At 45.0% G+C, this 64374-nt stretch overlaps 1 protein-coding gene across 2 annotated transcripts; it reads right to left on the minus strand.

Annotated features, from left to right (window-relative positions):
- Positions 1–33936: 33936 nt before the first annotated feature.
- On the minus strand, positions 33937–58483 carry Fntb (Farnesyl transferase beta subunit). 2 transcript variants are annotated; one of them, XM_069325849.1, is made up of 10 exons: positions 58288–58483; positions 53381–53521; positions 52909–53147; positions 52180–52350; positions 50136–50265; positions 46278–46410; positions 43548–43659; positions 39988–40102; positions 37781–37920; positions 33937–37192 (listed from the first exon to the last, which is right to left on the minus strand). In XM_069325849.1, exons 1-9 carry the CDS (start codon positions 58378–58380, stop codon positions 37783–37785), a joined length of 1272 nt encoding a protein of 423 aa, XP_069181950.1. In that variant the 5' UTR covers positions 58381–58483; the 3' UTR covers positions 33937–37192; positions 37781–37782. The 2 variants fall into 2 exon arrangements, with proteins under 2 accessions (XP_069181950.1, XP_045621456.1); XM_045765500.2 differs by having other exon boundaries at positions 33937–37920.
- Positions 58484–64374: the final 5891 nt, after the last annotated feature.

Consider the following 64374-nt stretch of genomic DNA (forward strand, 5'->3'; position numbering starts at 1 on the left):
ACCCCATTTGTCCTGATGAGTTTACCTTTTTGGATCTTAAATTGCAGCAGTGTGAGTGAGTGAGTGAGTGAGTGACTCCGTATAATATTCATAGTTGGGGATTGGTAGCCTGTACTTAGGTTTACAGAGTTCCACGTAGACCAAGTACCAACCTTTCCTGGGATGCAACTCACAACAGTTGCCTAACTCCCGGGTGCCTCTTAACTGCTAGGTGAACGGAGGCATTAGGTGCAAGAAAAAGTGCCCACCCGTTTCTGTCCTGCTTGAGGAGTGAGCCAGGGGCCCTATAGTTGTGAGCCGAGGACGCAGGCTATTGTGCTACAGGATCCTTATGCATTTATATATGCATGTGTGTGTATATGTTAATATGTATGTATGATTTGAGTTTGTATATATGTATGATTTGAGTTTGAATGTATGTATGATTTGAGTTTGTATGTATGTATGTATGTGTGCATGATTTGAGTTTGTATGTGTGTATGATTTGAGTTTGTATGTGTGTGTTCATGTTTGTGTATTTGTGTATGATAAATTAACCAACACATTCACAGACAAATACAAAAACCCTCTCGTTTTATTTCAATATTTTTGAAACTTGATTTTTCATTAAAAACAGTACATTTATTCCTAATAATAACTTTATTTTAAAACACTAAAATTTGTTCCACTAAACATCTAAATACTTTCTAGTAAGATACAAATACTCTTCATTTACCATGTAAATATAAGTAATAAAATTAACGCTGCCACCCAGTGCCTGACTCGAATGCTGGAAAGATTTCTTTACGATGAAAGATTTCTTCAGATTCTTGCTGAAGTTTTCTTTAATTTAATCTAAAGAGAGAGAGAGAGACAAAGCATAGACGGACATGAGAACATGTTGAAATATGGTGATAAAATTTTCAGCAGACTTAAAAATCTCTATTTACCTCCTGGTCGAGAATAAAAAGCAAAACCATGCGAATAATGAAATGTTAAAATCTATTTTATGAGTTGTTTCACCCATTGGGACATTATCTCAACACAAATTATTCTTATTCTTAACACACACGAACAAAAAGAATACATTTATAATGCACACAAGTAAATGTGGGTGGTCGTGCTGGCTATGAGGTAAGCTCGGTTCTTGGAACAATAAGGTTGGGTACTGTCTTTCTAAGACGTCTCTGTTATTCTCTGCAGTCTATTGTCTAGTCGCATCGTTGTCTGCTCTGTTGGCGTAGCAGGTGAGCCAGTGAACCACAAGAAACATTCTTTGCCTAGTAATCCTTTGATACATGGAGAGTTTACATTACGGTTGAGAAAAAATATATACATATGAAAAAAAAACAGGACGGCTGTTGTCGCTTCGAATTGAGGTAAGGCGGAGCCAGGCATGGCTGGTGAGCAATTGTCCTGGAAGGCCTGCCCGAGCGGTGTTTTGTGGGCCCTTTGGTAAAGAAAGACTCAAAAGAGTTCTTTATTCGCGAGAATCATTCAGATGAAGAACAATATTCGTTTTGTTTGGGTTTGCTTTTGTGAGTTGACTATCAGCCGCCACATGCTCCGCCGTCCACTGCTGCTAATTTATCCACACGGGGAAAATTGTATTTTTGGTTTCATTTTGTAACTGAATTGGGGGCTCCCGGACTCGATACTAAAGAGCCAATGTCACTGTTTAAGTTACACAAAAGGGAGTTTGCTTACTCTTGCTCGCATTTACAACACAACGCTATTCTGGTTTATGTACACGAATGGAAAAGGAAGGTAAAATATGTTTAATCTTGCCGGACACAGTAATTGTAGAAAGCTGGGAGAAAGCTGAATGAAAGCTGAAAGAAAGCTGAGCAAAAGCTGAACAAAAGCTGGGAGAGAGCAGGGAGGAAGAGCGAGGAAAAGTGGGAAGGAGTTGAGACTTCGATGTCGATATAGGTGGTACCTGAGACAGTCTGCAAGAACATGCTTTGTTTAGACTTCATTTTGTATTACGTAAAAATTAAGTTACGGTATTTCATAATTTGAGATATGGGCCAGCCTGAAATGGGATAAGATATTACCAGAATTGTTCTATCAGCAACCAGCATCTTACCTCCTTTATCAGCACCAGCTCTGCACACCTACAACAATGGTTGTTAGTCGGTAAACTAGTACAGCTACAATCACGGAACAAAAGTATAGGTTTTTATGGTAGATATCTGCCTTATCTAATTAAAGCTAATTATGGAAGATACATTCAAACATTTTGTCCAGTAATCAATGATAATACAAGTTTATGAAGCTATTCTAGTGGAGATTTGAATCTTGTTTTACTGTAGACGGTAACGAGATTCCCAGTCATACTAGAGGTGGAAGCGGAACCTTTCGCTTCCACCGTGTCCGTGGAAGGTGGTTCCGTGTCGCAGGTGTGACACGACACAGTCCCCAGCAGGTGTGTGACACGACACAGTTCCCAGCAGGTGTGTGACACGACACAGTTCCCAGCAGGTGTGTGACACGACACAGTTCCCAGCAGGTGTGTGACACGACACAGTTCCCAGCAGGTGTGTGACACGACAGTCCCCAGATGTGTGACACGACACAGTCCTCAGCAGGTGTATGACACAACACAGTCCCCAGTAGGTGTATGACACAACACAGTCCTCAGCAGGTGTGAGTTCACCCTGGAAACCAGTATTTGTTGACTGAACAGTAAGCATGTCACCTCTCGGACTAAGGGTCGACACACAGACCTAGGGTCGACAGTGGTCTGCTGCACTACTACTAGTAGTACTATCACAGTAAGTAGTACTACTGTTATTGGTGCTATTATAGTCGTTTTGTTTGGACAAAAAGCGTATGTGTGTAAAATTGCCTGAGTATAGTTAAAGGATGAGAGCTATGCTAGTGGTGTCATGTCTTCCTAGTACTCTTTGTCGTATAATGCTTTGAAACTACTAACGGGTTTGGCCTTCACCACCTCACTTAGCTTGTCCCAACCGTCTACCACTCTGTTTGCAAAAAGAAAACTTTACAATATTTTTTCGGCACCTTTGATTCATTAACTTGAATCTTTGATTTCTTGTTCTTGAGGTTGCCAGCTTCGTAAATTCCTCTTTGTCAATTTGGTAGATTCCTGCTATTATTTTGTAAGTGGTCACATCGCCTCTTTTTCTTGTCTTCTACTTTTGGCATATTTAACGCCTCTAGCCTCTCTTCATAATTCTTGTTTTCAGTTCCGGAAATCATTTTGTATCATGCCTTTCCACCTTTTCCAGTTTATTCATGTGCTTCTAGATATATGGGCACCATACAACTGCTGCATATTCCAATTTTGGTCTCGCAAAAGTCACGAACTCTTGTTTAGTATTTTTCACTATTCTTGAAATACAGTATAATGTATGAGGGAAGCCAAACCATGCAACACTACATGTGTGTGAGTCAAAACACCCATTTCACTTATAGTAAAAGGAGTGTAACGTACGATTATGTTACGTTGTTGGGTTGATTAGATACAGTGTTTAGTGAGTTTCATATTTATTTAGTAGTCCTGGATACAGCAGTGTCGTAGACGTTGAGACGAAGCCTGGAGCAGAGCAGAGAGCTGAGTGAGGCCGGAGTCGTGGAGCTCTATGTGGGAGAGCGTGGCGGCTCGATTGAGAATTGTGAGTGTCTGAACTCGGGGAGCGAGAGCGTGGTGGCTCGATGCGGTCGTAGTCTGCTGTCTGCTCTGTGTCGAAGCTGTAGCGTCTTGGGTTGATTAGGACTGTACACGCCGAGTGCTACATTGTTGACTGTGGAAATTGAACTGTCTTCTATTCATCAAATCGTTGCAGCTTCCTCCAACAAGGTGAGAAGAGTATTACCTGTAATTGGGGAAAGGATTGTAGCTTCTGTAATTAGTTATGCTATTAAGATAATGAGATAATGGAGCGAGTATAAGATTAACTCGCTACAGGAGAAATGCTTGGAGTGACAGTAATTACCTAAGTGTAGTTACAGGATGAGAGCTACACTTGTGGTATCTCTGTGCACATGCGGCTCACGCTTGGGTACAAATAATACTGGGAATATGGGACAGGTGTTAATGATAATGACGCCAAGTGAAACCTATGTGGTATGTTAAAGTCTCACACCATTACACACCTCACCCATTATGTGCCTGATTGCCCGTTGATTAATGTATATAGAAACACTGAGATTAGGACTGTTCCTGAACAAATAGTCTGGATGTGTCACAACAGAAAGGTTGATGATATTCTGGAGAGATATAAGAATTTTGCATCAAGATTGTAACTTTGTTGAATTGTCTGAATGTCTCTTGCAAATTGTCTATATACCTAGTTATGTGTGTATGTGTGTGTACGTCTGATACCATACTACTGTACTTGTGTAAATGTACATAAATGTGGCTATGGGGAAATAGCCTCGGCTACCATCAGCTTTTGTCCGGTCGTGATGGTCGAGTGGATAAGGTGCCTTGTACACCAGTTGCATAGTGCTCCTGGCAGTATGGGTTCGAGTCGCTTCTGGGGTGAGAGTTTTCAGTTGCATATATGCCTGGGGACCATTCAGGCTTGTTTGCATATATATACATAATATATATAAGGGGGCGCCGCCCTGCGAGCCCTCGTGCCAAACTGGAGTATTCTGATGAGCGATCCTGTGCTCGGAAGACGTATTGTCCTTATTTCAGCCAAAGTCAGGGTAATTTTCTATTTAAACGCAAAGTTCAGCAAGCTTAGGTATATCTATTCCCATCTACGCAATATTGTCACAGAATGCGGTACCCGCTCGGTACCGGATTCTGGATTCTGGATAATGTAACTATTACCGGATTACTGGATAATCCGGTAATCCGGTAATAGTTACATTAACGAAGATACAGAGGAGTAACTCCACTCCACACGCGTTTGCCTACAGGTGCATCAGGACTGTAGTATTTAATCCATGTTCATCTGCGATCTTAAGAGCGATCCGTCACCATATCACTAAGTAAACCGTGTATAAGGAATCTAGGAAAATGATTCCCATTGTTTGAGTTCAAAGTTCTGAGTGAATTAACATAAAATTGTGGACTGCTGTAGACTCCGTTTTATTTCGTCCACTGTGCTGTCCAACCCGTGTGCTTAACACGTGTTGCCCATATCGTTACACCAGTGTTCCACCAGCAGAGCACACTGCTCGAATCTTACCTTGCTGTGTGCAGAAAAATGCACTCGTGCCTCCACCCACCATCTGTGAGGCAAGCGATTCTCGCCATTGTGGCCCGGTAGCTTCCCACTCCCGCCAGCCTTACAAGTCACGCTGGGAAGCTAACCACCCCCTCACCTAAAATCGCGATTTTCGCCGCTACCGGCCAAAAATCGCGCGATTTTCGCCGCTAGCGGCCAGAAACTATGCGATTTTTGCAGCTAGCGGACAAAAATAGCGCGATTTTCGCCGCTAGCGGCCAAAAACCATGTGATTTTTGCAGCTGGCGGGCAAAAATCGTGCGAATTTCGCCGCTACCTGCCAAAAATCGACCGATTTTTTCGCTAACGGCGAAAAAAGGGGCTATTTTCGCCGGTAGCGGCCAAAAATGGGGCGATTTTCGCCGCTAGCAGCCAAAAATCGTGCAAATTTCGCCGCTAGCAGCCAAAAATCGTGCAAATTTCGCCGCTAGCGGCCAAAAATCGTGCGAATTTCGCCACTAGCGGCCAAAAATCGCGCGATTTTTGCCGCTAGCGGCCAGAAACTATGCGATTTTTGCAGCTGGCGGGCAAAAATAGCGCGATTTTCGCTGCTAGTGGCCAAAAACCATGCGATTTTCGCAGCTGGCGGGCAAAAATCGCGCGAATTTTGCCGCTACCTGCCAAAAATCGACCGATTTTCGCCGCTAACGGCGAAAAAAGGGGCTATTTTCGCCGCTAGCGGCCAAAAATGGGGCGATTTTCGCCGCTAGCGGCCGAAAACCTAGCTATTTTCGCCGCTAGCGGCCAAAAACCATGCGATTTTCGCAGCTGGCGGGCAAAAATAGCGCGATTTTCGCCGCAAGCGGCCAAAAACCATGCGATTTTCGCAGCTGGCGGGCAAAAATCGCGATTTTCGCCGCTACCGGCCAAAAATAGCGCGATTTTCGCCGCTAGCGGCCAAAATCCATGCGATTTTCGCAGCTACCGGGCAAAAATCGCGATTTTCGCCGCTACCGGCCAAAAATCGCGCGATTTTCGCTGCTACCGGCCAGAAACTATGCGATTTTTGCAGCTGGCGGGCAAAAATAGCGCGATTTTCGCCGCTACCGGCCAAAAACCGCGCGATTTTCGCCGCTAGCGGCCAAAAACCATGCGATTTTCGCAGCTGGCGAGCAAAAATCGCAATTTTCGCCGCTACCGGCCAAAAATAGCGCGATTTTCGCCGCTAGCGGCCAGAAACTATGCGATTTTTGCAGCTGGCGGGCAAAAATCGCGATTTTCGCCGCTACCGGCCAAAAACCGCGCGATTTTCGCCGCTAGCGGCCAAAAACCGTGCGATTTTCGCCACTAGCGGCCAAAAACCATGCGATTTTCGCAGCTGGCGGGCAAAAATCGCGATTTTCGCCGCTACCGGCCTAAAATAGCGCGATTTTCGCCGCTAGCGGCCAAAAACCATGCGATTTTCGCAGCTGGCGGGCAAAAATCGCGATTTTTGCCGCTACCGGCCAAAAACCGTGCGATTTTAGCCGCTAGCGGCCAAAAATCGGGCGATTTTTGCGGCTAACGGCCGAAAACCGCGCTATTTTCGACACTAGCGGCCAGAAACCATGCGATTTTTGCAGCTGGCGGGCAAAAATTGCGCGAATTTCGCCGCTACCTGCCAAAAATCGACCGATTTTCGCCGCTAGCGGCCAAATATGGGGCGATTTTCGCCGCTAGCGGCCAAAAATCGTGCAAATTTCGCCGCTAGCGGCGAAAAATCGTGCGAATATAGCCGCTAGCGGCCAAAAATCGCGCGATTTTCGCCGCTAGCGGCCAGAAACTATGCGATTTTTGCAGCTGGCGGGCAAAAATAGCGCGATTTTCGCCGCTACCGGCCAAAAACCGCGCGATTTTCACCGATAGTGTCCAAAATCCATGCGATTTTCGCAGCTGGCGGGCAAAAATCGCGATTTTCGCCGCTACCGGCCAAAAATCGCGCGATTTTCGCCGCTAGCGGCCAGAAACTATGCGATTTTTGCAGCTGGCGGGCAAAAATAGCGTGATTTTCGCCGCTACCGGCCAAAAACCGCGCGATTTTCACCGCTAGCGGCAAAAATCCATGCGATTTTCGCAGCTGGCGGGCAAAAATCGCGATTTTCGCCGCTACCGACCAAAAATCGCGCGATTTTCGCGGCTAGCGGCCAGAAACTATGCGATTTTTTCAGCTGGCGGGCAAAAATAGCGCGATTTTCGCCGCTACCTGCCAAAAATCGACCGATTTTCGCCGCTAACGGCGAAAAAGGGGGCTATTTTCGCCGCTAGCGGCCAAAAATGGGGCGATTTTAGCCGCTAGTAGGCAAAAATCGTGCAAATTTCGCCGCTAGCGGTCAAAAATCGTGCGAATTTCGCCACTAGCGGCCAAAAATCGCGCGATTTTCGCCGCTAGCGGCCAGAAACTATGCGATTTTTGCAGCTGGCGGGAAAAAATAGCCCGATTTTCGCCGCTACCGTCCAAAAACCGCGCGATTTTCGCCGCTAGCGGCCAAAAAACATGCGATTTTCGCAGCTGGCGGGCAAAAAACGCGATTTTCGCCACTACCGGCCAAAAATAGCGCGATTTTCGCCGCTAGCGGCCAAAAACCGTGCGATTTTCGCCGCTAGCGGCCAAAAATCAGGCGATTTTTGCGGCTGGCGGGCAAAAATCGCGAATTTCGCTGCTACCGGCCAAAAATAGCGCGATTTTCGCCGCTAGCGGCCGAAAACCTAGCTATTTTCGCCGCTAGCGGCCAAAAACCATGTGATTTTCGCAGCTGGCGGGCAAAAATAGCGCGATTTTCGCCGCAAGCGGCCAAAAACCATGCGATTTTCGCAGCTGGCGGGCAAAAATCGCGATTTTCGCCGCTACCGGCCAAAAATAGTGCGATTTTCGCCACTAGCGGCCAAAAACCGTGCGATTTTAGCCGCTAGCGTCCAAAAATCGGGCGATTTTTGCGGCTAACGGCTGAAAACCGCGCTATTTTCGACGCTAGCGACCAGAAACTATTGCGATTTTTGCAGCTGGCGGGCAAAAATCGCGGGAATTTCGCCGCTACCTGCCAAAAATCTACCGATTTTCGCCGCTAGCGGCCAAAAAAGGGGCTATTTTCGCCGCTAGCGGCCAAAAATGGGGCGATATTCGCCGCTGGCGGCCAAAAATCGTGCAAATTTCGCCGCTAGCGGCCAAAAATCGTGCGAATTTCGCCGCTAGCGGCCAAAAATCGCGAGATTTTCGCCGTTAGCGGCCAGAAACTATGCGATTTTTGCAGCTGGCAAGCAAAAATAGCGCGATTTTTGCCGCTACCGTCCAAAAACCGCGCGATTTTCGCCGCTAGCGGCCAAAAACCGTGCGATTTTCGCCGCTTGCGGCCAGAAACTATGCGATTTTTGTAGCTGGCGGGAAAAAATAGCGCAATTTTCGCCGCTACGGGCCAAAAACCGCGCGTTTTTCACCGCTAGCGGCCAAAATCCATGCGATTTTCGAAGCTGGCGGGCAAAAAACGCGATTTTCGCCGCTACCGGCCAAAAACCATGCGATTTTCGCAGTTGGCGGGCAAAAATCGCGATTTGCGCCGCTACCGGCCAAAAATAGCGTGATTTCCGCCGCTAGCGGCCAAAAACCGTGCGATTTTAGCCGCTAGTGGCCAAAAATCGGGCAATTTTTGCGGCTAACGGCCGAAAACCGCGCTATTTTCGACGCTAGCGGCAAGAAACCATTGCGATTTTTGCAGCTGGCGGGCAAAAATCGCGCGAATTTCGCCGCTACCTGCCAAAAATCGACCGATTTTCGCCGCTAGCGGCGAAAAAAGGGGCTATTTTCCCCGCTAGCGGCCAAAAATGGGGCGATTTTCCCCGCTAGCGGCTAAAAATCGTGCGAATTTCGCCGCTAGCGGCCAAAAATCGCGCGATTTTCGCCGCTTGCGGCCAGAAACTATGCGATTTTTGCAGCTGGCGGGCAAAAATCGTGCAAATTTCGCCGCTACCGTCCAAAAACCGCGCGATTTTCGCCGCTAGCGGCCAAAAAACATGCGATTTTTGCAGCTGGCGGGCAAAAAACACGATTTTCGCCGCTACCGGCCAAAAATCGCGCGATTTTAGCCGCTACCGGCCAAAAACCGCGCGATTTTCACCGCTAGCGACCAAAATCCATGCGATTTTCGCAGCTGGCGGGCAAAAATCGCGATTTTCGCCGCTACCGGCCAAAAATCGCGCGATTTTCGCCGCTAGCGGCCAGAAACTATGCGATTTTTGCAGCTGGCGGGCAAAAATAGCGTGATTTTCGCCGCTACCGGCCAAAAACCGCGCGATTTTCACCGCTAGCGGCAAAAATCCATGCGATTTTCGCAGCTGGCGGGCAAAAATCGCGATTTTCGCCGCTACCGACCAAAAATCGCGCGATTTTCGCGGCTAGCGGCCAGAAACTATGCGATTTTTTCAGCTGGCGGGCAAAAATAGCGCGATTTTCGCCGCTACCTGCCAAAAATCGACCGATTTTCGCCGCTAACGGCGAAAAAGGGGGCTATTTTCGCCGCTAGCGGCCAAAAATGGGGCGATTTTAGCCGCTAATAGGCAAAAATCGTGCAAATTTCGCCGCTAGCGGTCAAAAATCGTGCGAATTTCGCCACTAGCGGCCAAAAATCGCGCGATTTTCGCCGCTAGCGGCCAGAAACTATGCGATTTTTGCAGCTGGCGGGAAAAAATAGCCCGATTTTCGCCGCTACCGTCCAAAAACCGCGCGATTTTCGCCGCTAGCGGCCAAAAAACATGCGATTTTCGCAGCTGGCGGGCAAAAAACGCGATTTTCGCCACTACCGGCCAAAAATAGCGCGATTTTCGCCGCTAGCGGCCAAAAACCGTGCGATTTTCGCCGCTAGCGGCCAAAAATCAGGCGATTTTTGCGGCTGGCGGGCAAAAATCGCGAATTTCGCTGCTACCGGCCAAAAATAGCGCGATTTTCGCCGCTAGCGGCCGAAAACCTAGCTATTTTCGCCGCTAGCGGCCAAAAACCATGTGATTTTCGCAGCTGGCGGGCAAAAATAGCGCGATTTTCGCCGCAAGCGGCCAAAAACCATGCGATTTTCGCAGCTGGCGGGCAAAAATCGCGATTTTCGCCGCTACCGGCCAAAAATAGTGCGATTTTCGCCACTAGCGGCCAAAAACCGTGCGATTTTAGCCGCTAGCGTCCAAAAATCGGGCGATTTTTGCGGCTAACGGCTGAAAACCGCGCTATTTTCGACGCTAGCGACCAGAAACTATTGCGATTTTTGCAGCTGGCGGGCAAAAATCGCGGGAATTTCGCCGCTACCTGCCAAAAATCTACCGATTTTCGCCGCTAGCGGCCAAAAAAGGGGCTATTTTCGCCGCTAGCGGCCAAAAATGGGGCGATATTCGCCGCTGGCGGCCAAAAATCGTGCAAATTTCGCCGCTAGCGGCCAAAAATCGTGCGAATTTCGCCGCTAGCGGCCAAAAATCGCGAGATTTTCGCCGTTAGCGGCCAGAAACTATGCGATTTTTGCAGCTGGCAAGCAAAAATAGCGCGATTTTTGCCGCTACCGTCCAAAAACCGCGCGATTTTCGCCGCTAGCGGCCAAAAACCGTGCGATTTTCGCCGCTTGCGGCCAGAAACTATGCGATTTTTGCAGCTGGCGGGAAAAAATAGCGCAATTTTCGCCGCTACGGGCCAAAAACCGCGCGTTTTTCACCGCTAGCGGCCAAAATCCATGCGATTTTCGAAGCTGGCGGGCAAAAAACGCGATTTTCGCCGCTACCGGCCAAAAACCATGCGATTTTCGCAGTTGGCGGGCAAAAATCGCGATTTGCGCCGCTACCGGCCAAAAATAGCGTGATTTCCACCGCTAGCGGCCAAAAACCGTGCGATTTTAGCCGCTAGTGGCCAAAAATCGGGCAATTTTTGCGGCTAACGGCCGAAAACCGCGCTATTTTCGACGCTAGCGGCAAGAAACCATTGCGATTTTTGCAGCTGGCGGGCAAAAATCGCGCGAATTTCGCCGCTACCTGCCAAAAATCGACCGATTTTCGCCGCTAGCGGCGAAAAAAGGGGCTATTTTCCCCGCTAGCGGCCAAAAATGGGGCGATTTTCCCCGCTAGCGGCTAAAAATCGTGCGAATTTCGCCGCTAGCGGCCAAAAATCGCGCGATTTTCGCCGCTTGCGGCCAGAAACTATGCAATTTTTGCAGCTGGCGGGCAAAAATCGTGCAAATTTCGCCGCTACCGTCCAAAAACCGCGCGATTTTCGCCGCTAGCGGCCAAAAAACATGCGATTTTTGCAGCTGGCGGGCAAAAAACACGATTTTCGCCGCTACCGGCCAAAAATCGCGCGATTTTAGCCGCTACCGGCCAAAAACCGCGCGATTTTCACCGCTAGCGACCAAAATCCATGCGATTTTCGCAGCTGGCGTGCAAAAATCGCGATTTTCGCCGCTACCGGCCAAAAATCGCGCGATTTTCGCCGCTAGCGGCCAGAAACTATGCGATTTTTGCAGCTGGCGGGCAAAAATAGCGCGATTTTCGCCGCTAGCGGCCAAAAACCATGTGATTTTTGCAGCTGGCGGGCAAAAATCGTGCGAATTTCGCCGCTACCTGCCAAAAATCGACCGATTTTTTCGCTAACGGCGAAAAAAGGGGCTATTTTCGCCGGTAGCGGCCAAAAATGGGGCGATTTTCGCCGCTAGCAGCCAAAAATCGTGCAAATTTCGCCGCTAGCAGCCAAAAATCGTGCAAATTTCGCCGCTAGCGGCCAAAAATCGTGCGAATTTCGCCACTAGCGGCCAAAAATCGCGCGATTTTTGCCGCTAGCGGCCAGAAACTATGCGATTTTTGCAGCTGGCGGGCAAAAATAGCGCGATTTTCGCCGCTAGCGGCCAAAAACCATGCGATTTCGCAGCTGGCGGGCAAAAATCGCGCGAATTTTGCCGCTACCTGCCAAAAATCGACCGATTTTCGCCGCTAACGGCGAAAAAAAGGGGCTATTTTCGCCGCTAGCGGCCAAAAATGGGGCGATTTTCGCCGCTAGCGGCCGAAAACCTAGCTATTTTCGCCGCAAGCGGCCAAAAACCATGAGATTTTCGCAGCTGGCGGGCAAAAATCGCGATTTTCGCCGCTACCGGCCAAAAATAGCGCGATTTTCGCCGCTAGCGGCCAAAATCCATGCGATTTTCGTAGCTACCGGGCAAAAAATCGCGATTTTCGCCGCTACCGGCCAAAAATCGCGCGATTTTCGCCGCTACCGGCCAGAAACTATGCGATATTTGCAGCTGGCGGGCATAAATAGCGCGATTTTCGCCGCTACCGGCCAAAAACCGCGCGATTTTCGCCGCTAGCGGCCAAAAACCATGCGATTTTCGCAGCTGGCGAGCAAAAATCGCGATTTTCGCCGCTAGCGGCCAGAAACTATACGATTTTTGCAGCTGGCGGGCAAAAATAGCGCTATTTTCGCCGCTACCGGCCAAAAACCGCGCGATTTTCGCCGCTAGCGGCCAAAAACCATGCGATTTTCGCAGCTGGCGAGTAAAAATAGCGATTTTCGCCGCTACCGGCCAAAAATAGCGCGATTTTTGCCGCTAGCGGCCAAAAACTGTGCGATTTTCGCCGCTAGCGGCCAAAAACCATGCGATTTTCGCAGCTGGCGGGCAAAAATCGCGATTTTCGCCGCTACCGGCCTAAAATAGCGCGATTTTCGCCGCTAGCGGCCAAAAAAGTGGCTATTTTCGCCGCTAGCGGCCAAAAATGGGGCGATTTTTGCCGCTAGCGGCCAAAAATCGTGCAAATTTCGCCGCTAGCGGCGAAAAATCGTGCGAATATAGCCGCTAGCGGCCAAAAACCGCGCGATTTTCACCGCTAGCGGCCAAAATCCATGCGATTTTCGCAGCTGGCGGGCAAAAGTCGCGATTTTCGCCGCTACCGGCCAAAAATCGCGCGATTTTCGCCGCTAGCGGCCAGAAACTATGCGATTTTTGCAGCTGGCGTGCAAAAATAGCGCGATTTTCGCCGCTACCGGCCAAAAATAGCGCGATTTTTGCCGCTAGCGGCCAAAATCCATGCGATTTTCGTAGCTACCGGGCAAAAATCGCGATTTTCGCCGCTACCGGCCAAAAATCGCGCGATTTTCGCCGCTACCGGCCAGAAACTATGCGATTTTTGCAGCTGGCGGGCATAAATAGCGCGATTTTCGCCGCTACCGGCCAAAAACCGCGCGATTTTCGCCGCTAGCGGCCAAAAACCATGCGATTTTCGCAGCTGGCGAGCAAAAATCGCGATTTTCGCCGCTAGCGGCCAGAAACTATGCGATTTTTGCAGCTGGCGGGCAAAAATAGCGCTATTTTCGCCGCTACCGGCCAAAAACCGCGCGATTTTCGCCGCTAGCGGCCAAAAACCATGCGATTTTCGCAGCTGGCGAGTAAAAATAGCGATTTTCGCCGCTACCGGCCAAAAATAGCGCGATTTTTGCCGCTAGCGGCCAAAAACTGTGCGATTTTCGCCGCTAGCGGCCAAAAACCATGCGATTTTCGCAGCTGGCGGGCAAAAATAGCGCGATTTTCGCCGCTAGCGGCCAAAAACCATGCGATTTTCGCAGCTGGCGGGCAAAAATCGCGATTTTCGCCGCTACCGGCCTAAAATAGCGCGATTTTCGCCGCTAGCGGCCAAAAAAGTGGCTATTTTCGCCGCTAGCGGCCAAAAATGGGGCGATTTTTGCCGCTAGCGGCCAAAAATCGTGCAAATTTCGCCGCTAGCGGCGAAAAATCGTGCGAATATAGCCGCTAGCGGCCAAAAACCGCGCGATTTTCACCGCTAGCGGCCAAAATCCATGCGATTTTCGCAGCTGGCGGGCAAAAGTCGCGATTTTCGCCGCTACCGGCCAAAAATCGCGCGATTTTCGCCGCTAGCGGCCAGAAACTATGCGATTTTTGCAGCTGGCGTGCAAAAATAGCGCGATTTTCGCCGCTACCGGCCAAAAATAGCGCGATTTTCGCCGCTAGCGGCCAAAATCCATGCGATTTTCGTAGCTACCGGGCAAAAATCGCGATTTTCGCCGCTACCGGCCAAAAATCGCGCGATTTTCGCCGCTACCGGCCAGAAACTATGCGATTTTTGCAGCTGGCGGGCATAAATAGCGCGATTTTCGCCGCTACCGGCCAAAAACCGCGCGATTTTCGCCGCTAGCGGCCAAAAACCATGCGATTTTCGCAGCTGGCGAGCAAAAATCGCGATTTTCGCCGCTAGCGGCCAGAAACTATGCGATTTTTGCAGCTGGCGGGCAAAAATAGCGCTATTTTCGCCGCTACCGGCCAAAAACCGCGCGATTTTCGCCGCTAGCGGCCAAAAACCATGCGATTTTCGCAGCTGGCGAGTAAAAATAGCGATTTTCGCCGCTACCGGCCAAAAATAGCGCGATTTTTGCCGCTAGCGGCCAAAAACTGTGCGATTTTCGCCGCTAGCGGCCAAAAACCATGCGATTTTCGCAGCTGGCGGGCAAAAATAGCGCGATTTTCGCCGCTAGCGGCCAAAAACCATGCGATTTTCGCAGCTGGCGGGCAAAAATCGCGATTTTCGCCGCTACCGGCCTAAAATAGCGCGATTTTCGCCGCTAGCGGCCAAAAAAGTGGCTATTTTCGCCGCTAGCGGCCAAAAATGGGGAGATTTTTGCCGCTAGCGGCCAAAAATCGTGCAAATTTCGCCGCTAGCGGCGAAAAACCATGCGATTTTCGCAGCTGGCGGGCAAAAATCGCGATTTTCGCCGCTACCGGCCTAAAATAGCGCGATTTTCGCCGCTAGCGGCCAAAAACCATGCGATTTTCGCAGCTGGCGGGCAAAAATCGCGATTTTTGCCGCTACCGGCCAAAAACCGTGCGATTTTAGCCGCTAGCGGCCAAAAATCGGGCGATTTTTGCGGCTAACGGCCGAAAACCGCGCTATTTTCGACACTAGCGGCCAGAAACCATGCGATTTTTGCAGCTGGCGGGCAAAAATTGCGCGAATTTCGCCGCTACCTGCCAAAAATCGACCGATTTTCGCCGCTAGCGGCCAAAAAAGTGGCTATTTTCGCCGCTAGCGGCCAAATATGGGGCGATTTTCGCCGCTAGCGGCCAAAAATCGTGCAAATTTCGCCGCTAGCGGCGAAAAATCGTGCAAATATAGCCGCTAGCGGCCAAAAATCGCGCGATTTTCGCCGCTAGCGGCCAGAAACTATGCGATTTTTGCAGCTGGCGGGCAAAAATAGCGCGATTTTCGCCGCTACCGGCCAAAAACCGCGCGATTTTCACCGATAGTGTCCAAAATCCATGCGATTTTCGCAGCTGGCGGGCAAAAATCGCGATTTTCGCCGCTACCGGCCAAAAATCGCGCGATTTTCGCCGCTAGCGGCCAGAAACTATGCGATTTTTGCAGCTGGCGGGCAAAAATAGCGTGATTTTCGCCGCTACCGGCCAAAAACCGCGCGATTTTAGCCGCTACCGGCCAAAAACCGCGCGATTTTCACCGCTAGCGACCAAAATCCATGCGATTTTCGCAGCTGGCGTGCAAAAATCGCGATTTTCGCCGCTACCGGCCAAAAATCGCGCGATTTTCGCCGCTAGCGGCCAGAAACTATTCGATTTTTGCAGCTGGCGGGCAAAAATAGCGCGATTTTCGCCGCTAGCGGCCAAAAACCATGTGATTTTTGCAGCTGGCGGGCAAAAATCGTGCGAATTTCGCCGCTACCTGCCAAAAATCGACCGATTTTTTCGCTAACGGCGAAAAAAGGGGCTATTTTCGCCGGTAGCGGCCAAAAATGGGGCGATTTTCGCCGCTAGCAGCCAAAAATCGTGCAAATTTCGCCGCTAGCAGCCAAAAATCGTGCAAATTTCGCCGCTAGCGGCCAAAAATCGTGCGAATTTCGCCACTAGCGGCCAAAAATCGCGCGATTTTTGCCGCTAGCGGCCAGAAACTATGCGATTTTTGCAGCTGGCGGGCAAAAATAGCGCGATTTTCGCCGCTAGCGGCCAAAAACCATGCGATTTCGCAGCTGGCGGGCAAAAATCGCGCGAATTTTGCCGCTACCTGCCAAAAATCGACCGATTTTCGCCGCTAACGGCGAAAAAAGGGGCTATTTTCGCCGCTAGCGGCCAAAAATGGGGCGATTTTCGCCGCTAGCGGCCGAAAACCTAGCTATTTTCGCCGCAAGCGGCCAAAAACCATGAGATTTTCGCAGCTGGCGGGCAAAAATCGCGATTTTCGCCACTACCGGCCAAAAATAGCGCGATTTTCGCCGCTAGCGGCCAAAATCCATGCGATTTTCGTAGCTACCGGGCAAAAATCGCGATTTTCGCCGCTACCGGCCAAAAATCGCGCGATTTTCGCCGCTACCGGCCAGAAACTATGCGATATTTGCAGCTGGCGGGCATAAATAGCGCGATTTTCGCCGCTACCGGCCAAAAACCGCGCGATTTTCGCCGCTAGCGGCCAAAAACCATGCGATTTTCGCAGCTGGCGAGCAAAAATCGCGATTTTCGCCGCTAGCGGCCAGAAACTATGCGATTTTTGCAGCTGGCGGGCAAAAATAGCGCTATTTTCGCCGCTACCGGCCAAAAACCGCGCGATTTTCGCCGCTAGCGGCCAAAAACCATGTGATTTTCGCAGCTGGCGAGTAAAAATAGCGATTTTCGCCGCTACCGGCCAAAAATAGCGCGATTTTTGCCGCTAGCGGCCAAAAACTGTGCGATTTTCGCCGCTAGCGGCCAAAAACCATGCGATTTTTCGCAGCTGGCGGGCAAAAATAGCGCGATTTTCGCCGCTAGCGGCCAAAAACCATGCGATTTTCGCAGCTGGCGGGCAAAAATCGCGATTTTCGCCGCTACCGGCCTAAAATAGCGCGATTTTCGCCGCTAGCGGCCAAAAAAGTGGCTATTTTCGCCGCTAGCGGCCAAAAATGGGGCGATTTTTGCCGCTAGCGGCCAAAAATCGTGCAAATTTCGCCGCTAGCGGCGAAAAATCGTGCGAATATAGCCGCTAGCGGCCAAAAACCGCGCGATTTTCACCGCTAGCGGCCAAAATCCATGCGATTTTCGCAGCTGGCCGGGCAAAAGTCGCGATTTTCGCCGCTACCGGCCAAAAATCGCGCGATTTTCGCCGCTAGCGGCCAGAAACTATGCGATTTTTGCAGCTGGCGTGCAAAAATAGCGCGATTTTCGCCGCTACCGGCCAAAAATAGCGCGATTTTAGCCGCTAGCGGCCAAAATCCATGCGATTTTCGTAGCTACCGGGCAAAAATCGCGTTTTTTCGCCGCTACCGGCCAAAAATCGCGCGATTTTCGCCGCTACCGGCCAGAAACTATGCGATATTTGCAGCTGGCGGGCATAAATAGCGCGATTTTCGCCGCTACCGGCCAAAAACCGCGCGATTTTCGCCGCTAGCGGCCAAAAACCATGCGATTTTCGCAGCTGGCGAGCAAAAATCGCGATTTTCGCCGCTAGCGGCCAGAAACTATGCGATTTTTGCAGCTGGCGGGCAAAAATAGCGCTATTTTCGCCGCTACCGGCCAAAAACCGCGCGATTTTCGCCGCTAGCGGCCAAAAACCATGTGATTTTCGCAGCTGGCGAGTAAAAATAGCGATTTTCGCCGCTACCGGCCAAAAATAGCGCGATTTTTGCCGCTAGCGGCCAAAAACTGTGCGATTTTCGCCGCTAGCGGCCAAAAACCATGCGATTTTCGCAGCTGGCGGGCAAAAATAGCGCGATTTTCGCCGCTAGCGGCCAAAAACCATGCGATTTTCGCAGCTGGCGGGCAAAAATCGCGATTTTCGCCGCTACCGGCCTAAAATAGCGCGATTTTCGCCGCTAGCGGCCAAAAAAGTGGCTATTTTCGCCGCTAGCGGCCAAAAATGGGGCGATTTTTGCCGCTAGCGGCCAAAAATCGTGCAAATTTCGCCGCTAGCGGCGAAAAATCGTGCGAATATAGCCGCTAGCGGCCAAAAACCGCGCGATTTTCACCGCTAGCGGCCAAAATCCATGCGATTTTCGCAGCTGGCGGGCAAAAGTCGCGATTTTCGCCGCTACCGGCCAAAAATCGCGCGATTTTCGCCGCTAGCGGCCAGAAACTATGCGATTTTTGCAGCTGGCGTGCAAAAATAGCGCGATTTTCGCCGCTACCGGCCAAAAATAGCGCGATTTTAGCCGCTAGCGGCCAAAATCCATGCGATTTTCGTAGCTACCGGGCAAAAATCGCGTTTTTCGCCGCTACCGGCCAAAAATCGCGCGATTTTCGCCGCTACCGGCCAGAAACTATGCGATTTTTGCAGCTGGCGGGCATAAATAGCGCGATTTTCGCCGCTACCGGCCAAAAACCGCGCGATTTTCGCCGCTAGCGGCCAAAAACCATGCGATTTTCGCAGCTGGCGAGCAAAAATCGCGATTTTCGCCGCTAGCGGCCAGAAACTATGCGATTTTTGCAGCTGGCGGGCAAAAATAGCGCTATTTTCACCGCTACCGGCCAAAAACCGCGCGATTTTCGCCGCTAGCGGCCAAAAACCATGCGATTTTCGCAGCTGGCGAGTAAAAATAGCGATTTTCGCCGCTACCGGCCAAAAATAGCGCGATTTTTGCCGCTAGCGGCCAAAAACTGTGCGATTTTCGCCGCTAGCGGCCAAAAACCATGCGATTTTCGCAGCTGGCGGGCAAAAATAGCGCGATTTTCGCCGCTAGCGGCCAAAAACCATGCGATTTTCGCAGCTGGCGGGCAAAAATCGCGATTTTCGCCGCTACCGGCCTAAAATAGCGCGATTTTCGCCGCTAGCGGCCAAAAAAGTGGCTATTTTCGCCGCTAGCGGCCAAAAATGGGGCGATTTTTGCCGCTAGCGGCCAAAAATCGTGAAATTTCGCCGCTAGCGGCGAAAAATCGTGCGAATATAGCCGCTAGCGGCCAAAAACCGCGCGATTTTCACCGCTAGCGGCCAAAATCCATGCGATTTTCGCAGCTGGCGGGCAAAAGTCGCGATTTTCGCCGCTACCGGCCAAAAATCGCGCGATTTTCGCCGCTAGCGGCCAGAAACTATGCGATTTTTGCAGCTGGCGTGCAAAAATAGCGCTATTTTCGCCGCTACCGGCCAAAAACCGCGCGATTTTCGCCGCTAGCGGCCAAAAACCATGCGATTTTCGCAGCTGGCGAGCAAAAATCGCGATTTTCGCCGCTAGCGGCCAGAAACTATACGATTTTTGCAGCTGGCGGGCAAAAATAGCGCTATTTTCGCCGCTACCGGCCAAAAACCGCGCGATTTTCACCGCTAGCGGCCAAAATCCATGCGATTTTCGCAGCTGGCGGGCAAAAGTCGCGATTTTCGCCGCTACCGGCCAAAAATCGCGCGATTTTCGCCGCTAGCGGCCAGAAACTATGCGATTTTTGCAGCTGGCGTGCAAAAATAGCGCGATTTTCGCCGCTACCGGCCAAAAATAGCGCGATTTTTGCCGCTAGCGGCCAAAATCCATGCGATTTTCGTAGCTACCGGGCAAAAATCGCGATTTTCGCCGCTACCGGCCAAAAATCGCGCGATTTTCGCCGCTACCGGCCAGAAACTATGCGATTTTTGCAGCTGGCGGGCATAAATAGCGCGATTTTCGCCGCTACCGGCCAAAAACCGCGCGATTTTCGCCGCTAGCGGCCAAAAACCATGCGATTTTCGCAGCTGGCGAGCAAAAATCGCGATTTTCGCCGCTAGCGGCCAGAAACTATGCGATTTTTGCAGCTGGCGGGCAAAAATAGCGCTATTTTCGCCGCTACCGGCCAAAAATCGCGCGATTTTCGCCGCTAGCGGCCAAAAACCATGCGATTTTCGCAGCTGGCGAGTAAAAATAGCGATTTTCGCCGCTACCGGCCAAAAATAGCGCGATTTTTGCCGCTAGCGGCCAAAAACTGTGCGGTTTTCGCCGCTAGCGGCCAAAAACCATGCGATTTTCGCAGCTGGCGGGCAAAAATAGCGCGATTTTCGCCGCTAGCGGCCAAAAACCATGCGATTTTCGCAGCTGGCGGGCAAAAATCGCGATTTTCGCCGCTACCGGCCTAAAATAGCGCGATTTTCGCCGCTAGCGGCCAAAAAAGTGGCTATTTTCGCCGCTAGCGGCCAAAAATGGGGCGATTTTTGCCGCTAGCGGCCAAAAATCGTGCAAATTTCGCCGCTAGCGGCGAAAAATCGTGCGAATATAGCCGCTAGCGGCCAAAAACCGCGCGATTTTCACCGCTAGCGGCCAAAATCCATGCGATTTTCGCAGCTGGCGGGCAAAAGTCGCGATTTTCGCCGCTACCGGCCAAAAATCGCGCGATTTTCGCCGCTAGCGGCCAGAAACTATGCGATTTTTGCAGCTGGCGTGCAAAAATAGCGCGATTTTCGCCGCTACCGGCCAAAAATAGCGCGATTTTCGCCGCTAGCGGCCAAAAACCGCGCGATTTTCGCCGCTAGCGGCCAAAAACCATGCGATTTTCGCAGCTGGCGAGCAAAAATCGCGATTTTCGCCGCTAGCGGCCAGAAACTATGCGATTTTTGCAGCTGGCGGGCAAAAATAGCGCTATTTTCACCGCTACCGGCCAAAAACCGCGCGATTTTCGCCGCTAGCGGCCAAAAACCATGCGATTTTCGCAGCTGGCGAGTAAAAATAGCGATTTTCGCCGCTACCGGCCAAAAATAGCGCGATTTTTGCCGCTAGCGGCCAAAAACTGTGCGATTTTCGCCGCTAGCGGCCAAAAACCATGCGATTTTCGCAGCTGGCGGGCAAAAATAGCGCGATTTTCGCCGCTAGCGGCCAAAAACCATGCGATTTTCGCAGCTGGCGGGCAAAAATCGCGATTTTCGCCGCTACCGGCCTAAAATAGCGCGATTTTCGCCGCTAGCGGCCAAAAAAGTGGCTATTTTCGCCGCTAGCGGCCAAAAATGGGGCGATTTTTGCCGCTAGCGGCCAAAAATCGTGCAAATTTCGCCGCTAGCGGCGAAAAATCGTGCGAATATAGCCGCTAGCGGCCAAAAACCGCGCGATTTTCACCGCTAGCGGCCAAAATCCATGCGATTTTCGCAGCTGGCGGGCAAAAGTCGCGATTTTCGCCGCTACCGGCCAAAAATCGCGCGATTTTCGCCGCTAGCGGCCAGAAACTATGCGATTTTTGCAGCTGGCGTGCAAAAATAGCGCGATTTTCGCCGCTAGCGGCCAAAAACATGCGATTTTTGCAGCTGGCGGGCAAAAATCGCGCGAATTTCGCCGCTACCTGCTAAAAATCGACCGATTTTGGCCGCTAACGGCGAAAAAAGGGGCGATTTTCGCCGCTAGTGGCCGAAAACCTAGCTATTTTCGCCGCTAGCGGCCAAAAACCATGCGATTTTCGCAGCTGGCGGGCAAAAATAGCGTGATTTTCGCCGCAAGAGGCCAAAAACCATGCGATTATCGCAACTGGCGGGCAAAAATCGCAATTTTCGCCGCTACCGGCCAAAAATAGCGCGATTTTCGCCGCTAGCGGCCAAAAATCGTGCAAATTTCGCCGCTAGCGGCCAAAAATCGTGTGAATTTCGCCGCTACCGGCCAAAAATCGCGCGATTTTCGCCGCTAGCGGCCAAAAACCGCGCGATTTTCACCGCTAGCGACCAAAATCCATGCGATTTTCGCAGCTGGCGTGCAAAAATCGCGATTTTCGCCGCTACCGGCCAAAAATCGCGCGATTTTCGCCGCTAGCGGCCAGAAACTATGCGATTTTTGCAGCTGGCGGGCAAAAATAGCGCGATTTTCGCCGCTAGCGGCCAAAAACCATGTGATTTTTGCAGCTGGCGGGCAAAAATCGTGCGAATTTCGCCGCTACCTGCCAAAAATCGACCGATTTTTTCGCTAACGGCGAAAAAAGGGGCTATTTTCGCCGGTAGCGGCCAAAAATGGGGCGTTTTTCGCCGCTAGCACCCAAAAATCGTGCAAATTTCGCCGCTAGCAGCCAAAAATCGTGCAAATTTCGCCGCTAGCGGCCAAAAATCGTGCGAATTTCGCCACTAGCGGCCAAAAATCACGCGATTTTTGCCGCTAGCGGCCAGAAACTATGCGATTTTTGCAGCTGGCGGGCAAAAATAGCGCGATTTTCGCCGCTAGCGGCCAAAAACCATGCGATTTCGCAGCTGGCGGGCAAAAATCGCGCGAATTTTGCCGCTACCTGCCAAAAATCGACCGATTTTCGCCGCTAACGGCGAAAAAAGGGGCTATTTTCGCCGCTAGCGGCCAAAAATGGGGCGATTTTCGCCGCTAGCGGCCGAAAACCTAGCTATTTTCGCCGCAAGCGGCCAAAAACCATGAGATTTTCGCAGCTGGCGGGCAAAAATCGCGATTTTCGCCACTACCGGCCAAAAATAGCGCGATTTTCGCCGCTAGCGGCCAAAATCCATGCGATTTTCGTAGCTACCGGGCAAAAATCGCGATTTTCGCCGCTACCGGCCAAAAATCGCGCGATTTTCGCCGCTACCGGCCAGAAACTATGCGATATTTGCAGCTGGCGGGCATAAATAGCGCGATTTTCGCCGCTACCGGCCAAAAACCGCGCGATTTTCGCCGCTAGCGGCCAAAAACCATGCGATTTTCGCAGCTGGCGAGCAAAAATCGCGATTTTCGCCGCTAGCGGCCAGAAACTATGCGATTTTTGCAGCTGGCGGGCAAAAATAGCGCTATTTTCGCCGCTACCGGCCAAAAACCGCGCGATTTTCGCCGCTAGCGGCCAAAAACCATGTGATTTTCGCAGCTGGCGAGTAAAAATAGCGATTTTCGCCGCTACCGGCCAAAAATAGCGCGATTTTTGCCGCTAGCGGCCAAAAACTGTGCGATTTTCGCCGCTAGCGGCCAAAAACCATGCGATTTTCGCAGCTGGCGGGCAAAAATAGCGCGATTTTCGCCGCTAGCGGCCAAAAACCATGCGATTTTCGCAGCTGGCGGGCAAAAATCGCGATTTTCGCCGCTACCGGCCTAAAATAGCGCGATTTTCGCCGCTAGCGGCCAAAAAAGTGGCTATTTTCGCCGCTAGCGGCCAAAAATGGGGCGATTTTTGCCGCTAGCGGCCAAAAATCGTGCAAATTTCGCCGCTAGCGGCGAAAAATCGTGCGAATATAGCCGCTAGCGGCCAAAAACCGCGCGATTTTCACCGCTAGCGGCCAAAATCCATGCGATTTTCGCAGCTGGCGGGCAAAAGTCGCGATTTTCGCCGCTACCGGCCAAAAATCGCGCGATTTTCGCCGCTAGCGGCCAGAAACTATGCGATTTTTGCAGCTGGCGTGCAAAAATAGCGCGATTTTCGCCGCTACCGGCCAAAAATAGCGCGATTTTCGCCGCTAGCGGCCAAAATCCATGCGATTTTCGTAGCTACCGGGCAAAAATCGCGTTTTTTCGCCGCTACCGGCCAAAAATCGCGCGATTTTCGCCGCTACCGGCCAGAAACTATGCGATTTTTGCAGCTGGCGGGCATAAATAGCGCGATTTTCGCCGCTACCGGCCAAAAACCGCGCGATTTTCGCCGCTAGCGGCCAAAAACCATGCGATTTTCGCAGCTGGCGAGCAAAAATCGCGATTTTCGCCGCTAGCGGCCAGAAACTATGCGATTTTTGCAGCTGGCGGGCAAAAATAGCGCTATTTTCACCGCTACCGGCCAAAAACCGCGCGATTTTCGCCGCTAGCGGCCAAAAACCATGCGATTTTCGCAGCTGGCGAGTAAAAATAGCGATTTTCGCCGCTACCGGCCAAAAATAGCGCGATTTTTGCCGCTAGCGGCCAAAAACTGTGCGATTTTCGCCGCTAGCGGCCAAAAACCATGCGATTTTCGCAGCTGGCGGGCAAAAATAGCGCGATTTTCGCCGCTAGCGGCCAAAAACCATGCGATTTTCGCAGCTGGCGGGCAAAAATCGCGATTTTCGCCGCTACCGGCCTAAAATAGCGCGATTTTCGCCGCTAGCGGCCAAAAAAGTGGCTATTTTCGCCGCTAGCGGCCAAAAATGGGGCGATTTTTGCCGCTAGCGGCCAAAAATCGTGCAAATTTCGCCGCTAGCGGCGAAAAATCGTGCGAATATAGCCGCTAGCGGCCAAAAACCGCGCGATTTTCACCGCTAGCGGCCAAAATCCATGCGATTTTCGCAGCTGGCGGGCAAAAGTCGCGATTTTCGCCGCTACCGGCCAAAAATCGCGCGATTTTCGCCGCTAGGGGCCAGAAACTATGCGATTTTTGCAGCTGGCGTGCAAAAATAGCGCGATTTTCGCCGCTAGCGGCCAAAAACATGCGATTTTTGCAGCTGGCGGGCAAAAATCGCGCGAATTTCGCCGCTACCTGCTAAAAATCGACCGATTTTGGCCGCTAACGGCGAAAAAAGGGGCGATTTTCGCCGCTAGTGGCCGAAAACCTAGCTATTTTCGCCGCTAGCGGCCAAAAACCATGCGATTTTCGCAGCTGGCGGGCAAAAATAGCGTGATTTTCGCCGCAAGAGGCCAAAAACCATGCGATTATCGCAACTGGCGGGCAAAAATCGCAATTTTCGCCGCTACCGGCCAAAAATAGCGCGATTTTCGCCGCTAGCGGCCAAAAATCGTGCAAATTTCGCCGCTAGCGGCCAAAAATCGTGTGAATTTCGCCGCTAGCGGCCAAAAATCGCGCGATTTTCGCCGCTAGCGGCCAAAAACCGCGCGATTTTCACCGCTAGCGACCAAAATCCATGCGATTTTCGCAGCTGGCGTGCAAAAATCGCGATTTTCGCCGCTACCGGCCAAAAATCGCGCGATTTTCGCCGCTAGCGGCCAGAAACTATGCGATTTTTGCAGCTGGCGGGCAAAAATAGCGCGATTTTCGCCGCTAGCGGCCAAAAACCATGTGATTTTTGCAGCTGGCGGGCAAAAATCGTGCGAATTTCGCCGCTACCTGCCAAAAATCGACCGATTTTTTCGCTAACGGCGAAAAAAGGGGCTATTTTCGCCGGTAGCGGCCAAAAATGGGGCGTTTTTCGCCGCTAGCAGCCAAAAATCGTGCAAATTTCGCCGCTAGCAGCCAAAAATCGTGCAAATTTCGCCGCTAGCGGCCAAAAATCGTGCGAATTTCGCCACTAGCGGCCAAAAATCGCGCGATTTTTGCCGCTAGCGGCCAGAAACTATGCGATTTTTGCAGCTGGCGGGCAAAAATAGCGCGATTTTCGCCGCTAGCGGCCAAAAACCATGCGATTTCGCAGCTGGCGGGCAAAAATCGCGCGAATTTTGCCGCTACCTGCCAAAAATCGACCGATTTTCGCCGCTAACGGCGAAAAAAGGGGCTATTTTCGCCGCTAGCGGCCAAAAATGGGGCGATTTTCGCCGCTAGCGGCCGAAAACCTAGCTATTTTCGCCGCAAGCGGCCAAAAACCATGAGATTTTCGCAGCTGGCGGGCAAAAATCGCGATTTTCGCCACTACCGGCCAAAAATAGCGCGATTTTCGCCGCTAGCGGCCAAAATCCATGCGATTTTCGTAGCTACCGGGCAAAAATCGCGATTTTCGCCGCTACCGGCCAAAAATCGCGCGATTTTCGCCGCTACCGGCCAGAAACTATGCGATATTTGCAGCTGGCGGGCATAAATAGCGCGATTTTCGCCGCTACCGGCCAAAAACCGCGCGATTTTCGCCGCTAGCGGCCAAAAACCATGCGATTTTCGCAGCTGGCGAGCAAAAATCGCGATTTTCGCCGCTAGCGGCCAGAAACTATGCGATTTTTGCAGCTGGCGGGCAAAAATAGCGCTATTTTCGCCGCTACCGGCCAAAAACCGCGCGATTTTCGCCGCTAGCGGCCAAAAACCATGTGATTTTCGCAGCTGGCGAGTAAAAATAGCGATTTTCGCCGCTACCGGCCAAAAATAGCGCGATTTTTGCCGCTAGCGGCCAAAAACTGTGCGATTTTCGCCGCTAGCGGCCAAAAACCATGCGATTTTCGCAGCTGGCGGGCAAAAATAGCGCGATTTTCGCCGCTAGCGGCCAAAAACCATGCGATTTTCGCAGCTGGCGGGCAAAAATCGCGATTTTCGCCGCTACCGGCCTAAAATAGCGCGATTTTCGCCGCTAGCGGCCAAAAAAGTGGCTATTTTCGCCGCTAGCGGCCAAAAATGGGGCGATTTTTGCCGCTAGCGGCCAAAAATCGTGCAAATTTCGCCGCTAGCGGCGAAAAATCGTGCGAATATAGCCGCTAGCGGCCAAAAACCGCGCGATTTTCACCGCTAGCGGCCAAAATCCATGCGATTTTCGCAGCTGGCGGGCAAAAGTCGCGATTTTCGCCGCTACCGGCCAAAAATCGCGCGATTTTCGCCGCTAGCGGCCAGAAACTATGCGATTTTTGCAGCTGGCGTGCAAAAATAGCGCGATTTTCGCCGCTACCGGCCAAAAATAGCGCGATTTTCGCCGCTAGCGGCCAAAATCCATGCGATTTTCGTAGCTACCGGGCAAAAATCGCGTTTTTTCGCCGCTACCGGCCAAAAATCGCGCGATTTTCGCCGCTACCGGCCAGAAACTATGCGATTTTTGCAGCTGGCGGGCATAAATAGCGCGATTTTCGCCGCTACCGGCCAAAAACCGCGCGATTTTCGCCGCTAGCGGCCAAAAACCATGCGATTTTCGCAGCTGGCGAGCAAAAATCGCGATTTTCGCCGCTAGCGGCCAGAAACTATGCGATTTTTGCAGCTGGCGGGCAAAAATAGCGCTATTTTCACCGCTACCGGCCAAAAACCGCGCGATTTTCGCCGCTAGCGGCCAAAAACCATGCGATTTTCGCAGCTGGCGAGTAAAAATAGCGATTTTCGCCGCTACCGGCCAAAAATAGCGCGATTTTTGCCGCTAGCGGCCAAAAACTGTGCGATTTTCGCCGCTAGCGGCCAAAAACCATGCGATTTTCGCAGCTGGCGGGCAAAAATAGCGCGATTTTCGCCGCTAGCGGCCAAAAACCATGCGATTTTCGCAGCTGGCGGGCAAAAATCGCGATTTTCGCCGCTACCGGCCTAAAATAGCGCGATTTTCGCCGCTAGCGGCCAAAAAAGTGGCTATTTTCGCCGCTAGCGGCCAAAAATGGGGCGATTTTTGCCGCTAGCGGCCAAAAATCGTGCAAATTTCGCCGCTAGCGGCGAAAAATCGTGCGAATATAGCCGCTAGCGGCCAAAAACCGCGCGATTTTCACCGCTAGCGGCCAAAATCCATGCGATTTTCGCAGCTGGCGGGCAAAAGTCGCGATTTTCGCCGCTACCGGCCAAAAATCGCGCGATTTTCGCCGCTAGCGGCCAGAAACTATGCGATTTTTGCAGCTGGCGTGCAAAAATAGCGCGATTTTCGCCGCTAGCGGCCAAAAACATGCGATTTTTGCAGCTGGCGGGCAAAAATCGCGCGAATTTCGCCGCTACCTGCTAAAAATCGACCGATTTTGGCCGCTAACGGCGAAAAAAGGGGCGATTTTCGCCGCTAGTGGCCGAAAACCTAGCTATTTTCGCCGCTAGCGGCCAAAAACCATGCGATTTTCGCAGCTGGCGGGCAAAAATAGCGTGATTTTCGCCGCAAGAGGCCAAAAACCATGCGATTATCGCAACTGGCGGGCAAAAATCGCAATTTTCGCCGCTACCGGCCAAAAATAGCGCGATTTTCGCCGCTAGCGGCCAAAAATCGTGCAAATTTCGCCGCTAGCGGCCAAAAATCGTGTGAATTTCGCCGCTAGCGGCCAAAAATCGCGCGATTTTCGCCGCTGGCGTCCAGAAACTATGCGATTTTTGCAGCTCGCGGGCAAAAATAGCGCGATTTTCGCCGCTACCGGCCAAAAACCGCGCGATTTTCACCGCTAGCGGCCAAAATCCATGCAATTTTCGCAGCTGGCGGGCAAAAATCGCGATTTTCGCCGCTACCGGCCAGAAACTATGCGATTTTTGCAGCTGGCGAGTAAAAATCGCGATTTTCGCTGCTACCGGCCAATTTTCGCCGCTAGCGGCCGAAAACCTAGCTATTTTCGCCGCTAGCGGCCAAAAACCACGTGATTTTCGCAGCTGGCGGGCAAAAATAGCGCGATTTTCGCCGTTAGCGGCCAAAAACCATGCGATTTTCGCAGCTGGCGGGCAAAAATCGCGATTTTCGCCGCTACCGGCCAAAAATAGCGCGATTTTCGCCGCTAGCGGCCAAAAACCGTGCGATTTTAGCCGCTAGCGGCCAAAAATCGGGCGATTTTTGCGGCTAACGGCCGAAAACCGCGCTATTTTCGACGCTAGCGGCCAGAAACTATGCGATTTTTGCAGCTGGCGGGCAAAAATAGCGCGATTTTCGCCGCTACCGGCCAAAAACCGCGCGATTTTCACCGCTAGCGGCCAAAATCCATGCGAGTTTCGCAGCTGGCGGGCAAAAATCGCGATTTTCGCCGCTACCGGCCAAAAATCGCGCGATTTTCGCCGCTAGCGGCCAGAAACTATGCGATTTTTGCAGCTCGCGGGCAAAAATAGCGCGATTTTCGCCGCTAGCGGCCAAAAACCGCGCGATTTTCACCGCTAGCGGCCAAAATCCATGCGATTTTCGCAGCTGGCGGGCAAAAATCGCGATTTTCGCCGCTACCGGCCAAAAATCGCGCAATTTTCGCCGCTACCGACCAGAAACTATGCGATTTTTGCAGCTGGCGGGCAAGCGCGATTTTCGCCGCTAGCGGCCAGAAACTATGCGATTTTTGCAGCTGGCGGGCATAAATAGCGCGATTTTCGCCGCTACTCCACCGTAGTCCATGTGCACAAGGATCTACCACAGGCTGCCTGTGTGGTGTTCGATCTTCAATCAACAGCGGAATCATAGCAAGTTCAACATAAAAGGGTGTTGAATGGGTACCGATCTTTTCAAGATCGGTATCCATTCAACTACTCAATTAATTAAATTTAACTCAATTAATTAAATTTCTGTATCTCTACATCGGAAGCGCATTACTCCTTTGTGCTGAGTTTAAGTCAGCCTGATGGTCTGTTGTTTCTTCGTAATCCCGCAACGGGAAGAAGATCCACAACCGGGAAAAGCACGATAGACAAAGGCAGTTACAGCCATTCTGTGATAACTGTAATACTGACCAGTGTGTTTGTAATCTTACACTTTGTCACACATTTAGTATTTGTGTCTTTATATTATTTGTGTGTATTGTTTGGTGTGGTTTAATATATATACTGTCACTGTTATTAACCATTTCCGTGTATGTCATTCATTTCTTTCGTTCCAGAAGACAAGCTGTTATAAAAAGTAAAAGGGTGTGTTTTGCCCAGTTATTTCTGTGTGTTATTATTTGTCATTTTATTAGTGACAGTACTGTGTTTAAGCACTGTATTTGCTACTTTACTGTGTTGGTCTACGTGACTAGGTGGTTGTGTTGATTTGTGTTTATAAAATGAAATCAGTGACATTGTAATTAGTGTAATTAATCACCGTCATTAGTAGTGTGAGGTAATTAGCAACGTGTTGACTAATCAGTGTTCGTCAAACGATCTCAGTGATCGGCCAAGTATTAATGTAAGTCTTTGTGAGTTAAGTGACTGTCAGTTTGACAAACTAGTGCAGTTACTCACTGATTGCTAACTACCCGGTGTTTGTTTATTTGACTTCGTTAAGTCTTGTTTGGTTGCTTGACTGTCTGTGTTGACAGAGTGTAATTAATGTAAATTACCTTGCTTTGGTTTGACTGTCCAGGAGACAATGACAAACGTAATTGGTGTTCATAATTAACGTAAATGTGTTGAGACTTGTTTTGATTGAAATTGCTTAAATCAATTGTCTTGTGTTTGTCATAGTGTTGTAAAGTAATTGATTGCTTTGACTGTCGTCCTGAGAGATGACCTTTAACGAAATTAACAGTGTGTTGCACAGAGGACTGTCTCTGTGACAGGTCTGTCTGTTGTGTTTTAATTGTTGCTGTTATTATATTGTTTTGCCGCAATCATTACGAACTGCTACTTGTGTCTGAGTGGTCGCCCACTGTTTCAGTTTAATTAATGTTGGTGCTGCGAGCAGTCTGAACCAGAAGTCCAATTATTCCGGATTGTATAGTGTTGACAGAGTGCCAGTATGGACTTTAAAGTAACGTTAAGCTACTGTTGCCTTGTATTATTATTATTAAGTTTTATGAATACTGTAAATGTTATTGGTTGAACTACAAGTGCCATTCCATTCACACCTAAGACCCTTGTCCCCATTGATTAACTCTCCTTATGTTTTGAAGTGGACCACATATGTTGCTCTGGATACTTGGACTCGCGCCAGTTTCATAGCCACACACACCACTATAAATACTTTGGTGTGAGACATGATAGAGCTACTCTGACAACTGCTCTCAGCAGTTAAAGAAGCTCCACGACCCAGTGGATAATAGTGCGCCAAGGATTTGGACTCAGGCGGTAGCTCTGTGCCACTTACTACAGTCTAAAAGTAATAAGCTGTCATTACAGCACCTGTTTGTTGTCAGTGCGGTCCTTTCTGACTGAGGTCACTTGTATTAGTGCCATCCCCAGTAGGTGAGTATCTCACAGCAGTCTTCAAGTTCTGTGTCCCCAGTCACAACATGGTAGGAGAATGACAGTGCTGAGGCTGGCATTTAATCGGACATTTTTGAAGACCTGTACTAGTCTCATTATTGCAAGACAAAGCAGCTAGGTATCCTTACAGGCTGCAATGAAACACGTATCAGTCCAACTGAGGCTAAAGAAAAAAAAAAGTTTTTTCTTTATTACTGAAAAATATTTTTTCAGTAATAGTGAGACTGCATATGAGAACACATGGGGTGAGCAAAATGACAAGGTCGGGCTGGGTCTGCTCGGGGCATATGAACAAAGGCTGCCACATGTCATTCAATAACATAACAGCAAAACCCAGTAATTCAAATTTGTCTGAATTAATTTAATTGATCATGAACTCTGGCTTGATTTTTCCTGAATGACCCAAAGATCTGAATTAATGAGGTCTGAATTAACAAGCTCATACTGTACTGTTAAAATTCAATTGTATGTTTTAAAACTTGATACAAGTGCTTATTCTTGTAACACTGTTTCAATATTCACCAATACTGAACAGAACCAAGGCTGCCTGGAGATCAAACAATCTTCAGACCAAAGTCAAGAAACAAAGTATTCACACATAACAGCTCTCAAAATGGGGAGTTTTAATTATTTGCTTGTAATAAACTTTAAATATTTAGATGAACTTGGTCTTTGGTTGAAACATTATACTACTGTGCTGCCAAGAAGCTACAGTATATACAAAGGATAACGGAAATGGGAAAAAAAAACATTTTGTAAGCATACTATAAGCCAGTACAGGTTGAGTATACAATTACTTTATACAAATTGATATACATCATTTACATTACAAGGAGCACTGTTTAGTACACCATACGCAGTTCAACAAGTCATCCTTTCCAACAATTCAATCTTATTAACTTTGACCTCGCAATGTTACTTACAGCAAATGTTCCTAAAACATCCAAGGCATTTAATATTTAGATATTAATTAAATAATTATAAAATAAGCTACATGTAAAAAAAAACTTGAAAATATTTCTTACAAAGATTTGATTCATCAAAACTCTTTCTTACAATTCTACCAAAGAACTGTATTAAAGCAATGAACTATTTACATTAATGCCTGGTTAGTCAAGATTTTTAAAAGCTTAAACAATTACAGTACAGTATTTATACAAATGTTTACAGTGTTAACCCCTCTAGTGCATGAATAAGAATAGCTAACATTTGTTGTGCAAGACACCAACCAACTGGCACAAGTTATGCAACAATTCAACAGCTGTTCTTACCTAGCAGTAATGAAATCAAGACTAAACCACCATCACATGCAAGACCTTGCACTCTGAAAATTCACTGATTTACATTATGAAGATCATGAATAAGTGAAGGTCATTCACTTATTTGAAATTTACAGCAATGCAAACTGGGTAGGAGTTGGCAAATTTGATTAGCTACAATTCTGCACAAACTAAATTAATAGTAATTAGTAAACAATAATGGATTTCAAAACAGACCTCAAGTGGAAAAATTAATGGTGGATCCTAATGAAAGCTCACATTTTCCTTCAGAATGTGATCAGCCTATATTTAAATATGAAAAATTATCCTCTTGAAAATGTAAACAATTAGAATCATAATATAAGTTAACATCACACAGATATAAATTTACATAAAATCTTGTACATAACAAATAACATTTAAATTCATAAAATTATGAAATGTTAAAATACCCACCCAAGTAAGATTCACTGAAAAATTTGCAATAGGTATCAATACATGCTTTACTATCTCCAGTACTAGGCCTTAGCCCTAAACTTATTATAATATTTGAATGACAAAGTCACTGTACAAACAAACCTGAGCTAGTTATTGTCCACATCAGAGTTAATAGTTTTTAATGCAAATAAAAGTTGTATAGCACTATCTGATAATATACTTGTGTACAAGATCACAACAGTATGTGCTCACTGTGGTACTGTAATATAATGGTTATCTAATGCAAGTAATGGAGTTAATTTGTATCCAATAAATAAAAATTAAAATAAAAAGTTGAAGTCACGTGATAAATACTCATTAGTAATGGTAATGTCTTCTCACAGACATAATAACATAGGATAAAAACCCATACGTGTGTATATATGAAATTTATGTAAGGAATTTACACCAAGTCTTTTGCACTCTCCTGAGTGTTTTATCAAGGTCTGAGTGTGTGGTTAAGACGAGACTTACATCTCGACGTTTACTCTGACGATGATTAGACATTGAGATGTCTAATTAATTAATTAAAGATGGATAATTAATTAATTAGAGATGTTAAATTAATTACAGGTAATTGAAAATATTTGATGCTTATATAAATTATTATGCCATAGGTTGAAAGCTATTAATGGAAATATAATATTTAACTTACACAATATACAACATAATTATGATGCACTTATACTGCAATTCTTAATTATAAATTCAACCACATGGGAATTCACAAGAATTCTTCTCTATGTATCCAATACAAAGCTTACTGCCATCTATATAAAAGTAATTACATTTCTTGCCTTTCTTCCTTCCCCCTCCCATACATTGATTTACTTTTTAGCTTATAATATTTGTCAGTATGATGGCAGCTTAAAAAGGGTGAAATATGGCATTAAAGTTTAGGTATACTGTATCGTTATACAAAATATAAATTAAATACTGATACAGTTTTAAATCAATTTTAACCATTGCACAATAATTAGCCTTATTATTAGAAGCAAATGATAACCTGCTTCAAATATTTTTAACGAAGCAATGTGTAAAATTCTTCATAATATGCTGTTGAAGTTTCAACATTTGGGGGTGCAAAGCTGACCAGTAGCTACAATTCTTGACAAAGTTTTTCTAAGTGCCACACTATTTGAACACATGATAAGGCATTATGATATAGATAGATATAATATAGTGGAAGAGCATTACTACATGATTCTATCAGTGTGTTGATAACCAATACAGTTACAAAATATTGACAAAAGTATCACAATGAAATCACAGACACTACTTGAAGCCTATAGATTTGTCTAAATTTGGTTTATTATACTCGGTAAAAATTATTTTAATTTAATTTCAATAAACATAAGTAAATTAATATTACAGTGCACCCGCCAAACTCCGAACCTCACTATAGCAGATCTCTCTAAACAACAGACAAAATCCACCCACCAGATTTCCCCCCAAAATTTGGATTTCTTAATAAATCCAGATTCAGGTGGGGATGCAATGAAATCTGGATCATCACAAAGTAATTTACAAATATTTTTTTTTTAATTTTTACTTGTCTTGCTTTTGCATTTGTAAAAATTAGTCAAAATACAGTAATGCATTTATAGAAATGTGGATAGCAGATTGGTACTAGTGCTGATTTTAACATTAAAGACTAAGGAAGCAGATCATATACTTTGCATAAAAGAGCAGTGATGTACAAAAAACTGGCAACAAAACCAGCATTGGATATAAAAAAAAAAAAAAAAGGGATTTTTCTGACGGGCAAAGGTGGGGTCTCTGGTGGCTCCCAGTAGCTAGCCACATTCGGATAGGTCCACACCTGTAGGTCACATCAGCCCTTGCGAGTCTTTAAAAGCCTACCTCAGACCAGAAGCCTAAACCTGGCACCCTGCACAGAGGCACGGGGGAACAGAGAACTCGTGATCACCCTCACCGAAGAAACAAACACTCAGAAAGGAAGTGAAACAAAACACACAACTGCAAGGGTGTCATAGATGGTACACAAATATGGCAACAAACAATCCACCCGGTAGTTAGATCATACTCCCTCTAGTAGTTGACCACCTCCAAGTGGCAGCACCACAGAACTTGCCAACTCCCCATGTCAACAATGCCTCAGTTTGGTTCCTACAGGAAACCAACCAATGCATTTGGTGGGAGGGGAGGGTCCAGGGAGCCTCTGAGACCCCCTTCCTCCCCTAGAAAAAGGCATTTCATTACATTCATTGATTGTTTTCTGAAGGGGCCAAATAGTGGTTCCACAGAAGAGAGAGAGAATTGAGCTTACCAAGGATGGGGGAAAGCAAAGGTCAAACCCCTTAAGGGGAGGGAAACTCTACCCAGGGAAAAACTCTACCCAAGATTTTGGTCTCAAAGGGGACCAGGCACACTGGCTAGATAATGAGCCGCCAGGACCCCAGTTGACTTTCAAAACATCCGAGCTTGGATATTGACTCAAGGCAAATCATAAAATACAGCAGTCAAAGCTGCAAATCACTGAACAATATGGATCTGAGGACAGAACTGACTAGAAGGTACTACACTGCAAACTGCTGCAACTGGACACAATAAACAATGCACCTCGGGTGAACAACCCAAAGAACCCTCCAGAAGCCAACTGTCTTAGAACTAAAAAAGAAGGCAACAGCAAATGAAGAAACTGCACAATAAGGCCAAAAGAACAAAACCCACACTTCTGGAGGAGAGCAAGAAGCTCCCCAACCCCACAACCAGAAGCAAGGAACAACACAAATATTGATCCTAAAAAGGAGTCACAGATTGAAGGGGTGACCGAGAACCAAAGAGACAAGAAAAACCAGCACTCGATCCAGAGACCAAAATGACCCAGGAGAAGAAAAAAGGTGAAAGGTGAAAAAGGTGAAAAACACATGAGACAACTGACTAAACAGCACAGAGGCAGTATTGTCACCAAAAGCCAACAAAAATGGCTCAGCCAATGCCAAACAATAAGAGGCAACAGTATGAAAATCAACACACAAGACAAAAAGCATAGGAACAACAAAACTAAAACAGAAGACAAATGATAGAGAGAGACAAAAACAGTGCAATGAAACCTCATATTGCCACTGTGATGAATTGTGCAGGTGAGAGAGGGGAAAAGCACAGCGATCTGCGCACCACACAGATAATGAAAGACCAGAGGCAGAAACTCCACTCAAAGAGCAGAAAAGAACCTCAAACCAGTCAGGAGGTCTCCAGATTAATCTGTTAAGAGGCAAAGCTGTAAAAAATGCCCAGATTCAGACTCCGAGTCAGAAGGGCTGGAAACTAAAGCTGAGAAAGCCACTAAGGAGCCAGAAGAATCACCCGGCCATTGAATATCTCCAGTCTGGATAAACCCCAGAGCAACAGTTGAACCGAAAGGAAGAGAGAAGGAACCCTCCCTCTAACCTCAAAACAGACCAGCTGCAAGGCATCAACCATGAGAGCATTGTGAACAGGAAATTGAGACACACAGGACAGAAACCTACTGGTTCCATGCTGACATAAAGAGGTCCATCTCAGGAACCCCCAAATGCCTGGCAGAGCCAAGAGAAGAACACATTTTCAATAGTTCAGTCCACAGAAGTAGGCCGAAAATGGGAGACCGTCTGCAAGAACGTTAAGACATCCTTACTAAAGCATGAAAGTAAAGACCAAGCAGGACATGTAGGCACAAACGACACACGCCAAAAGAAAATTCACTGAATGCAGTCCTTAAGAAAAACTTGGTTATGAAGAATGTCAGCAGTGTGCTGTATGTACAAGCATGTGAATGCTGGTGCACTCCTTAAACAACAACTGAACTCCCTTGACCTCAGAGCCTTGCAGAGGAGACAAAGGCCCTTGCACTGCTCAGGGTGAGGCACCCTCCACAGAAGGCCAGCCTCTAAGGAATGAACAATGGAACTCACCAGGAAAGCATCTTATTAGGGCAGGGGCAACACCAGCAAGTACCTAGGAAAGTCCTGCCCTAGGCACATGCTGCTAGAAGCAAACTATTTCCAAAGTTCACACAACAACTGAGTCTTGTAAACACAAGCATGGGAAGCAAATACTATAGAATGAAACAATATACTGTACAAGCCAATGGGCTCCCCACAGGACAGACTCCAAAGGATTGCTAACACTTATCTAGAAAATCTGGGACCCAAAGAATTGACTAGTGAAATGATCATACAAGATCAAATATCAGGTGAGAGAGCTTCCATGGTGGTGGTCAGCTGTTGCTGTGGGGTGTATGACTTAACTGCTTGGTGGATTGTTTGCCGAGTTGTTTGCTGCATTGTCTCTTTATGTTTTGCGAACCTGGCAGTTGTCTACTTTGCTTTGCTTCCTTTCCTTCTGAGGGGGTTTGTTTCTTCAGTGAGGTTGATTATGAATCCCCTACTCCCTGTGCCTCTGTGAGTGGGGGGCTAGGTTTTGGCTCCCCAAACCTGACACCCACTGTTCTCTGGTAGATTATTAAGGGCTGATGTGGAACTACTGTACCTCTTGTGCAGCTAGCTACAGGGAGATACTGTTTGGCCAATCCAGAAACATTGAAACCTTTTAACCATGAGGATTTAGATGATGTGGCTTACCAAAGATTTATGAAGCACTGTAGTCTGGGGTGAACAGCTAGTCTTAAGCTGAGAGACTGGTATTAACCAGGGGCATCTAGAGCTTCAAGGCCAGTTCAGGGCAACTGCACAAGTTTAACAGTCATCTTGACAGTGCTATAAATGCATTTTTCTGCCTCTTATCAAAACCAGACTGTGCTATTAACTGTTAAGTGACCACAAGCCTGTTGGATTTGTTTGCAAGATTATTATTTATAGGCACAATATATAAATAATGGTTTCATGTTTAAATATGCACAAAGATTTATTGTATCACTTCCTATAAGAAACATCTGGAAAATTTGGTGACAAACAGACCAAAGAGGCTAATTATCCAGAAATCCAAATTTCATGCAACTCTGGATCTGGTTTGTAATTACATAATCCACACTTTGGAGGTGTGCCTGTATATATAAAGATACAAAATCCAAATACCATTAAGGATTGCATTAAACTGACATTACTCTGTCGAAATCCAACAGAAACATTAAAATTTGATGTGTCATACTGCTAACCTTTTCTTAAACAAAGCTCCAGTGTAATATGTTGGTGATAAAACTGTTACAAGAAATGTTGCTCATTCCATGTATATTTAAGCTGATATCTTATTTGTCAAGTTAAATTTCATAATATCACTGCTTGATTTCAGAAGATCTTAGACAAACCGTATTTTTTTTACACAATATTTACACTATTTCTCGCTTCTTCATTCAGATGTATCCTAAGAAAGGTTAAAAATATATTAAGTAATACACCTCTACACGAAGACTCACCCTTACGTCTGAACTTGTGATTCTTGATTTGTGGTATTGGAGTTTGATTCAGTGATCTTTAGCACTGGCAAGTTATTAAAATGCTGTGTGGCTGATACAGCCGACTCAACGCCTATATTGTACAAAGGGTGCACCACCACCTGTCCAAGAGAGAAACTAATATTATAATATTGTATTCAAATAAATAATACATAATTAACCATTTTTCTAAATCTCAAAATATGCAAAGTAAATACCTAAACAAGTTCACAATCTTTCACTGTTCAGTTAATTTTGTTATCAATTACCATTAACTAAAAAAGCCAGCGTTGAATGTAATGAAACGCCATTTTCTGGGTGAGACCCGGAGGCACCCCAGAACTATCCAGGCTGATATTGCTAATGTCAGACTTTGGCATCAGTCATGTGTATGGAGTTCTTTAGACCTACCAGGGACCATGAGCCAGAACCTGGCCCCCCTCAGAGAGGCACGAGGGGCAATGGACTATAGAAACCCCAATGTGGTTGGAAGCATTCTATGTCTGCCATCGACCAGGTAAGGCACCCTGAAAGGTAAGTATCCCAAAACAAACCCCTATTCTGGTGAAGAAATTGCTAAATTGAGACGGAACTCACGCTCAGGGAAACCCAGGCAGGGTACTGCTAACCGGTACCCAAATCTACCAAACAACTTTCTAAGAACTGAACTCCCCGGGACATGTACACTCACGGGGACCAAATCAGGGGTACCGCCGAAATAGAGAAGAGTATTCAGTACACAGAGGAGCAACAACCAAGGCAGACCTGGCCCCCCACCAGGCAGGCAACAATAAGAAAAAAGAAAACCCTGCAAGAGGACAGTGTACCTAGGCGGAACAGAGCTGGCCGCTATGATTGGTGAAAACAAGCTGTGCAGTACCCTGTGCCCCTTACCAGTGCAAACTGCCTCCTACGCTAAGGGAAACAAGGAGATCAGAACACCCTAGCACACAAAGGACGGCCGAAAACCAAGCAGTAAATGGCCAAGCAGAGGCAGAATCCAAGGAACTTGTGGAAGATGGCACTAAGCCCCAAGGTCAGTACTTACCGGGCACCTAGGGATGGGAACCCTAGGCGCATGCAGCCCGAGTACTGAAGAATTACTCCTGGCTCACACACACCCTATAAGATAGTCACCATGCTACAAGGCATAGAGCTGAAACCAAGTCTAGAGCCAGAGCACACGACCTCTGCCTAGCACGTCAGCCTCAAAATTGGGGTCTTGGGTAGCCAGTGCAAGGAGTCTGGGGCTCCCCTTTCGCCCTCCTGGGGAGAGTGGGAGCTGCACAGACAGCGGTGCGGCGACGTGGTGACGTTATGCTTGTTAGCTAGTTTTTATTTTGGGAGTTCTGTCTACTAGTTCGGCTCTCAGTAGCAATTTCTTCACCAGAATAGGGGTTTGTTTTGGGATGCTTACCTTTCTGGGTGCATGACCCAGTCGATGGCAGAAATAGAATGCTTCCAACCACACTGAGGTTTCTATAGGCCATTGCTCCTCGTACCTCTCTGAGGGAGCCAGGTACTGGCCCGTGGTTCCCGGTAGGCCTAAAGAACTCCATACACATGACTGATGCCAAAGTCTGACATTAGCAATATCAGCCTGGATAGCTTCGGGGAGCCGACGGGGCTCCCCTCAGAAATGTCAAACAAATCTCCAACTTACTGACTTCAGCGTCGTGAAACTTTCATCAAAATATTTTCAGAAATTGATTTTAGACAATTTTTTAAAAAATAAGAACATTTTGTTGATAAGGAGAACAGCTTCTATTAACTGGAACTGAGGAATAATGCAGTAATAAAGAGATGTAAGCACCTGTCTGATGCTCAAAGAAGGAGAACAGTACTGTATTTTTAAAGTGATACACTGTTATACCCTGACCAGAAGTAAAATTTGGGCCACTCAATAGAGACAAAGAAGTCTGGGGATAAAAGACCAACCCAAGCCAAGAGGAAAAACACTATCTTTCTGATGTTTTTTCCTCTTGATCTGGTATGATCTCATATTCGCAGACTCTCTTGCCTTTATCAAGTGGACTAGATTTTGCTCCTGGTCTCCGGTAGGTGCTCGTGACTCACAAGGACCTGGTGGGGGTTATCAGGCTAGGTAGCTCAGGGAACATTTAAGAGGAGCACTCCCAGAGAGGAAATAATAATAAATAATAATAATAATAAATTAACACACAACTTACCAATTCATTGGAGGGGTGACCCACAACACACTTTTTATGTATTGCAGCAGTGGAGAAATGTTGCGCTACAGACATGCCACTTAACGTATAACATGTGTGATAGAAATCGGGCCCCCTGAAATGTATAACATGAATAGAATTCTGAACCCTGTAATTAAATAAAATTTAAATGTACACCAGAAAGTAATTATTAAATGAAAATGTCAAACACAAAAGAATAAATAGCACATTATCCTTCTAATAAATGCAAATTGCATTATAAATGACAGGGCAAAAATCATATTAAAGAAATCATTTTTAGAAGATGGGACAGGCATGATCAATGGTTTCTTCAGCAGCAGTGAACAAGAAATCATTAGAGATGACACCAATAAAGCTGAAAACCCTGTCAAACTTGACTAAAGATGAAGAAAAGCAAATGTTGGATTTCTACTTTATTATGAATTTTTATATTTCCAAAATTCTAAATCTGAAAAAAATATATTCTGTATAATGAAAAATGTACACTAGCTTTGTATAAATATTCATATGAATCCAAGAGAAAAAAAGGTACAATACCAAGAGTGAAAGAATTATCAAAATAGTTGGACTTTTCAAAATACTGTAGAAGCAAAGGCTACCTTGGTGTGGAAAATGGGAGTTTTGACCTTGTTTGAGTCTGATGTAATTTTAATTTTTAACATTTTGTACACATGGATTTTATAATCTGATTTTAAAGCCTTGGTGTTGGGATTATATTTTCACGTATTTGGGGGATCCATTTCACATGTTTCTCTTGCATATTTGTGAGGTGTGTCTTCCTTTGGATTTCACTCAAGGGTGGTGTGTGTTTTTTATAACTTTTTTTTTTTAAATAACTGCTCGACTTGTAAGTATTTCCACATGATTTGCAAATTACCTGCTGGAAAAGTATGAGTTATGTTTTTTCTTTCTATAGCAATATAGACCGATCATGTGCACACATTTCCATATTTTTTTGTTTAATTTACAATGAAAAATATATGAGCAATGTTGAGAAAATGTTCATAAATATTTGGATATCCAGAATCATCATGCATAAGTTATTCTCTGGCAAATCCATTTACAAAAATTCTGACACCAAATTTATAGTTATAACCCTAAACAATGTAAAACATAATAAAAGAGTATGAACTTTTTAGGTGTCCTTGAAAACGACTTCTGAAATGCCAGATTGTTTACCGTTAGGCAGGCATTAAAAGGTCGGAACTTTAACCACTGTGGTGCTCGTCTTCCAAATACGGCACCCCCACTTGCCTCCCTGTACGCAGGAAATAAATTCTCAGGAAAAAATTCTTTTTGTTTTTGAAAATGTTAACTACCCTTCCCTGATCACAGATATGTAAAAAAAAATCGAAATTGCAATTACTTTGGCCGCAATGGGGTCAGGAAAATGCCATGTGACGTCACGATTTGGTGGTCGCCCGTGACGTAAACTCCCGAAGCCACTCACCCGCCAGCTTCAACATGCGCGAGTTGCCACAAATATTTTTTTGTTAATTTTTTGCGTACATTTCCAAATACATTTGTTTTGTTTTCCTTACCAGTCCTATGTATAATGAGCACATACACATTATAGCAGTAGAACATCCATACTGTTCCAAGACACTGTGTTGTGTGTCTCAAATGTGTCCACATATATTGCTCATATATCCAATGTTTCATGTTCATTTATGTATATTTATAACATATTTACATACTATACGCTATCACACACTATATACATTCATCATAAAACACACTCGGAACGAGTATGAGCTGCCACACCCAGCCAGCCCTCCCTCACTCCTCCAATACCTAGCATATTCCTTACACCTTACTCACCAACATTGCCCCTCCCTATATAAACACTATTTACACATGTTATGTATACATATCTACATGTTTTATTCACCATAACTATGCAAGTAAACTGGTATTGTATCCAAACAGCATAGTGGCCACCATACACTACATGAGAAATCACACAGCAGCCAGCAGATGACGCTACGAGTATGATGCCACCTCCCTCACCAAAATGGCTCCTCTCAACATACTCCAGTTGCTGTTACTGTATTACACTATATACACACACATTGTATATACCCATGTACATGTGTGTTCACCATAGCAAACCACTAAGCTAGTATGGTGAGCAAAACAAGAGTGGCTGCCACACACAATGATGCTATCTGGATTCTCTCCCTCCCTCACCAAACTTCCTCCTCCCACAATACTACGCACAGTACTAATTATCACCACAATCTTGCTATTATCACAATCCTGGTCACTAAATCCTGTAAATGAATAATTGACCACAAGTTTATTTTTTAAAGTAACATATGAAGTTGTTTGAAGATGCCTAGATGGACGAAATAATGCTGTGGTGCTGTGGCTAGCGCTGTGAACATTGTGAACAGCATCGATTCACTGATATTTGAACATTGTAACCAGTCATTATCACACTCAGGCTCTTCTGTAATACTATCATGGCTAAATAATACCAGTTATACATATATTTTGACATTATTAGGCGATGCTGTGGTCACAAGCTGAACAGCAGTGCTGTGAGCTCATGCTGCATGCGCCAGCCTTGGTTACTCATTCAGTACCGAGGCTCTCACACCTAGGAATGTTGCCCACGATTTTTTTTTTAAATGGCGTCTGTTTACAAGAGCTCTGAGGAAACTGATGTGAACCCCATGTAGCCGCGGGAGTTTTGAATCATACATTAAAAATATAAGATCCCAGAGGCGCGTTGCGCAACCCCCGTCAAGCGCCTGCAGGCGCGTTGCGCAACCCCCGTCGAGCGCCTGCAGGCGCGTTGCGCAGTTCAGTGGTTAAATTGTTAATACATCAACAAATGTGCCTGGAGTTTTTGTTTTTGACAAATGTAAAGAAACAATGAGATAAAAGTACTGTACAGTAGATTTTATTTGTAGATAACATTTTGTCTGTAATGGTTTTATGAAATCATATTGAAGAAACATCATCATCAAACAAACATTACTCTCATCTTGGTGTTTGTGACACCATTGTAAGTGTGCTCTCTATAGCTGACCTATTGGAGACATGCACAGGTGGAGATGTCGAGTGCTCAAAAATGCAATATGAATACAAGAAGAGTATAAAGTGCGATCAAAGATGTTCTTAGACAGAAAATTTTTAACAGAAAGGGCTGTTAAAGTAAAATGGAGAACCTGAATGCATGCTTAGCATTTCTTGATTCATCATCCAGTGCTGCATGATGGAAAGAAGGCTAGTTATAAAAATGAGGCACAGCACATTTTATAATGATACCCTGGTGGAAGACATCTTGAGAGAAGCATTTTTAAAAAGCTTTGATTTGCTGACCTTATCAAACAAATTCATGTATAATAGGATTTCTTCACCTTGAAATGTGCTTTGTACTGTACAACAACTACACTTTTTCATTTACTATGCAGTAATGGAATGAGATAATACGGTGCACTTTGAAGGGCTTGATTTTTGAAAACCCAATCTAGTCTAAGAACACATTAATCACACTTCATATGTGTTAGAGATAAACAATTCATTCATACTTTCCAGGCTTGTCAATCAGTCCTCCTCGTTGATGCTGGCAGCAAAGTAATAAATATTCTTGAAGTGCCTCCTGCTGGAACATCCAGTGCTCTGCACTGATATTTACTGCATCTGGAACATATGTAGTATATTCCATTGAGAACAGTACTGGACAGAAAACATTGGGGAAATAAACTAATAATACAGTATAACTACTATGTTCATACTGCAGAAATTACAATAAAATAGCATTCAATGTAATGAAACGCCATTTTCTGGGCGAGTCCCAAAGGCTCCCTGCAACTATTGGGCTAATATGCCCAATAGCTGCAGGAATCCAAGGCACTGATCCCCGAAAAACCCAAAAAGGAAGCCAGCAATGCAGCAACCGACTCGAGGCCCATGGAGGCCGAACCCAGTGATAGCGAGAAAGGCAGATGGGTCGTTCCCAAAGGAACCAGAACAGACACCGAAGCCAAATCCGACCCATTGGGTAAACCAGCATGATGGCGTTCAGACTCCCCGCACAACTGCTCGAGCAACCACTGAGTGACCCAGGATCCCCCCCCCCCCCCCCCCACAGCCGCAGAAACGCCTCCGTTGGGAGAGACATGGAAGCTGTCCGAGAGTCCAACACAAGACCCTGCCAGGTCCGAACCTGGAATGGAACCAGATGGGACTTCTTTTTGCAGTTCACCAGGAACCTGAATTTGGCGAGCTGGGAAAGTACCACATCCCTGGAGAGCAGACAAGTAAACCCACTTGGAGCCCACACCAGCCAGGCATCGAGGTAGGCCAGAACCCGAACCCCCTAGCAGACGCAAACAGATCACCACAACTCTGGTAAGACACATGAATATGTGAGGTGCCAGATTCAAGCCAAAAGAAAGGCAACAAAAGTGGTAAGCCTGATGCCCCACCACGAAACTTACAAGTCTCGGAACCCCCGGATGAATGGGAATATGCCAATACGCATTCGAGAGGTCCAGGGACACCATTCAGGCACCCAGTTTCAAAGGAAGTTGGACCAGAGACAGAGTGGTCATCCGAAAGAAGGGGCAAGGAATCCAAGGGTTCAGACAGGACAAGTCCAGAATGTCTGAATGGGTAAATGGAAATTAGAATGGGTAAATTGGAGAATAAGCAAGGAGCACGTCTCGCAAGAATCCAGGTCAAAGGTGTCGGTGACCCAACAGGCGGCATGACGGAGGCATAAGGGGTGAGTGTCACCCTGAGACAAGGGCACACAGCAACCTTCAAACTTGCATGAGGCAAGCTGGAACTCGGAATACACATCCATAGGTCCACCAAGCCCCCGAAAGTGTTTTCCAGAGCCCATAAGCTGACTGCTATAGGAAGCCCAGGCAAGGTGTTGCTAACCGGTTGAGATCCAAAGCTAACAAGAGGAAGATCAAAACACTGAAACACCCTGTGACTTGTACAATCATGGGGCCTAGCAGAGGTCCACCAACACAATAGAATTGGACCTATAGCCACACAAGACAGACCCCCACCAGGCAAATAACAAAAAGAAAAGAAAAACCCCGAAAAAGTACAATGTTCCTAGAGGAAACAGGAACCGGCTGCTGTGTATGTAAGCTGGCTGTGCAACACCTTGATGCCCCAACCAGCAACAATGCCACTCCCTACCCAAGGCCAAACAACGGCCATGAAACCCCAGCTGGCCCCAAGGGCGAGATAAATGCCGAGCAGCAAAAATCCCTACAGGAAAGGGGGACCAAAACACACCAGGGAAGAGAACCCTAGCACGTAGGGATAGTACTTGCAGGGCAACTGGCGAAGGTCACTCTAAGCACATGCAGCCCCAGTACATTTGGTTACACCTGGCCACCACGCCTCAACAATGCAGAGAACCCCACTAACACCACTAAGATAAAACACTGCTTGAAATTCGCATCCAGAGTTGACAACCACCCTAGATAGCAATAGCCAACTTACTGGGGTTGCTTGCTTGGTAACCGGCGCAGAAGGTGCGGGGAGGTTGCATAGACAGGTGGCGGTATGTGACGTTTGCTTGTTTTGTTGGGAATTGGAGTTCTGCCTCTCTGATTGGTTTTTTAATGTATTTTTCTTACATGTAGGGGTCTGTTTCGTTATGCCTACCTTTCTGGGTGCCTAACTCTGGTCGATAGCAGATTAGGAAAGCCCCAGCCACAGGGGGGGATCTTTCCAGGTGCCATTGCTCCCTGTGCCTCTCTGAGGGGTGTCAGGTTCTGGCTCATGGTCCCCGGTAGGCTGAACTCCACTGACTATTGCCCTAGTCTAATATATCACATATTAGCCCGATATCTCCAAGGAGCCGAAGGGAATCCTCACAGAAAAAATACTTTCATACAGATCACATGATATGTACATTGCTACTATACAGGAGTTTTATTTCTAATTAATCTAAACTGTTCTCTTTAATCTTTTTTTTATAAATAGTAGCCAACCAACTTGGTTAAATCAAACCAAGGAAAAGAGGACAGGGCACTAGAAGCTGTGGACACCACCACACCAGATGCATGACTGAGCCAAGTAGCTGGCTGGAGTCACGAGTTGCTTGTGGTGCTCAGAGGTCACAAAACCCTAAGGCTTGTGTACTTCCAGGTTGTAACTTTAGGGAACTTCTAAAGAGAAGCCCTCCCTGCCAATATATATGATACAGTAACTCCACATGTGTATGGAACATTGTAATTTGGATGTACTGAATATGACATGAATATTAAATGAAACAGATACTGTCTTACCTTCCTGAGTAAGAAGTGTGTGCAGAATTGGGAATAATCCTCCTTGCCAAAAAGAGTAGCAACCATCCACCAGTTTATTGGTGCGACCTTGAAAACCTCCCTCAAAGCGCATTTGACGGTTTACTGCCCACCTCTTAAAAAAAAATAGTAGCCATGATATAAAAAAACATCAATAATAATCAATATCGTTACTACAATTCATGCTAGTACGATGCATACTTAACTACTATAGGTATTGACTGGAAAAAATTGCCAGGTTACATTCTAGAGTCCACTTTCAAAAGTCCACTTTTTAAGCAGTATCACCCAGTTTATCCATAAGGCAAGTTTCCACCATCTTAGTAGAGCCTGTAATAGTCAGGCAAGGCAACATTCTGGCACAAGCACAGTGAATGAACTTTTAAAGTGATCCCCACAGTTATAATAGTACTAAGGATTAACACAGAAAACACTTCAGTTTGAGTGACCTTTAGAAGGCAGAAATCAATCAAATATACTTAAAAGTACTTACAGTCCCTCCTTGGCATCAGTGTGTGTTGCCTTAAGATATGAGCAAGTGGCTCTCTGTGTAGTTATCTTCCCATTGATTTGGCCATATAGTGACCCCCCCCCCCTCCCAATGTCATATCTTAGCAGAGTTGTTTTGACTATATTTGTTTTCCCAAGTTTTTGTTTGCTAAGGGCTTCACCCGCCTTTGTTAGCTGTTGACAATGTTAGGTTAGGTATAGCTAACTGTGACAGAAAAATTTTCCAGTACAAGCCCCCGGGGTCTGAACCCAGCGATCGCGAGAAAGGCAGAAGAGACGTCCCCGAAGGAACCAAAACAGCCTGCTTGATATCTGCTTGGTGGGGTTCTGGAAGTTCTTCCACTTCCCAAGCCCAGCCTGAGGCTAGGCTTGACTTGTGAGAGTTTGGTCCACCAGGCTGTTGCTTGGAGCGGCCCGCAGCCCACATATTCACCACAGCCCAGTTGGTCGGCCACTCCTTGGAGGAAACAATCTAGTTTCCTCTTGAAGATGTCCACGGTTGTTCCAGCAGTATTTCTCAGCCGACGAAGCCAAACCCGACCCGGCGGGTAGACCATCATCGCGAAGTTCAGCCTCCCACACAGATCCTCGAGCAACCTCCAGGTGACCCGGAAGCCCCCCCAGAAACAGACACAAGCAGGACCGCAGCTGCAGAAGACTCTGAAGGGAGAGACAAGGAAGCGGTCCGAGAGTCCCACACAAGACCCAGCCATGTCCAAACCTGGGAGGGAACCTGCACATGGAGCTGCACCACACCCACATCCCGGGGAAGGGCAGGGGCAAACAAGCACTCATTGAGGTGTTCCAGGTCGCCCCCAGGAAAACCTGAACCACCGTCGCAGCCTCATGCCACTCAAGCGTGCGGGTATGGCAGAAAGAATGCCAAGCCTCCAAAGCAAAGACAGGACAGTCCGCCAGCCAGGACGACTCCGGAACCTCATACCAGACCCCGAAAGGGAACGAAGTCCAAAATCTGAACGAAGATGGATCCATCACCGAGGCATAATCCGGGTCACACAGGAGGTAAGTTGCAAGGTTGCCGGTACCACAGAAGATTGGATGCGAGAAGCCAAAAACCTCCGGAAGGACGAAACCGACACACCCGGGGGGACATGGAACCGAACCCGGGGAGGGGCAGACACCAAATCCAACTCATACACACTGGGGAAAAAAAAAAGAGAACCACACTCCTTGTAACAAGAAGCCCCGCTCAGAGGGTAGAAAAACCCAGGCGGGGTCTAGCTGGGCCCAAGGCCCCCCCAAGTCAGCCCCTCCCCCGCCCTGGGATCCTCCGCAGGACCCGGGGCCGAGTCATCTCCCAAAGCGCCGGCCTCAAAAGAGCAAAGCTGGCGCGGAAGGGGGCCCACTGGTCAGACCCGGTGGCTTCGACAGGGGTACTAGACTCGAATGCCTCCGTCGCCACACCGGAAGGGGCATCCCCCAAGACTGAACAAGCCTCAAAACCATCTAAACCCTGCCCCGGCTCTGAAAACCTCAAATGCTTCGGGGCCGGAAGCAGGGGGGTGGGGGGGGGGGGGGGAAGGGGGGGGGAGACCAGAACGTACCATAGGAGGGGAAGGATGAGGGGGCGGACTGAACCAAGGTTGAAGTGACCCCCACCCCCAAGTCCGGGTCCCTATAAGCAAAACAGGGCAGCCTCATGGCATCTGGGTGAGCAACCAACCGAATGCATTGCAACAACCTAAAATGCACATGCAACACCTGCACCGCCTGTACCCTGCATAAGATCATCACCAAACTGGGTAAATTTAGTCACAAGCAAGCAGCAGAACTTGCAGGACTCAGGGTCGAAAGTGTCACCGACCCAACAGGCAGCGTGATGGAGGCAAAGACAGTGAGGGTCCCCCTGAGACAAGGGAACCAAACAACCCTCAAACTCGCATGAAGCGATTGGGAACCCTGGGGTCATATCCATCGGACCCACGCGCCCCCTAGGGGTTTGCCAGGGCTCTGAGCGCTTAACGAGACTCACGCCCAAGTAACCCCAGGCAGGGTACTGCTAACTGGCACCCAAAACTACCAAGCACACTAAAGCTGAACCCCAGGGACGTGTGCACTCATGGGAACCTAGCAGGGGGCACCACCAGAGAAGAACCGTAATAGGTCAAGCACAAGCGGGCAATAAGCAGGGCAGATCCCCCCACAAGGCAAAAACAAAAACAAAACCCTGCAAGAGGACAGCGTACCCTAGAGGAACAGAGCCGGCCACTATATCGGTGAAAACAAGCTACGCAGCACCCTGCGCCCCATACCAGTGCAAACTGCCTCCTAGCCTAAGGCAAACAAAGGGAGACAAAACACACAAGGACCCAAAGGGAGGCCAAAAAAACGAACAGTAAAATAGCCCAGCAGAGGCAAGACCTAAGAAACATGTGGAAAATAACCCTAAGCTCCAAGGGCAGTACTTACAGGGCACCTAGGGAAGGGAACCCTAGGTGCATGCAGCTCGAGTACTGGAGAATAACTCCTGATTCTCGCACCCCTGGAAGACAGCTACCACACACACAAAGCACAGTGCTGAAAATATCACTGGAGCCAGAGCACACAACCGTAGCCTCTAGCATCAGCCTTAGAACCGACGGGTGGATAGCCGGCGCGAGTGGTCTGGGACTCCTCCTTCCCCCTCCCGGGGAGGGGGGAGCTGCGCAGACAGCGGCGCAGCAACGTGTGACATCATGCTCCTCGTAGACAAGGAGCAGAGATAGGATGGAGTGAAGGAACAATGCCTAAGCACTTAGACAACTGAGGCTCAAATGCTCGTTTCTTTTAGGGGCGTTCTATCCACTTGTTCGGCCTTTGGTAGCAATATTTTCATCAGAATAGGGGTTTGTTTTGGGATGCTTACCTTTCTGGGTGCCTGACCCGGTCAATGGCAGACATAGAATGCTTCCAACCACACAGGGGCTTCTATAGGCCATTGCTCCCTATGCCTCTCTGAGGGGGGGCCAGGTTCTGGCTCGTGGTCACCAGTAGGCCCACAGAACTCCATACACATGACTGATGCCAAAGTCTGACATTAACATATCAGTCTAGTAAGCTCCAGGGAGCCGAAGGGGCTCCTCCCAGAAATATTTTTTATGTGAACCTTTACCATTCACCTGCACATCATGCACAAGGTGAATGGCATGACCAATGTGACTTACAACTTAAATGCCTTCCACTGGCATATTTTCTCAGTGATACATCATATTAATGTGATTTCTCTGTGTATAGGTTCTGTAAATTTTAAGAGGATGAATTAACCAGAAAAACATACATAATAAAGAGGTGAAATATTAGAAAACTCAAATGAAAGCAGTATCAACTGACCAAGAGTGCTGGTGTGTCGCAGAGGTCGTGTGCATGGAGAAGGGTAAGGGCAGCCAAACCACAGAAAGTGTAGCCTCCGTGAGCCTCCATGCCTGGGGTCCCACTAAATCCTCCCTCGTATGACTGACACCTAATACACCAAGAAAAATAAGTAAAGATATTTATACTGTCAATAGTTTAAATTAGTTATGGAATAGTAATATAGGCTGGAAATTTTATTCAATGCAAGAAATATTAAGATGAGTACAGCAATTTGATTGAATTTGTTTGCACATTTTGTTCATAGTGGAATATTTTCTGCACCCTATTGACACCAATTACTTCTCAAATGACAAGTGATGAGAATACTTACAATTATCTAAAACACATATATAAAAAATAAACTACTAGTTATGTACTCTTAGTGCAAGGGGATGCTTTATAAGTCAACTAAATTCAGACATTAGTCACTATCATAGTCTGAGTGAGACGAGCCCCTTTTAGTTTACATGATGAACAATATAAGATAATTATCAGGAAATAGCACCCTGTATAACTATATAGCGCTTGATAGAGATATGTAGACAAGGAGCAGAGATAGGATGGAGTAAAGGAACAATGCCTAGGCACTTAGACAACTGAGGCTCAAATGCCGCCCCTACAAGAAGTGAAGATGTCACTAACTCTCCAAAGGAGTACTATGTTTATATTTTTACAAAGAGAATTGTATTTGGGTAGAGTTTTAAGTAAATAAATTCAGAAGAACCCTTGTTTACAGTAGTTTATCCCCAGTTATTCCCAATTATTCAGGTGTACTGTTACCCCCAGTATTCTCTGCTGTTTCACCAGTAATTATCTAAACAATCCCAGTTATCTTCAATAATCCCTTATTTCCCCTCAATTTATTAATTTACCCCAGTGTTCCCCTCTTCAAAGTGATTATTTCAGTTATTACATCTGTAGACTTATGCTATTTAAAGCAGACGAGAACACAGATCAACAATGATTAATTTTAAATTTTCAGTAATTTAATATTTAGAGGAGAATAATGCAATGGTTATTATTATAGAAAATAATATAGAGCTCAAACCCCACACTTGTTAAAACTCTACTGACCACTCCAAGTGGAACAATGTATCTCAGGGACTTTAAACTTGGCTAGAAATGTTGTCAATATGTTAAATACAAAACAAAATGTTTGTGACAATAAGGTCATTAAATAACAGCTGATGGTGATAATATCAACTGTGAGGGTAGGTATCTTTGTTAAGCATCACAATATCTTCCTATTGTGAAAACTTGATTAGTTGCACACTAACACTTTATCAGCATGGCTTCCAGCCTCAGACCTATGGTACAATATTTAAAACTCTTAAATCAAAGTCATAAATTCTGGCTACAATATCAAGTGTTTTGCACCCATGTGCATCCCAAACACATGAGCATCACTGGACTGTGATGCTCATGTTGTTATTTTTTTAAATGGTGATTTATTAAAATGATGCTTATTTATGAATGAAACCATATTTATTTGTTGTTCACCATTGAGAATATTTCTACTGTATTAATAGTCTTTAAATGGCCCCAGAAAAATCAATAGCCATTAAAACCTTCTCGAGAACATGGTAATCAATTACAAATGAGCTTCAACATTCCCTTTGGTTATCAGCATTTTCATTAGATTTGCCATCTGCAATTTTTCTTTGTGCATAATAGATAGATAGGAAGGCTTATTCAATAAGAAAAAAAATTATATGGCACAGATAAATACTTCTTTAAAAATTTCAACATCTAAAGATGGTAATGAAAAATATGACTAATAAAATCTATAAAACTGAGTTACAGAACATTAAAGTGATGAGGATACACATACTACAAACATCCAGTAAGGAGGAAATTGAAACATGCACAAACTGGAAGTCATATATGTGAATATAATTTTTTAAATGGCATCTCCACTCCATGAAAATGAAAAATGGGTTTGTGAAAATACTGCATATGTATGTATGTCTTAAATGACTAACATCAAAGTGAGATGTAAAATCTACACTTGAAAAGTTCTTACCGCATTATCCAGTGAGCAGTCTCAGAAAAAAGTTGGTCTGTATATATATTAGTAAGTCGAGCAACGGACACAGCACAGTAAGCTCCACGAATGTCCACTTCTCCACCTTCATGCATACGAAATGCTCCTTCATCAGTATGCATTTTCCATAAAAATTCTTGAAGCTTTTCTCTGTAAATTTGAATGAATAAGAAAGGATGAATGGTAAATATTTAATCATTTTGAGAGGAATAAATTAGTTGACTATTTGACAAGACTTTCTGTAGATGAAATACCACTTTCTAAACTGGTCACTCTCTTGCACCCATAGACAACATATCATTCCACCACACACAGTGCTACTGCAGTCATTGTCAGATTGATCTTTTTATCTCTAATGCAGTAATGATCTTTTCTAAATGCCTCCTGTCAGGTTATAAATAGAAGGAACACACTGTGGAAGTCTAACTCCCACTTTCATTCCTTCCTCAAGGAGGGGGGGAAAAGAGGAAATGGAAGGTTATCATCAAATGTACTAAGCCAGACACACAACTTCTTACCTCACTTTCCGTTTTAGCCATATACTATGAAGTTTAAGCAAAAAAATTAAACACACACAACTAACAAACCATAAAGCATTTAATTCACATCAACAGAGAGTTCTCTCATTTTTTCAGATCTAAATTATCTCATATAACTTCTAATTTTATGTGGAATTTTCTTTTAGTAGCAAATAAGTTAGAATGTTACCTATTAATTGCATCATAAGCTTCCTGTGTGCCAATAATGACAAGAGCATTAACAGCAGCATATGTTGGTGCTAAGTGAGAATACTGGCCTGGGCCACCTCCAAAGCCACCTGTTGGGTTCTGGCAATGCTTCAAGAAGTCTATAATGCCAGTAGCTTCATCATCTGTCAGACTCACATCTAGAAGTTCTAAAGCATGTACAGCCCAATACACTAACCACGGACGACTTGCATCCAACGTCTGTAAAGAAAGTGCAGTATGTGGTATATCATTAATGCTTTTCAAACATAACTTTGCTCTCTGTTAACTGACTGTTCTTACCAACATAAAATACTGCAACAAATTTACTGAGTAGTTTTTGCAGCAAAAATGTCACCAGCTGTAAATGGTGACAGTATACAAAATTTGATTATACAGTAATACAATCTAGTTATAATACACAAAAATAATTAGGATTTGAAGACATAACTTACCACAAATCCTTCAGGAAGATTTTTAAGTCCTTTCTTTAAATACATAATATGTTTTTCACGATGCAATACAGGTTCCTTTGCATCATTTTCAGTGTTTAAATAGTAGTTAAATATAGCAGCTACACTTCGTTCCACCCTCATCTGAAAAACCAGCATTGAATGTAATGAATTGTCTTTCTGGACATGCCCTGGTGGCTTCCTGAAGCTATCTTGCCGAGATGGCTCCCAAACTTCTAAGAGACATTGCTGCGGAGTTCTGTTTGGTTTACCAGGGGCCCAAATTCGATAGGGGCAGAATCTGGGTCACACCGGAAGTATTTAAAAAGATCAGTCCAACCCACTAAAGGGGGTTTCCCCCGACAGGAAGGAAATCCTTGTTCAGTATCTAAAGGACGTATCTAATGAACTATAAGGTATGCAGAAACAAATCCTAGGTGGCCAGAGAAATATCAAAATTATGCAAGGTGGTGGTAAGAAAACCCCATCCCTCTGAAGCAAAAGCCCGTCATCAGAAGGGATGAAAAAGTAAATTGGGGTCTAAGCAACTCAAAGACTCTTATCAGACTCCCCAAGCCCAAGAAGCCAAAAATGAAGGCACAGGGCTGAGCCAGAGTTCATGCCCACTGCCTGGAACAGAAAAGTGGAGTCCAAAGGAGAGGTTTCGGAAGAAGGGGCCAGCTGGAAGTAAGAAAACCCTGATACCTTGGCGAGATTAGGCCCCAGTCTAGTCAACTATCTTTTTCAACAGGAGAAAAAGCATCTCCTGACACTAGGTGGGAATTAGGCTGGACTGGGTGGATCAACTGCATCCACACCCAAAGCGGAAGAAGCTACCCCCTGAAGAAGGCCAAGTCACACCCCGAGCTAAACCCTGCCCCCAACCTCAAAACCCTTGGATGTTTAGGAGCTAGAATCAAGGGGAGATGGCAGGGAGGAACAGAAGCTATATAAGAATTTTTTATATTTATATATATATTTATATATATATATATATATATATATATATATATATATATATATATATATATATATATATATATATATATATATATATATATATATATATATATATCATTTTTTTGCAGGGCTACTTCTGTGTGGGCCCTAGGCCTCTAGCTGACTCACAGTGCTAGGGAGCACACACAAAAGATAGTCTGGAGTAGATGCAGCTCAAAGTACCCCACAAGCCAAGACCACACAACACAAACCAGACAGAAAATACACTTGCGAATCTAACTAAAATATAGAACAATACCAAGCTAATGTCCTCTACAGGACAAAGTCCAAGGATGGCTGGCACTTAACTGAGAAACAGCAGGACCGATATGGCGGGTTAGCGACCTGAGAACCCTACAGTGAACAACTGATGGTGTCTACATCATCGGCAGAACGGGCTTGGAATGGTGGGGAAGACCTGTAGCTCTGCCCCCCTTCCCCACTGGCAGGGGGAGGTTAGTGCTAACGCGCTTGAGAGTGTGTGCAAGTTTTGAAAAATTTGATAATTTATTTACATTGTTTGGGGAGTTCATTTGGCAGTTTTGAAGCTCCAGTCTCATTGACCCTAGCAGTGGTCTGTATTGGTTTGCCAACTTTCTGCACGCTTTTCCGGTGAGGTGGCACAGTGTCATCCAGTCTGTGCCTCTGTGAGGAGGGAGCCAGATTCTAGCTCTGGGAAGCCAAACAGAACTCCATGGCTGATGTAACCTACTAGTTGGGAGCCATCTTAGTGACATAACTTCAGGGAGCCACAAGGGGCAGGTTCAAGTTCAAGTTCAAGTATGTTTATTGAGACAAGAAAAAAATACATCTCAAAGGGATAGAGTAGCTTAGGCTATTTCTACCCCCCTCTACTTCAAGTCCCTCAAGGGGCGCACAAATTCAGTGAGTACAGATACACAAATCACAATACAACATTTAACATTGCATATTAATATAGTAAGTGTTACAATCATTGGGGCAAAATTCTTGTAGTTCCTAAGTATTCTGTCTATCATATCATTATCACACATCCAAACAATTTGAAGTGGTACACTACTTATTTCCTTATTTCTATGGTTATCCATAATTTGACACTTTAATACATAATGGTCTTCCAAGTTCAAGTAGGTTTATTGAGACAAGTTAAAAAAAAAAAAAAAAAAAAAAAAAAAAAAAAAATCAAAGATTAGCTTAGGCTATTTCTACCCCTTCCCATACTTCAAGTCCCTCAAGGGGCGCACAAATTCAGTGAGTACAAATACAAGAATCCCATGTAACATATCAGGTTAATATAGTACTATCTAAGAGTATAATAGTGTACATCCACCGCACTAGATTTTAACCCATTAACGCTCCAAGATAATATTCTCACTCTACTTTCATCCATGATTTAATAAAACTACCTTTGCCCTGTCTGTCACATTCCATGAGATACGAGATTTTCTCAGACAGACTCTCCCAACACTGTAACATTTCTGCTTTCTCCTCATTTGCACAACAGCTACTAGCATCAAAGGTGATCTTATTCATATCTAATTTCTTTCTTATTTCTCTATACCGTTTTACTTTAACCTTTGTTTCGACATTTGTCACTACAGAAGGTTGAACGCTAACACTACTAGAAAGTTCATTTTCCTGACTATCCTCTATCATCAATACGTCATGTTCTTCCTTACTTTCTTCAACGCACATTTCACGTCCTGTTTCACTTTCCACTTCACGTCCTATTTCACTTTCCATTTCACGTCCTGTTTGACTTTCCATTTCACGTCCTGTTTCACTTTCCATTTCACGTCCTGTTTCACTTTCCATTTCACGTCCTGTTTGGCTTTTCATTTCACGTCCTGTTTGGCTTTCCATTTCACGCCCTGTTTGGCTTTCCATTTCACGTCCTGTTTGGCTTTCCATTTCACGTCCTGTTTCACTTTCCATTTCACGTCCTGTTTCACTTTCCATTTCACGTCCTGTTTCACTTTCCACTTCACGTCCTGTTTCACCACCATCTTCACCCCGTCTACCCCCCATAATTAATTTTTCTAATGCCTCAATCCTCTTTTCTAGTTTTTTTAGATATTCCAAGGGGCAGGGGCTCCCCCCCAGAAAACTTGCATTGGCAATACAATAATGATTTACTAATTTTATAATGACTAAGGTATTTAAATACTGTTTTCCATGCACAAATTATCAATCATTACCATGAAAATTGTAAAGATAAAATTTAAACATCAAAATGAGGAAATAACATGTAGCACATCCATTCCAATATTCTTATAGAACAGTGTCTATTTCATACCATAAGTTTGAAATAAACCTTATTAAAGTAGTTTTAAGTCCATTTTCTCAAATGTCTGGAGACCAGTGCCTTTACTCAATCACCAAAAGCAGTGTGATTGAGTGACCAGTGTGACTTCAAAGTGCGAGTCACAATCCAGTAAACGTTCTGGGCCATAAGATACTTTTCACTGGATTACAAGGTAAACAAAATATTACATGCATTACATACATACACTGCATAACATTACATACATACATTTGGAAAGTACACCAGGAATTCAAGATTTTTGTCAATAGTTCAGTTAGTTACTAATTATTAGCTATTTTATTGGCATACTTTGTAACAATATTATTATTTACAATTATAGGCTTTATACCATATTACTTGTACATCAACAGTCTGCTGGAGAATTTGTAATACAGCTTTATGAAAGCACTATAATTTTTAATTGAGCATCACTGTTGGTTCATGCAAAATATGTATTGAAAGATGAACTTTTGCAAGACTTACAGAGTTGTTTGACCTTACAAAACAAAATACACCTGGGTTAGACACAGAGAATGCTGAATGATTGTGTAGATGGAAAACACAGAGTGGACTGGACTGGTGGCCCCTAAGTAAATTCAAGGGTTTCTGTATTTAAACAATGTTCTTTTGGCCAATCTCCAATTTATTCATAGAATTTTGATATCTCAAGATAAAGTTACTGTTACAGTAACTGCAGCATCAATGGACCGACTCGACTCGTCACATTAAAAACTGGGAACATTTTTAGAATTACAGTATTAGTGTTGCGCATTTTCTGGCATTGGTCAAGTTCCATTCACCAATGACTGGAACAATAGGACCTTATCACTAAAAAATATCCAATTCCCAATTTGCTTCATACATAAAGGTCCTTTTTCTAAATGTTCGATTAAGATAAGTTAAAGAAAAGTTAGGAGCAAGTTGAAGTATGGCAACTCATTATTAAAATGCTTAAGCCTAGTTAGGTAGAGGAAAGGCAATGCATTTTCTGTAAACCATCAAAAGTGTTCCATGATATTCTAAATTCATCACCAAAATACTATCGAGCATTAAAATATTTGTAAATTATTATTGGGGGGGGGGAGATGTTGACATAAGCCTAACAGGTGTGTGAATAATAATTCACTGTCAGGGGACAGGAAGCCAGAGTGTATTCATACACTATTATATATATTATATATTATATATAGTAGGCATCTATCAGTTTCAGGAAATTACAGATTTGCGCTCTAGTTGTCGGTCTGGAATGGCCTACATACATAAATATGTATGTTGGTGTATACTGGCAGCAGGTTTTCTTTTAAACATGTCTCATTAAATATGACCGCATATTCTATATTTACTATCTCCTGACATAGGGCGCTATAGTAATTCATTTTTTTTCTTCACCTGGAAATACGAAAATGAGTTTTGGAGAACTCCTCTTTCAGCTAAGCCCTGATGCTAGGAAAATAGTTAAAAGGGATAGAAGCCCTAAATCAGAAGATATTTTACCTTAGTCATATGATTATATATATAATAATGACATTATACATAATAGAGTTTGAGAGGTAGCCTATGTTTCTCAGCCTTCATCATAACCTTTGAGGGGCAGCCAGCAGCCCTTCGTACAGGCAGAACATTGTACCTGTTCATCAGAGGTAACTGTTGAGACGCCTTCCTCGTTATATTTCTCCTTGTCAGCTTTTGAATGCATGCACCACATCTTGGTCTCAGCCATAGTGATTCCTAGCACTTGTAAATATCGTGGTCAAAATTACTGGTGCAAAGGCGTTCCCCCCGGTTGAGACGCGGTCCACCAATCACAGCCAAGATCATTACTCGTTCACCAATCACAAGCAAGAATTGTATTCTTCTACCAATCATAGTAAAGCTCAGATAGTGTAGGGATTATGTATGCAAATGTTTACATTCCACAATCACACTATAAAAAACATTTTCTGTTATAGAGATACAAACTTTGCCTTCAAAAAAGATCATACTAAATAATGTTTTAATAATGCATGGTATAATGTAAAAATAATTTTGAAGTTTGTTATGCTTCATTTTATTGGTGCCTGAATTTCCTAAATTTATCCAAATTTAGGTAAATTATTGACGTGGATAGGAAGCCGGTGGCTTGTCAAAATTCCTTCCAGTTTTCATGAGAACTTTTTGTAACCGGATTTTGAACTGCAGCAATGGCTTTTGGCATTTAATTACAGCTTCGGTGGATATAGGCGTTTATGGGTATATAACCCTATGAGTGAAAAAGCATCTCTTGTTTTCTTTCCTACGTTGTAGGTTATTTACCTTGAAGCTGTTGCACCTTGTATGTGTTACATTTGACTTTTTAAAGAAGTGGTCTTGATTAATATCCTCTAACGTGTTCAGAATTAAAATTGTAAAAAGTTTCTGTGAGATCAGGACCTAGATCCTGGGGCCGGATTCAGGAAGGTACTTACGAAGGTTTTTCCTCTTAGCTAAGAGCGTTTTCCGTCTTAGCGCCTTCGTGGCGGCTACGTCCGTATTCAATTAACTACCCTAAGTGGAAAAACCTTCGTAAGTTCATTCCTGGATTTAAGTGTGGTTTCGACCACTCGTAGCTTTACGTAAACTGGATATAAGTCATTTTTTCTCTACTACACAACACTGGGATCGATTTATGATATTGGAACATGACCAAAATATTATAGCTGGTGAATCTAGTGGAGAGGAGTCCTTCGTGTTAGTTATATATGCATTCTCTGCTTGAAACTTGAAGTAAGTATGTGTTTGATGATAGTAGAATTAGTTTTATAATAGCAAGATATTATACCAGTAGTTATTAAGTAAATAAACACTGGTGAACATGAAATATGAGAGAAGGTGATGAGCCCTGCCTGATGGGATCATTTACTATCACCAAATGCCCCTGTTCACCTAGTAGTAAGGGTGTACCTTAGCTATACATACCCATTTCTAATTTATTTAGTTTGGTTTTATTTTGAAATTAAATCTGGGTGAGACATAAAATAAAAATATGCTGCACAAATGATGTTAGGTAAGGAAAAGGGTAAAAATGTCAAAAACTTTATTCATTGAATACTTAAAGCTATAATTATGACTATATAGATTATTAAAAAAGAGAGAGGGAAGTAGGGGTCCAAGACCTCTTCCTGTTATACAATTTGGGTGTGGAACAAGTAATTATCAAAAGAAGGCACCATGCCGGGAAGGCTATGTAGCAGTAAGGCAGTGAGGTGAGGCAGCTACTTATTTGAGAAATGCTTATTTTATTTACCTTATAAGCTGAGGCAACTTATTTTATTTGAGGAATACTCAGCTGATTCCTCTACATTTAGCATGGAACAAATTTGTGTCCAAGACCTCTTCCTGTTACTCAATTTGGCTGTGTGTAACCAAACTAGAAGTGCTCTACAAATCAAGGGACCCAGAATGTGGAATGACCTCCCGAATCATGTCAAAGGCTGTACCTCTCTCAACCAGTTTAAGAGTTAAACCAAGTACTGCCTAATTAACTCCATGTAACCTAACTTACCTCCTAAATGTCAACCCATGTCTTGCTATTTTTAAAACAACGCTGTTCACCAACATGTGCAATTGCTGATTTATGCTATGTTAACCCCCTTTTTGTATTTTTTATTCCTTCTTTCAACACAATTTATACCTAATCCCGATTACTATTAAGTTATAGTCTCTGTTTTTTTCCCCCCACACCTTGCCCGAAATGCTATGAGTATTAGTGGCTTTAGGTATTGTATGTACTAGCTCTGCCTATAAATCCATCATTATGTTTGTAAATCAACTGTATGTACTTTTCCTGAATAAAATGTATTTATTATTTATTTTTTAATCAGTAAGTATTAAAAGAAGGCACCAAGCTGGGAAGGCTATGTAGCACCATTGTGTGTAACAATAAACCAAATTTTTTTTACAAATAATGCACCTGTATGGGAAAACAAAACCTGTCAGCTGTAAAAATATTGATGCAGTTATTTAAATGAAAAATATAATGAAAGAAATATTACTGGTTTATTTTTATCCTATCTTTTTGTACTGTACAGTATATCCAAGGAAGTGAAAAATTGAGACATAATGCACAATTTAATGAATGATTAGCATGGATTAGCAGTTCAAAAGAAATATGACTTGTATTACATATCAACATGAGATCTTAATGATCCATGGTCAACATGATTTAATAAGGATAATACAGTACTGTATTTGTAATAATACAAACTATAATTTAAAATCTTTATTACTGATTTTTTTTATTAAGAAGATTAGGTATACATAGCAATGTGCTCCTACCCTATTCTATATGGAATATTACACAGTGTAGATAAAAAACTAGCTATAAGTTTATCTAATACTCCCATCTCACAGGATGGTTAGACATACTGTACATGGAATCAATTTAGAAAATACCAGCCTCAATACAAAAAACAAATCAACTCTTGACTAAACAACTCTAAGCAATTTTCACAAGAGGTAAGCACTGAATCATGGAAACATTATATTATAATTACTCTTACCAGTTTCTACAAAACTCCTCTCAAACAATGTATTTTTAAACATGTTTAGGTATACACAGCAATGTGCTGCTTCCCTATTCTGTCTAAAGGACCACACAGTGTAGATCAAAAACCAGCTACAAGCTCACCCAACATCCTCACCTCACAGGATGGCCAGTCATACATGGACGAAGAAATACACAGAGCTTCCTGAATCTAGGTCCAGGAAGCTCTGTGTATTTCTTCGTAAGTGGGTTTGCTACGAAGGTTCCTAAGTGCGCCCTAAGAAGATGCTTAGGTGCGATTCAATAAGGTATACTTAGGAAGAAAATTGTTGGTTCACCTGCGTGCCGATAGAGGTCACTACTGTGTTTCGTTTGGCCAATCAGAGAGCAGCAACATTCTTCATATTAAAGATTTAGCGCTGGCTTATCGGAGCTCTACTGCCTCCCATTTACGTCGAATTTTCTTATAAAATTAGTATATTTCGAAGTAAAACAATGTTTTTTCAACTTCTACAGCCAGCACCGACATTGTAGTAAACAAATATGTTACATTTGTTGTTTACCTACGTAATTCTAAGAGATACTGTGTAGCTGTCCTTGTTGCTCGGAAGATGCGCTGACAATTATTGTATATATTTACTGAATTTACCCAAGGGCCACTAACTATCTAGTGACCTCGAAGAGGACAGAAAGCCGGCGGCTTGTTAAAGGGCCCGCCAATTGTCTTAATGATATTTTTTAGCTGGAATTTGGCATTTACGGCTTCAGCGGGTAGGCGGTTCCATGGGTTTATAGTCCTCTTGGTGGAAAAAAAACATCTGTTTTCAGTCCTACTTGAGAGAACATACTCTCCAACACTATATCTGTGATTGTCCTGTTATCAGTGACTTCATACCAAATGGTATGAGGTATTTTGAGCTCTGTAATTACTTCATACACTCAGGAATATTGGAAGATATTCTTGTGCTGCACCCAGATTTTGCCAGTGGAGGCTAATAGATCAGCATTAAGTATTTTGTTCTCTCCTAATTCCATGTATGACTGGCCATCCTGTGAGGTGAGGATGTTGGGTGAGCTTGTAGCTGGTTTTTGATCTACACTGTGTGGTCCTTTATACAGAATAGGGAAGCAGCACATTGCTGTGTATACCTAAACATGTTTAAAAATACATTGTTTGAGAGGAGTTTTGTAGAAACTGGTAAGAGTAATTATAATATAATGTTTCCATGATTCAGTGCTTACCTCTTGTGAAAATTGCTTAGAGTTGTTTAGTCAGAGTTGATTTGTTTTTTGTATTGAGGCTGGTATTTTCTAAATTGATTCCATGTACAGTATGTCTAACCATCCTGTGAGATGGGAGTATTAGATAAATTTATAGCTAGTTTTTTATCTACACTGTGTAATATTCCATATAGACTAGGGTAGCAGCACATTGCTGTGTATACCTAATCTTCTTAATAAAAAAAATCAGTAATAAAGATTTTAAATTATAGTTTGTATTACAAATACAGTACTGTATTATCCTTATTAAATCATGTTGACCATGGATCATTAAGATCTCATGTTGATATGTAATACAAGTCATATTTCTTTTGAACTGCTAATCATTCATTAAATTGTGCATTATGTCTCAATTTTTCACTTCCTTGGATATACTGTACAGTACAATAAGATAGGATAAAAATAAACCAGTAATATTTCTTTCATTATATTTTTCATTTAAATAACTGCATCAATATTTTTACAGCTAACAGGATTTGTTTTCCCATACAGGTGCATTATTTGTTAAAAAAAATTTGGTTTATTGTTACACACAATGGTGCTACATAGCCTTCCCAGCTTGGTGCCTTCTTTTAATACTTACTGATTAAAAAATAAATAATAAATACATTTTATTCAGGAAAAGTACATACAGTTGATTTACAAACATAATGATGGATTTATAGGCAGAGCTAGTACATACAATACCTAAAGCCACTAATACTCATAGCATTTCGGGCAAGGTGTGGAGGAAAAAAAAAGAGAGACTAAAACTTAATAGTAATCGGGATTAGGTATAAATTGTGTTGAAAGAAGGAATAAAAAATACAAAAAGGGGGTTAACATAGCATAAATCAGCAATTGCACATGTTGGTGAACAGCGTTGTTTAAAAAATAGCAAGACATGGGTTGACATTTAGGAGGTAAGTTAGGTTACATGGAGTTAATTTGGCAGTACTTGGTTTAACTCTTAAACTGGTTGAGAGGGGTACAGCCTTTGACATGATTCGGGAGGTCATTCCACATTCTGGGTCCCTTGATTTGTAGAGCACTTCTAGTTTGGTTACACACAGCCAAATTGAGTAACAGGAAGAGGTCTTGGACACAAATTTGTTCCATGCTAAATGTAGAGGAATCAGCTGAGTATTCCTCAAATAAAATAAGTTGCCTCAGCTTATAAGGTAAATAAAATAAGCATTTCTCAAATAAGTAGCTGCCTCACCTCACTGCCTTACTGCTACATAGCCTTCCCGGCATGGTGCCTTCTTTTGATAATTACTTGTTCCACACCCAAATTGTATAACAGGAAGAGGTCTTGGACCCCTACTTCCCTCTCTATTTTTTAATAATCTATATAGTCATAATTATAACTTTAAGTATTCAATGAATAAAGTTTTTGACATTTTTACCCTTTTCCTTACCTAACATCATTTGTGCAGCATATTTTTATTTTATGTCTCACCCAGATTTAATTTCAAAATAAAACCAAACTAAATAAATTAGAAATGGGTATGTATAGCTAAGGTACACCCTTACTACTAGGTGAACAGGCGCATTTGGCGATAGTAAATGATCCCATCAGGCAGGGCTCATCACCTTCTCTCATATTTCATGTTCACCAGTGTTTATTTACTTAACTACTGGTATAATATCTTGCTATTATAAAACTAATTCTACTATCATCAAACACATATTTACTTCAAGTTTCAAGCAGAGAATGCATATATAACTAACACGAAGGATTCCTCTTCACTAGATTCACCAGCTATAATATTTTGGTCATGTTCCAATATCATAAATCGATCCCAGTGTTATGTAGTAGAGAAAAAATTACTTATATCCAGTTTACGTAAAGCTACGAGTGGTCGAAACCACACTTAAATCCAGGAATGAACTTACGAAGGTTTTTCCACTTAGGGTAGTTAATTGAAAACGGACGTAGCCGCCACGGAG

Source organism: Procambarus clarkii, chromosome 17 (assembly GCF_040958095.1).
Source record: "Procambarus clarkii isolate CNS0578487 chromosome 17, FALCON_Pclarkii_2.0, whole genome shotgun sequence".
Lineage (NCBI taxonomy): Eukaryota > Metazoa > Arthropoda > Malacostraca > Decapoda > Cambaridae > Procambarus > Procambarus clarkii.

What these genes read in the sequence shown, in the direction of transcription:
- Fntb (XM_069325849.1), bottom strand. Translation starts at nt 58,380, where the DNA reads ATGGCTGAGACCAAGATGTGGTGCATGCATTCAAAAGCTGACAAGGAG. An exon ending in ACTGCTCACTGGATAATGCG is followed by an intron (nt 50,266 to 52,179) that starts GTAAGAACTTTT and finishes TTGGTGTATTAG; the next exon opens with GTGTCAGTCATACGAGGGAG. An exon ending in GTCACCCCTCCAATGAATTG is followed by an intron (nt 37,921 to 39,987) that starts GTAAGTTGTGTG and finishes TCTCTTGGACAG; the next exon opens with GTGGTGGTGCACCCTTTGTA.